General features: G+C 36.5%; 5 protein-coding genes across 5 annotated transcripts; all 5 read left to right on the top strand.

The window, feature by feature from the left end:
• Positions 1-20,637: 20,637 nt before the first annotated feature.
• On the top strand, positions 20,638-21,627 carry LOC132662426 (olfactory receptor 52P1). The gene has a single exon (XM_060607896.1). The coding sequence runs from the start codon at positions 20,638-20,640 to the stop codon at positions 21,625-21,627; it is 990 nt and encodes a 329-aa protein (XP_060463879.1).
• Positions 21,628-28,321: 6,694 nt separating this feature from the next.
• On the top strand, positions 28,322-29,287 carry LOC132662427 (olfactory receptor 52N4). The gene has a single exon (XM_078433966.2). The coding sequence runs from the start codon at positions 28,322-28,324 to the stop codon at positions 29,285-29,287; it is 966 nt and encodes a 321-aa protein (XP_078290092.1).
• Positions 29,288-39,973: 10,686 nt separating this feature from the next.
• On the top strand, positions 39,974-40,957 carry LOC132662428 (olfactory receptor 56B1-like). The gene has a single exon (XM_060607898.2). It carries the CDS (start codon positions 39,974-39,976, stop codon positions 40,955-40,957), a length of 984 nt encoding a protein of 327 aa, XP_060463881.2.
• Positions 40,958-53,581: 12,624 nt separating this feature from the next.
• Positions 53,582-54,565, top strand: LOC132660616 (olfactory receptor 56B1-like). The gene has a single exon (XM_078432614.1). It carries the CDS (start codon positions 53,582-53,584, stop codon positions 54,563-54,565), a length of 984 nt encoding a protein of 327 aa, XP_078288740.1.
• A 9,485-nt stretch (positions 54,566-64,050) lies between these two features.
• On the top strand, positions 64,051-65,016 carry LOC132662430 (olfactory receptor 52N4). Its single transcript, XM_078433967.2, has one exon. The coding sequence runs from the start codon at positions 64,051-64,053 to the stop codon at positions 65,014-65,016; it is 966 nt and encodes a 321-aa protein (XP_078290093.2).
• Positions 65,017-72,089: the final 7,073 nt, after the last annotated feature.

The raw sequence follows: 72,089 nt of genomic DNA, 5'->3' as shown, positions 1-72,089 counted from the left end.
GTACTTTTTGGAATTTATAGATTATTGTCAAAAACTTCCCTTTGTTTTTGAAAATTCACTTTAGTTTCCTCTTCTAACAGAAGCCAGACTGTGTTCTGAGCACATTACATTCTGTGCAGCCACATCAAATGGAAGCTGTTTTTATAAGTTTTGTTGTTCACAGACTATAGAGTCTGAAAATGAGGAATGTGTTAGAGCCCTATTATTCCTCATTGTACTTTCTCGATCTTTGTCCTTCCACCTGAAAAATACAGGCCCCTTTGAAATTCAGGCTGTCAGATCATACTACCTTTCCCTACTCTCTTAGCAATTACCTATTATACCTTCAGCCTCCTTCCCTATCAAGTTATGTTTTGTACCTTTCTTACTGCCTTTCCCTCTGTTACTACTTCTGCCATAATGATTGCCTATAATTGGTTCATATAGACAAGCTGATAAAAAGCTTAGTCTTTTATTTCTTGATCTCATTTCTCAATGGTTGTTTTGTCTACACTACTTCAGCCATTCATAATATCATAAATAGAGCACTAGAATAGCCATCTTTAATATTTTAATTTTTTTGAGAGGGAGAGAGAGAGAGAGAGAGCAAGCAGGGAGGGGCAGAGAGAGAGAGGGAGAGAATCCTAAGCAGGCCCCATGCTCAGAATAGAGCCTGACACAGGGTTTGATCCCATGACCCTGAGATCATGACCTTAGCTAAAATCAAGAGTCAGATAGTTAACCAACTGACCACCCAGCTGCCCCAAGAATAGCCATCTTTAAAATCTTGTTCTAAGGATCCATTCTCTTATACCTAAGCTTACATTTTTCCTGTTGACCCTCCCTAGTGCCTTCCACTTCTATAATCCTCTGATATTAGGCTTTCTAATCCATCAAAGCTACCATGTTTTCTTACCATCTTACCTCCTCACAGGTTAGAAAACACTTTCTATCACTATAATCACTTCCTTGTGCTTATAATCCACATCTTTGCTCTTATTCCCCTAATTGTACTAATATAATAAAAGACTAATCCCTGTTAAATCCAACTTGGTTGGGGGGCATCTGGGTGGCTCAGTTGGTTGAGCGTCCAACTTTGGCTCAGGTCATGATCTCACCATCTGTGAGTTCAAGCCCCACATCAGGCTCTGTGCTGACAGCCAGGAGCCTGGAGCTTCAGGTTCTGTGTCTCCCTCCCTCTCTCTCTGCCCCTCCCCCACTCATGCTCTGTCTCTCTCTCTCTCTCTGTCAAAAATGAATAAACATTAAAAAAATTTAAAAAAAAATAAGCCAACTTGGTTTTATATCTATACCTGAGCAGCTGAACATGACTTCCAAAAAACACACAGCATGATCATTGATTCTGGTTTACACAGTCCTTAGATGAGTTCTCAGTATAGCCAGGCAACCATAATGTATTTCTATTCGTACTTCATCCTGTTAGACATTTTATTGCTTTTATTATTAATCTCCCAATATGGATACCTCCTTCCTCAAAATTCAGAAGATGATCTTTCTTTTTCGTAAGAAAAACAAGAAACCCAATGATACTTTACTCATCTTCCTACCACGAAATAGACTGCATTGGTACCCATAGGTTGTGCCTTCCTATTACAGTGGATGTCTGCCTCATTCCTTTTTAGAGTTTACTCATCTGCTTCTGAACTGAATCATACTTCCTTTCCCTCATGCAAAAACTTGTTCCTGCAATTGTACTCCTCTTTCAGGCAATGGACTTTCCCTTTTTCTAGTGAGATTTCTGACTATTGTCATTTACACCACCACCATTGTAGCCAATACACATTCTGTTTTCCTTTGGACCACTTAAATAACCTACTCACTGGTCTTTCTGCTTCCCTTTCTCCTACATATTGTTTATTGTCTAATAAATTGCCTAAGAGAGTGGACCTATTATCTTTAAAAATATATAAACATGATATTACAATTCTGAAGAGCATCCTACTATATAAAGAATAAAATCAAAAGTCTATGCCATGATGTACAAGGCACTCTGAAGTACTCCCATCATGCCTTGTGCCTTATTCATGACACTCATGATATGCAAAGTGTCCTTCAGCCTCATATCACCTCTTTACCTTTAAGCTTCTACCACTCTCTCCCTTCCTCACATCACTCTTGGCCATTTTGCTCTTCTTTAAGCATGCTGAGTTTGCTTCTGCCTTAGAGCGTTTCCCCTTGCTGTTCCATCTCCCCACGCACCTTCAAATGACCCACTTCTTAACTTTATGTGTGTCTGTGAAAATATAATTGCTTCTTAAGCTTCTATTTTTGATCATACGAAACCACATACCACCACCTGAAACAGCCGGTTTTTCTTTCTCCCCCTGATACCTTCATACTCCATAGTCAAAAGAGTAGTTCACAGTCCTGGCTGCATGTTAGAAACATCCGAGGAGTTTAAAATTTTCCAATAGTTAGAAAGCTTAGGTATATTTAAGTCATAGCAGGAAATTCAGTGTGACCTTTATGTCAAGTGTGTGGAATTCTGGAGACAATGTCAGAAGCGGGCCCATGAGTAACAGTTCCTTTTGCCTAAAATGTTTTGCACATTGCTTTCTTCTTTTCTTGACAAAACTCCTATCTTCACTCCTCTGCTCTTGCCCACGGCATGAATCTGCCTATGTCTGTGTTCTATTGCATAGCACTTCAGCTAAGTTTCCTTTCCTTAAGCAATTCCTCTCATTTAACGTGCATTTATTAAGTACTCACTATGAACCAGGATTTGTATATCAGCTCTATTTTGTCATATCTGACAATGTTTCTGCATTATTTCAAAACCATCTAATTCTTTGAATCTTTAGTCCCTCATCTTCTACATCCTCTAAACTTGCTCAATTTGCAGAATTGAGGCAGTATTTTCAGATATCTGAGGTAGAAGTTGCTGTGTGGCTAACAAATTAATGCCAGTTAAATAGAATTAGTGGGGGCTACAGATAGAAAGCATTTAGGGAAAAGAATCCAACTGAAAGAAGAGGTGGGATACCTTTAAATGATTAAAATCAGAACTTACCTAGAAATGCTCTACTACATTCTTCTTACCCCTCTTCTCTTCCGATAACCAGAGCCTTATTATTTGAAGTCACAAATTAAATCTTCCTATTTCATGTTTTATGGCACACTACTTTTGCTTTTTTGCTGAACTGATTTTAGCTACTAGGAAGGGTCTCCCTGCCCCCACTGGCTCTCCTTGAAATTATTCCCAGGAAACACATATAAGCTTTCTTGTTGCAGTGGACCAACACTCTTACACTATATAAGGGAAGTTTTCAACTGTGTGATTTCATCACCCAAAAACTCAGGGCACAAATATTACTCTCCAGAAGTCAAGGAAAAAGGAAAAGGAAAAAGAAGTAACTCATTAGGGGATCCCATTGGGCCTGGTACTTGAAGAACAACAGGACCTAAAGAGTGGTTCTCAGAGGAAAAGGGACAATTTTGATCACTCCCAGTTTTCATGTAATAATGGTATTATGTGATTTCCCTCTGTTTGGTGGATGCCTATAGATATAGCTTTAATCCTGTCATGGGGACTTTTGAATAAAGTCATGCTTCAAATAGATAATAGTCTATACTCCTCACGCAAAACAATTAATACTCAGGTACCCCTGTGCCATTATAAGAGGAGCACAAAGTACTGATTTAGCCAATGATAATTTCCTATCAAAATAGAATAGGGGTGCCTGGGTGGCTCAGTCGATTAAGGATCCAACTTTAGCTCAGGTCATGATCTCACTGTTCATGAGTTCAAGCCCTGCATCAGGCTCTGTGCTGACTGCTCAGAGCCTGGAGACTACTTGGGATTCTGTGTTTCCCTCTCTGTCTTCATCTCCCCTGCTTACACGTGCTCTCTCTCTCTCTCTCTCTCTCTCTCTCAAAAATAAATAAACTTTAAAAAAATTTTAAAAAAAGAGAGAACAAAATTCTCTAAATGGACACTAACTTTGAAAGACACAAAGAGAGTCATTTTGTATTCAAATGCCTCTATAATAAATTTCTCTGTATAACTACCACAGAAAAGAATACAGCAATTGTTCTCAAGCTTTCAAAGGGCTTTAAAAAATATAGATAGCTGAGTTTCATCACTAATATTTCTGATTTAGTAGGTCCAGGGCGGTACCCAATAATTTGCCTGTCTAACAAGTCCCCAGGTAATATTGATACTACTGTCCTGAGAACCTTACCTTGAGAAGCACTGGGTTAATGTATGGTCAGTTGTGTTCCAGAAATTGCACATGGGGAATATTTATGAATTTTATCTGATAACACGTTCATGGTTAGTTGCAGCTAATCATAGATTCTCTTGCAAACTCAAGATTTCACGTTTCAAAAATGTAAGTCTTCACATTTGTTTAGTTGTGTTTCTTCCCACTTCTGTCAAAATAGGAAAAGCTTTTGGAGATGCTTTTACCCTAAAAACCTAGATCCCTTAGAAAAATTAGATTTTTTCAATTAAACTATCTTCCTCTTAGATAAAGATGCTAAGTATTATTGGTTTTCATTCTGAGATGTTGATGGCATGGTTTTAATTCTTTGGGAAATCTAGATGGTAAGGAGAAAACATTGCTCTTTTTGTATTAATGTGTACTTTGCTCTAAGGTAGTGGTTCTATCCCTCTCAAACCCAACATTACTTTAAGCAATTCTTAATTATGAAATTACCTGCATAATACACTGAAAAGCACTAAAATCTATATAATATCCCAACTGTAATACAATAGTTAAAAATAATTTGCAATAGGTATAACAATTGTATACATATTATGTGATACATACATATATGTGATAGGTATATGTATCATACATACATGTGTGTATAATCCGTTATATGTAATGGAGATAAATAATATGTCTTTTAATATGCAATATTCAAGCATAACAAGAAATAGAAATCTTGTGAAGTTAGAAGTTAGTCTCTGTAAATAGGACAGTTGTGTGAGGGAGAAAAATAATTTTCCCTTCACTCTACTTGGTTTTTGGTTGAGCCACCTCTGAAATAAAAAGACTAACACAAGAAGAACAGACGTTTGATAACATACATATCTCCTGTATACATGGGAAAGACAGAAGAAACTGAGTAACTCCCTGAAATGGCCCAAACAACCCACTGTCTTAAAATAACAGCTCCAACTAAAGACAAAAGATGTTGGGAGGAAGAGGAGAAGCCACAATGGGAGGTTATTAGGAAAAGCACAGTAACACAGGTAAGTTTTTGTTTGTTTGTTGTCTGTTTAAAAATGTTTATTTTTACATCATAAATGTAAAGAGAGAGAGAGAGAGAGAGAGAGAGAGACAGCACAAGCAGAGGGAGGGGCAGAGAGAGAGGGAGATAGAGAATCCCAAGCAGCCTCTGTGGTGTCAGCATAGAGCCCTATGCAGGGCTCGAACTCACAAAATGTGAGATCGTGACCTGAGCAGAAACTAAGAGTCAGATGCTTAACTGACTGAGACACCCAGGCACCCCAAGGTATTTTTGTTTTTTAAGTAAACTCTGCACCCAACATGGTGCTCTAACTCACAACCCCAAGATCAAGAGTCACATGCTCTACTGACTGAGCCAGCCAGGTGCCACAAGGAGGGTACAGTTTTTAATGAAGATTTAAATCATTGTCTTCTCCAATGATAAGAATTTCTAGTGATTGAGGCTCCTCCTTCTCTTCCAAGAAGGGAGAGGGAGATACCAGAACAAATGGAGATTTGCCTTACAAGTGTAAATGTCTCTTACAAAAGGGTAATTTTTATTCAATTTTCAGAGCTTTCCTTCTGTCTGCTGTTTCTTAAAAGTACTTAGGCTAAAATAATTCTTAAGACAAAGATATTTTGGAATGACAAATTTTGTTCCCCTTTAGTTGCAAACGCAGATGGATAGAGGTCAGTAGTGTAATGAACCCAAATACAATATACTTTATTACCATCAGTGACTATGGTTCTTGGCAACGTCCTAAATAAATTAAGGTAGGACCAATTTTTAATTACTTCTTAGAAAAATTTGGTGAATATTTAAATTTTTTTTAAGTTTATTCATTTTTGAGAGACAGGGAGAGACAGAGCATGAGTGGGGGACGAGCAGAGAGAGAGGGAGACACAGAATCTGAAGCAGGCTTCAGGCTCTGAGCTGTCACCACAGACCCCGATGCCGGGTTCGAACTTACTGACCACAAGATCATGGCCTGAGCTGAAGTCAGATGATCAACCCACTGAGCCACCCAGGCATCCCTAATTTGGTGAATATTTAAAACATGCATGACAGTGTGGGTTATTAGCCAGCAGTTAAGACTCCTTTACCCATCTGGATGTAATTTACTTTCCCAAGCCATTGACATGAGACTTGACAGTGACTTGCTTTGAACATTGAAATATTGGAAGATGTGATATGAACAGAGACCCTAAATGTGTTTGTGCTGTTGGGCTTGGCTCTTTGTGTGCTACAGATATATGCTGAGAAGAATATGACCCAGTTGGCCTCTCTCTCCTTAGCCTGGGCTCTAGGATGAAAACACTTGGAGTTGTCATGACTTGACATGATTCAGTTCAAATCCTGGAACTAAGCTAACACAGTCTGCCTCATGTACCGAGCCATCCAACTGTGCCCAGTTAAGAATTTGCCTAACTGAAGTAGACTGAGATAAAATTCATGTTGTTATAAACTGTATTAGTTTCCTGTTGCTACTGTAACAAATTATCACACACATGTAGAGTCAGGACAACACAAATCTGTTACTTTACAATTCTAGCAGTCAAGAATCTGAAAGGATCTCACTGGGTGAAAATCAAGATGTCAGCAGGTCTATATTTGTTCTGGAGGATCTAAGAAAGTTTGTTTCCTTGATTTCTCCAGGTCCCAGATAGCATTCTCATTTCTTCATTTTTAGTCTTCTTCCTCCATTTTCTTTCTTTTTTTTTTAATATGAAATTTATTGTCAAATTGTTTTCCATACAACAGCCAGTACTCATCCCAACAAGTGCCCTCCTCAATGCCCATCACCCACTTTCCCCTCCCACCCCATCAACCCTCAGTTTATTCTGTTTTTAAGAGTCTCTTATGGTTTGGCTCCCTCCCTAACTTTTTTTTTCCTTCCTCTCTCCCATAGTCTTTTGTTAAGTTTCTCAGGATCCACATAAGAGTGAAAACATATGGTATCTGTCTTTCTCTGTATAACTTATTACCCTTAGCATAACACTCTCCAGTTCCATCCACGTTGCTACAAAAGGCCATATTTCATTCTTTCTCATTGCCACGTAGCATTCCATTGTGTATATAAACCACAATTTCTGTATCCATTCATCAGTTGATGGACATTTAGTCTCCTTCCATAATTTGGCTATTGTTGAAAGTGCTGCTATAAACATTGGGGTACAATTGCCCCTATGCATCAGCACTCCTGTATCCTTTGGGTAAATTCCTAGCAGTGTTATTGCTAGGTCATAGGGTAGATCTATTTTTAATTTTTTGAGGAACCTCCACACTGTTTTCCAGAATGGCTGCAACAGTTTGCATTCCCACCAACAGTGCAAGAGGGTTCCCATTTCTCCACATCCTCTCCAGCATCTGTAGTCTCCTGATTTGTTCATTTTAGCCACTCTATCTGGTGTGAGGTGGTATCTAAGTGTGGTTTTGATTTGTATTTCCCTGATGAGGAGTGACGTTGAGGATCTTTTCATGTGCCTGTTGGCCATCTGGATGTCTTTTTAGAGAAGTGTTTATTCATGTCTTCTGCCCATTTCTTCACTGGATTGTTTTTCAGGTGTGGAGTTTGGTGAGGTTTTTTTTTTTTTTTTTTTTTTAATATATGAAATTTACTGTCAAATTGGTTTCCATACAACACCCAGTGCTCATCCCAAAAGGTGCCCTCCTCAATACCCATCACCCACCCTGCCCTCCCTCCCACCCCCCATCAACCCTCAGTTTGTTCTCAGTTTTTAACAGTCTCTTATGCTTTGGCTCTCTCCCACTCTAACCTCTTTTTTTTTTTCCTTCCCCTCCCCCATGGGTTTCTGTTACGTTTCTCAGGATCCACATAAGAGTGAAACCATATGGTATCTGTCTTTCTCTGTATGGCTTATTTCACTTAGCATCACACTCTCCAGTTCCATCCACATTGCTACAAAAGGCCATATTTCATTTTTTCTCATTGCCACGTAGTATTCCATTGTGTATATAAACCACAATTTCTTTATCCATTCATCAGTTGATGGACATTTAGGCTCTTTCCATAATTTGGCTATTGTTGAGAGTGCTGCTATAAACATTGGGGTACAAGTGCCCCTATGTATCAGTACTCCTGTATCCCTTGGATAAATTCCTAGCAGTGCTATTGCTTGGTCATAGGGTAGGTCTATTTTTAATTTTCTGAGGAACCTCCACACTGCTTTCCAGAGCGGCTGCACCAATTTGCATTCCCACCAACAGTGCAAGAGGGTTCCCATTTCTCCACATCCTCGCCAGCATCTATAGTCTCCTGATTTCTTCATTTTGGCCACTCTGGCGTGAGGTGATAGCTGAGTGTGGTTTTGATTTGTATTTCCCTGATAAGGAGCGACGTTGAACATCTCTTCATGTGCCTGTTGGCCATCTGGATGTCTTCTTTAGAGAAGTATCTATTCATGTTTTCTGCCCATTTCTTCACTGGGTTATTTGTTTTTCGGGTGTGGAGTTTGGTGAGCTCTTTATAGATTTTGGATACTAGCCCTTTGTCCGATATGTCATTTGCAAATATCTTTTCCCATTCCGTTGGTTGCCTTTTAGTTTTGTTGGTTGTTTCCTTTGCTGTGCAGAAGCTTTTTATCTTCATAAGGTCCCAGTAATTCACTTTTGCTTTTAATTCCCTTGCCTTTGGGGATGTGCCGAGTAAGAGATTGCTACGGCTGAGGTCAGAGAGGTCTTTTCCTGCTTTCTCCTCTAAGGTTTTGATGGTTTCCTGTCTCACATTCAGGTCCTTTATCCATTTTGAGTTTATTTTTGTGAATGGTGTGAGAAAGTGGTCTAGTTTCAACCTTCTGCATGTTGCTGTCCAGTTCTCCCAGCACCATTTGTTAAAGAGACTGTCTTTTTTCCATTGGATGTTCTTTCCTGCTTTGTCAAAGATGAGTTGGCCATACGTTTGTGGGTCTAGTTCTGGGGTTTCTATTCTATTCCATTGGTCTATGTGTCTGTTTTTATGCCAATACCATGCTGTCTTGATGATGACAGCTTTGTAGTAGAGGCTAAAGTCTGGGATTGTGATGCCTCCTGCTTTGGTCTTCTTCTTCAAAATTACTTTGGCTATTCGGGGCCTTTTGTGGTTCCATATGAATTTTAGGATTGCTTGTTCTAGTTTCAAGAAGAATGCTGGTGCAATTTTGATTGGGATTGCATTGAATGTGTAGATAGCTTTGGGTAGTATTGACATTTTGACAATATTTATTCTTCCAATCCATGAGCAGGGAATGTCTTTCCATTTCTTTATATCTTCTTCAATTTCCTTCATAAGCTTTCTATAGTTTTCAGCATACAGATCTTTTACATCTTTGGTTAGATTTATTCCTAGGTATTTTATGCTTCTTGGTGCAATTGTGAATGGGATCAGTTTCTTTATTTGTCTTTCTGTTGCTTCATTGTTAGTGTATAAGAATGCAACTGATTTCTGTACATTGATTTTGTATCCTGCAACTTTGCTGAATTCATGTATCAGTTCTAGCAGACTTTTGGTGGAGTCTATCAGATTTTCCATGTATAATATCATGTCATCTGCAAAAAGCGAAAGCTTGACTTCATCTTTGCCAATTTTGATGCCTTTGATTTCCTTTTGTTGTCTGATTGCTGATGCTAGAACTTCCAGCACTATGTTAAACAACAGCATTGAGAGTGGACATCCCTGTCGTGTTCCTGATTTCAGGGAAAAAGCTCTCAGTTTTTCCCCGTTGAGGATGATGTTAGCTGTGGGCTTTTCATAAATGGCTTTTATGATCTTTAAGTATGTTCCTTCTATCCCGACTTTCTCAAGGGTTTTTATTAAGAAAGGGTGCTGGATTTTGTCAAATGCCTTTTCTGCATCAATTGACAGGATCATATGGTTCTTCTCTTTTTTTTTGTTAATGTGATGTATCACGTTGATCGATTTGCGAATGTTGAACCAGCCCTGCAGCCCAGGAATGAATCCCACTTGATCATGGTGAATAATTCTTTTTATATGCTGTTGAATTCGATTTGCTAGTATCTTATTGAGAATTTTTGCATCCATATTCATCAGGGATATTGGCCTGTAGTTCTCTTTTTTTACTGGGTCTCTGTCTGGTTTAGGAATCAAAGTAAGACTGGCTTCATAGAATGAGTCTGGAAGTTTTCCTTCCCTTTCTATTTCTTGGAATAGCTTGAGAAGGATAGGTATTATCTCTGCTTTAAACGTCTGGGAGAACTCCCCTGGGAAGCCATCTGGTCCTGGACTCTTATTTGTTGGGAGATTTTTGATAACCAATTCAATTTCTTCACTGGTTATGGGTCTGTTCAAGCTTTCTATTTCCTCCTGGGTGAGTTCTTTATAGATTTTGGATACTAGCCTTTTGTCCAATATGTCATTTGCAAATATCTTTTCTGATTCCGTTGGTTGCCTTTAAGGTTTGATTCCTCCATTTTCAAAGCCAGCAAGAGTAGATCCTTCTCACCATGTAATTTCTCTGGTTCTCTCTCTCTCTCTCTCTCTCTCTCTCTCTCTCTGGCTTCTCTCTAATTTACAAAGACCCTTTTGATTACACTGGGCTCACCTGGATAATCCAGGATAATCTCCTCATCTCCAGGTCAGCTATTGACCAAATTTAACTCCACCTACAACCTTAATTGTCCTTTAACATGTAGTCTAACTGATTCCAGGGACTAGGACTTGGACATTTTTAGGGGTGTGGGGGCATTATTCTGCCTACCACATAAACCATTGAGTTTTGGGTTGCTTTGTTATGTGGCATTATCATGACAAAAGACATCTAAAGCTAATATAGTTTGTTTAGTATTTAAATTTTGTTCTAGATAATAATCAAGGGATTTTTATAGTTTCTCACTGTTAGAACTTCATCATCTCTGCTTTCAGTCCTCTTTCTCCACTGAGACTCAATGATGTAATTTTAGCATATTTTCTCCTCACACACTTTGTTTCTTTAATAATTATGAATTGAGCTGTTAAAATGTATTGTCTGGCTTTGTAAGTGTGTTTAAACATAGAAGGCTTACTGTATAACCTTTTTCATGCAGTATTTTGCATAATGTAGCTCTGTATTCTATCTGTAACATACCATTCCATCCAATACTACCCTGGGATGAAAAAGAATGAAATCTTGCCATTTGCAACAGTGTGGATGGAACTGAAGCATATTATGCTACGTGAAATAAGTCAGGAAAAGATAGGTATCATATGATTTCACTCATATATGGAATTTGAAAAACTTAACAGATGAACATAGGGAAAAGGAAGGAAAAATAAGATAAAAACAGAGAGGGAGGCAAACCATAAAAGGCTCTTAAATAAAGAGAACAAACAGAGTTTATGGGGGTTGGGGAATGGAGGGTGGGTTAAATGGGTGATGGGCATTAAGGAGGGCACTTTTCAGGATGAACACTGGGTGACATATGTAAGAGATGAGTCACTGGGTTCTACTCCTGAAGCCAATACTACACTGTATGTTAACTAACTTGAGAATAAAAAAAATTAAAAAAATTTAAAAAATTGAAAAATAGTATGCCATCCTTTTAAAGTAATGCAATTGTCTTAAATTTTCATGTGAATGTTTTAACTCTTGCTATCACAGATAAAAAAACATACATTTTATGTCTCCTTTTACAAGAGATTTTCTCCATAGTGTCCTAATTGATCTGCCATAATATGCCTTTTGTGATAATAAATGAGTTACAGGTATGCCAAGCTATTGATCTCCTCAGTCGTAATGGAAGCTGGGAATTGGGTAGAGGTGGGAGTAGGGTGGGAATGAGAGTGGGGTGAGAGTGGGGGTAGGAGTGAGGAGGTTAGGCATGGGGCAGAGGTAGGAATGGAACACTATTATGGAGGCTGGGCTGCTTCCAATTATGAGGGGCCTCATTCCTTTAAACCAAAGTGCTATAACTTTTCTTTGAAGTTCTATGGTATTACAATGTTGAAATATTTTACAATATAATATGTACAAAGAAACAGAGTTGCTTTACTCAATCGTATGCATACTTTCACCTTTACTACATATTGTTAAATTTTTCTCCAAAATATTTCTGTTATTTTACACATCCACACACAACATTTGAGAGTGTTCATTTCCCTGTATTCTTACTAGCACTTGGTGTGGCTTATTTTTGCTTATCTGATGCATATGAAATGGCGTCTATTTATTATTTACAGGTGCATTTTCCTTCTAAACTTATTAACTATATGAACTTTCTTTTTGTGTATTTTTCCTATTTTCTTAAATGGTTATTAGTCTCTAAAAGTTGATGTAGAGTTATACTTATTTTTTAAGTTTACTTATTTATTTTGAAAGAGAATGAGAGAGAGAGAGAGAGAGAGAGAGAGAGAAAGCAAGAGTGAGCAGGGGTGGGGTGCCTGGGTGGCTCAGTCGGTTAAGCATCTGACTTCCTCTCAGGTCATGATATCGCTCTTCGTGAGTTCGAGCCCTGCATCGGGCTCTGTGCTGACAGCTCAGAGCCTGGAGTTTGCCTCAGATTCTGTGTCCCCCTCTCTCTCCACCCCACCTCTGCTTGTGCTCTATCTCTCTCTGTCTTTCAAAAATGAATAAACATAAAAAAATTTTTTAAAAGAGTGAGCCGGGGAGGGGCAGGAAGAGAGGGAGAGAGAGAATCTCAAGCAGGCTCCTTGCTGTCAGCATAGAGCCTGACACAGGGCCCAATCTCACAACCATGAGACCACAACCTGAGCTGAAATCAAGAGTCAGGTGCTCAATCAACTGAGACACTCAGGCTTCCCTAGAGTTATTTTTATTTTAAGTTTATAAATATATTGTCACTTTTATCTGTTTCAGTAGTTTTCTCCTAACCTATTGAATTCTATTATTCCATATTGTGCTAACATAAATTATGAAAAGAAGGGTCTCAATTGCTTAGTAGGAGCCAAGGCTGTCTGCCCCCAAGATGTATCACTTCAGCATGCAGATTATGTTGAAATGAAAATGATGAAAGCCTGGAAAACTCAAGAAGAAACTTTGACCTCCCTCCACAACTGCTTAAAAGAATTTAGGTAGAGGACCTGCTCCAGGGAGAGTTATCACCGTAGATTATAATCAAATAATAATATGAACTAGGTGTAGTAGATGGGGAGGAATCTAGCCAGGCCTGTTTGATCAAAGTCTTCTCTATGTCCTGCTGTTTCTGAATGGTCTAGCAAACCTTTGTTTATCAAATATTTACTCTTTCCATCTTCCTGTTGCATTCTTTTGCTTTTTAAGTCCCAGACCACTATCCTCTTCTAGTTCAGGATGACACATATACCTCATTTTTCCTGACTGTCTTTGGTATTTCATGTCTATTTCCCATACACACAAAATGAAATTTGATTTCTCCTATTAACCTGTCTCATGTTGATTTGAGTCTTAGTTCAGCTAGCACAATCTTGAAAGACAAAGGAATTTCTTCCTCTCCTGCAGTGTCATTTATGATATATATATTTTTGTCTTACTGTTCTTGATGCCCAGGGTCATCAAAATATAAGCCTGTAATATTTTAAGAATTTAATCCATCTAGAATTTTTGTTGTCTATGGGTCATGAAATGGTCATATTCATTATGTTTTAAAATGTATTAATAGCCAACTCCAACTACTGATTAGTACATCTTATCCTTTCTGATTATTAATGGAATAAATGTTAAACAAATGTGTGGGTCTGTTTCTGGGCTTTTCATTATTTTATAGTAGTTATTTAATAATTCTTAATATCTAGCAGGACAAATGTCCTCAGATTGCTACTGTAAACTTGGCTATTACATTTTTATTTTTCAATATAAATGTCAACGTTTGACAAGTTCTACAGAATTTCTTTTGGAATTTTAACTGGGCTTACATCTAATTTATAGATTTATTTGAAGAGATTAAACATCTTTAGGGTATCAAGTCTTTCATCCAAGATCATGGTGTGATGTTCTTTTTAATCACATATTTAATTTGTCCTTTTCCTTTTCCCAAACACCCTACCTTCCTGGAAGACATACATCAATAATACAATGAAATAAACATTGGTTTCTGTATCAGCCAAGTTTCAACCAGGAAAAAATCACTAGTAAGATTATAAATATAGATATATAGATATAGATATAGATATAGATATAGATATAGATATAGATATAGATAGATACAGATACAGATATAGTTCATTTCAGGAGAATGGCTTATTCAGTGCTTGGCCTGGCCCAGCAGGTTTGAAATCCATAAAGCAGATGGTCAGGCATGGACTGAAACTATTTTCCATGGTACAAATCTCTCTTCCTTGTAGAAAGGCCTAAGCCCCCTTAAGACCTTCCAAGTGGTTAAGAAAAGCCCACTCAGGATAATTTCCCCTAACTTAAAGTCAACTTATTGGGGTGTGTCACTACATCTATGAAATTCCATTGCAATAGCACTTGTATGAGTGTTTGAATAGTTAGGACATGCATGTATACACCATGGCTGCTGCTTCCCTTCCATCTTCTTATGCTCACTAGAGACTAGGTCTAGTGGTCCACTCCATCTAGAAACATGTCAGAATGGGAAATCTGGGGAATGTAGTTTAGCCTACCCAAGTTGATATACCACAGATCTATCATAGCCTCTACAGAATGCACCACCCAGGACTTTCCTCAGAACTTGCTGACTTGTTTGAGGGAATGATAAAGACATTATGAATGTTTATTTCTTCCTTTATTTTTATTTTCCTTTTACTAATAGGAGTGTAATGAATTGAAGGCCTCTTGGAGGCACTTTTAGTTGTAGACAAATAAGATGTTTCAGGAAAGGTTTCTGTAAAAGGAAAGTTGCTGCAAGCCTGCTCTGCTTTAGGTTTTTAAGGTGATTTATTTAAAGATGTTTGTGGTAGCTATATTGTCTGATGGAACTCATCAGGAGTACAGACCACATAGCAACTTGGGGAGAAAAACCCAACTGAGATTTTTAAAAAAAATGTAAATATTCTTTTTCTTAGATCAGTGGTTCTTAAAATGGGATCTCTTAGCCAGCTGTATCAGCATTTATTGGGAAGCCATTGGAAAGGCAAATTTGAGGGCTCTGCTCCAAATTAACTGAATCAGAAATTCTGGGGAATGTGGGCTAGCGACTTGTATTTTAATAAGAGCTACAGGTAATTTTGAAGCACACTAAAGTTCAAATGCTTCTGGCTTAGAGAGTCTTAGGAGGTAGGATCAATAGTACGCAGCTGGCCAGAATTTAAATCTGGTCCAGTTGTGGGAACTGCCCATAGGAAAGATAGATCCATTTAAATATGGTGTGGTTAGAGGAGAAAATAACCAGGAGAGTATTTGGAAAGATGAAGAAGAGGCCAAGTCCTGCAGTAAATTGTGGACAGAGACCTTAATTTTGCAAAGACAATTTTTGGAAGTCTCCCTCCATAATTTGGAGTCTTAAATGATGGCTGGGCTGGTTTTCTGGATAGAGGAGTTTAAGACACTTGTTTATGATCTAAAAGAAGTTTGTGAGGCACGATGGAGTAAAGTATATGAGTGGTGAGGCTATACCAGATAAATTCACTGTGTATGGAAGTCCTGGCCAAGAATGAATTAGACACAGAGAAAACTGGATTGTGGATTTGATGCAAAGAAGCTCTTTGACAACACAGTTTACTGAGATAAACACAATGAACGTAGATTCTCAGCAAAGGACACCAGGAGACAGAGGTTTGGGAATGTTTCATGTATAAATCTTCTCAATAAAATCGCTTCATATGGTAAGAAACTGCCTTCACATCTTCTACATATGAGTGTAATTTCCTACTGAGTTCCATTACCAGCTTGCTACATCTTGCACGATATATATATATATATATATATATATATATATATATATGACAAGACATCTCACAAAGCCAGTCACTTTGCAGCTGTATGACAATGGCTAGTCTGCGACATACACAGTAAACTTTTTCTGATAGTGGAGTCCCAGGAAGGAGTAAACATAGAGAAAGGGCCAGGGATAATCACTGAGGGGAACAGGAAAAAAAGCATGTCCTGTGATCCTTGGGGAATGGGTCCACATTGGCAAAAGAGAGGCATCCAGATCAGATACCCACAGTCCCTGTAGCCTCAGTGCCTCTAAAATGTTAGGTGCCCTTAGGTATATAGTGCCAACACTAATATGTGTTGAATTAAAACCAAAACAAAACAAAAATAGAGAAAGAATCCCAAGAGAGTAGACTACAAATACTCCTTCCTTGCCTCTTTAACAAAAGCCTCTGCCTTCACTTCCATATTCTCATCTGGTCAACCAAAAGACAAAAGCTTAGATACTCAATTTCCTAGGGAACATAGAAATTCCCTAGATGGTTCCAGGCATAAACCCAGTGCAAGCTACTGAAATCTCTGGGGGTGCTTTAAGATAGGTTTCATCATTATAACAGCCTCTCAGCCCAGCATTCAGATAGTTGAGGGTGGGAGACAAGTAATGTTCTTTAAATCTTCTGAGGATGCTTCCAAACCACCTTCCAAATACCTTCTCATTTCAGCTCTCCTGGAGTCATGTGAGTCTGGGCTAAGGAAAGAGTCTAGAAAAGACATTTCTTAGCCCTTAAGAGAAGTTTATCTATACAACTGGTGATGAGAAGTTTGCTTCAAAGCAGGGAGAATATTTAGAGACTGGGAAAGGGGATTTTGTTGAATAACATCCTTGTGTGGTCTGATTTAGAGATTCAGTTAATGGGATTCCTACAACAGAAGTTTTAGTTTGGCATTAGGCCAAATAGCTGGAACAAGGAACAGAGTGGGGGAGCTGCCAGCGAAGGAAGAAGCAAGTGATATGTTAGCCAGACCAGGGAAATGAGAGGCATTGTGAAGAAAGTTCAAGACATTTACTGTGATATTCCTGAAATTACTAACAGGAAATAATTACCCACTAAGCATATGAGGGAAATGTGTGTGAAATAGATAGACACTGTATCAACAGCAAGAAATTGGGCAGGGGAATTAGCTGGACCTTAATGATTACCTTAAACTTGTTCATGGTCTAGGGTTCTAAAACAATTACCTTGAGCTTTTTCATGGCCTTGAGCTTTTTCACAATGGGCAGAAGTAGCCCACACTTAGCCATGCTCTTGTGCAGACACAGGGACAGCCTTTTGTCTGTGGTGTGGTTTCAGGCATGGACAGTCTTCTCCATTTCTAGTCTTCCCCCTGAATCGTGATGTTGGGACTTTTATCTTACTAAGGGCATTGGCTTTAATGTCACAATAAGAATTGGATTAGAGATTGAGTCAGAGGGACAGGTTCACACTGACGTGTGAGAATGATCATACATAGTTATCAACATCATAAACTATTTTATACAAGAGATGCTGTGAGTCTACAGACTCATTCCTATGAAATGGATGGGGCAGTGATGAACATGGGTGAGTTGCTAAGAGTGCACTGTCCTATGGAGGGGCTGGTATGTGTAAAGTCAGGATCCTTTGAAAGAAACCACAAGAACTGTAAGTGATGTTCACATACATTAATCACCTAGGAGCCAATCTAGTCAAGTGAAATGTGGCAATCTGTGTCCTGTCCAGCTTTCACAAGAGAAAAGTCACAAAGCATAGGGTCTGAGACCTAAAACACAGGAAAGAAGCTCATTGAAGAATCATCAAGTTAAGCCTCCTGGCTATGGGTGAGTGAATTTGTGAGACAATTGAAACCGTAGGAATGTCTGGCATAAACTAAGTGGTTGGGTAGTGTAGTGAGCAAGGTTTTGTTGCTTCTGCATCTGACTCCAGCTTCATTATTTTTATTGAGACAGTTAACTGAGCAGAGATCCACTTTAGCTCCTCAAGCAAATCTGTGTCATAAAAACCAGCGCTGGGTACATCCAGTCTAGCTGAGAGCACCCAGGGGAGCTATTTTCCAGTCCCCCAATGATAGCCATGTGACCCCAGAAAGCATACAGATAAAAATTGTAAAAAACATTTATTTTATCAGCTAGCTTGTTCTACAATTGAAGAGTTCTTATTACATAAATGTTCAAGCTAACACTAGATTTCAGATGGTTTAGGAAACTGTGTGAGAATTCTGTGTTGGAGATGAGATCACTTTTGTATTAAAACAAAGGCAATGATAATAGTAAATGATGTTTAATGATACCTTCTATGGGCTAAAAACTGTACTAGGTACTTTATACATTTTTAAATAATCTTAAAACTGTCATTATAAAAAAACAGGTGAGAAAACGATAGGATCTTAGAGGAAAATTGACTTGTCCAAGGAAGCACTGGAAGTAAGAGGTAAATATAAAGAAGTTTCATGAATTCCAATGTCCACAATTTTTTTCTACCACCACATTTTTCTGCTTTAAAAACTCCAAGGTCCTACACTTCTAAAATATCCTACCTCTTCAAAGAATATGTCAAGACAAGCATGAGATCGGACTGCAGTCTTGCCTGAATATTAGGTGGAGATCTCAAATCAACATCAATAATAGTCATATTTTTACACAAGTCCAAACTTTCACCTTGATGTATTTTCCCTTAGGGAAGATAAGACCCTCGGTCAAATTGATTAGAAAATTAGATCTTTGCTGTCTCTGTCCTCCTAAGCAGAAGCTCACAGAGCTTTGTGACCAATAAGACTCTTTGTATCCACCTGCTGGTACAAGCCACATTTATCTTTCTTCTGTAGAGGTCATGTGGTTTATTGGCCCTGATCTGTGATTAGCATGGCATTTGTCACCAGCTTCCTCTCCTTCTGTTAGTCCTTATTTCAGAAAACAAATAGTTGATTTTGTTTACCAACATGTTTGGGCTATCTGGTGATTTTTAAATTTTTTTTTGTGGGGGAGGGTCCTCTTAAACACACCTAAATGGTAGTGAAGGATAGTCTGTGCAGAAGATGGAGAAGTATTTGGTCCATTAAGGAATGGGAGAGTTTTTTCTATTCTCATCTGACAGACACACACCAGGAGCAAGAAAGAGTTGTAACAAAGAGTTGATTCCTCTTTGATACTATTTTCTAACTCCATAAATTTCCTAGAATCAGTGGCTTTTTTTATACTGGTTATTACAGTAACTGATTATCCAGTGTATAGCAGAGGTCTAGTTAAAGAAGAGGTTCACATTAAATATTTGTAGTTGAATACACAGAACAAATTTCTGGCCAGTAAAGTTCTTATTCCCATTTTGAAAGCTTCCAGTGAAAAGCATTTCCCACCTTTTATCTTAATGACAAGACTTTTGTTTTGATCCCATCATGATTTCACATGTTCTGAATAGTTCTTTTGAGCTTAAGTACTCCCCACTGTAGGCTATGTACTCTTAGGGAGGGGAGGTGTGGGAAAGGTGGGAAAAAGGAAAGTAGTATAGGATTTTTTCCCAACAAGGGATAAGTCATCATCAGGCATGAGTCAAAGTAGTCTTACAAAATCACTTCTTGACATTGTGGAAGAGTGAAATTGAGGATTTGGCTGCATCCTTTCTTTGAAATCAACAAGAACCACAGGTAGAATGTGAATGAAGGATTAACCCAAGAGTGGAATGGACTGTAAAAGGTTGGAAGTTTTTGTTTCAGAAATAGGATGAAGTCCAAAAAGGGTTAGCTTGAACATCTTGGGAAATGGAAACTAGACATAAGAGGGTGGATGGAGCATCTTACAGAATTACAAATGTAGGTTGATCAGGAGTATGTGAAACTCTCTGTTGGTTAATGAAAAGAGTAGAAACAACTATGATAATATTAAGATTAGAAATAATTACCAAGATATAATTACCAAGAAATAATTACCATAGGTCCCAAACCAGAATCCCTTCTAAGTTAAACAATAAACATACCCAACTTTATCCAGTTAACTGTGTTGGCAGTTTGTGTTCTGGACTGATAGTCCCACCATATCTTTTTGCATATTTCAGAAAAGAGTGTGAGTGAGTGTGTGTATGTGTGTATGTGTGTGTGTGTGTGTTATATTGCTGAGAAAAATGAATGACGTCCATACCTTTTGTCAACAATAGTATTTTTTAGGTTTATTTATTTATTTATTTATTTAGAGAGAGTGTGTGTGGGAGGGGCAGAGGGAGAGAGAGAGAGAGAGAGAGAGAGAGAGAGAGAGAGAGGGAATTCCAAGTAGGCTCCACACTGTCATCATGGAACTCGATGTGGGGCTTGAACCCATGTCTAGAGTCAGACACTTAACTGACTGAACCATCCAGGCATCCCTGACAATAGTCTTTAATGAGAAGATAATTCTGATTTATTTAAATGCTTGTTTGAAGCCTTTTTCCATATTCATTTATTTAATTTAACAAGTATTATGTATCAAATACTATTCAAAGTTCTGTACAAATATTAACCAATACAATTCTTTTAAGAACTCTAGGGGCTATTACTCTTATCCCCATTTACAGATGATTATGCTTGCCTAGCATTATATAGTTGGTGTCACTCAAAACTCATTTATATCTCTGCTCTCTGTTGTCTCTTCAGGCAATGTGATACTGCATGGGGTTTCTGACCAGAGAAGATGCCCAGAACTTTTGTCCAGACCATGGAGTCTCCTAATCACACTAACCTGGACCCTTCTGTTTTCTTCCTCTTGGGCATTCCAGGTCTGGAACAGTTCCACCTCTGGCTCTCACTCCCTGTGTGCTGCCTGAGCACAGCCACAGTTGTGGGCAACATCACCATCTTGGTTGTTGTTGCCACCGAGCCAGCCCTGCACAAACCTGTGTACCTGTTCCTGTGCATGCTCTCAACCATTGACTTGGCTGCCTCCTTCTCCACAGTTCCCAAACTACTGGCCATCCTCTGGTGTGCAGCTGGACACATCTCAGCCTCTGCTTGCCTTGCACAGATGTTCTTCATTCATGCTTTCTGCATGATGGAGTCCACTGTGCTGCTGGCCATGGCCTTTGATCGCTATGTGGCCATTTGTCACCCACTCCACTATGCCACTATTCTCACTGACACCATCATTGCCCGCATTGGAGTGGTAGCTATGGTGCGGGGCTCCATGCTCATGCTCCCATGTCCCTTCCTCATTGGGCGTTTGAGCTTCTGCCAAAGCCATGTCATTCCACATACATACTGTGAACACATGGCTGTTGTGAAGCTAGCATGTGGAGACACCAGGCCTAACCGTGTGTATGGGCTGACAGCAGCACTTTTGGTCATTGGGGTTGACTTGTTCTGCATTGGTCTCTCCTATGTCTTTATTGCAAGAGCTGTCCTTCGTCTCTCATCCCACGAAGCTCGGTCCAAGGCCCTGGGGACTTGTGGTTCCCATGTCTGTGTCATCCTAATCTCTTATACACCAGCTCTCTTCTCCTTCTTTACCCATCGCTTTGGCCACCACGTTCCACTCCATATTCACATTCTTTTGGCCAATGTCTATCTACTCTTCCCACCTGCTCTTAACCCTATAGTATATGGAGTTAAGACCAAAGAAATCCGGGAAAGGGTTGTCAGAGTGTTTCAAAGGGGTCAGGGAATTGGGGTCAAGGTACCCGAGTGATCCAGTAGTATAGAAGGGACTTCATCCAAAAGAAAAGATTTTCAAGATGAAACAGCCTTCAATATTTGAGACTGGTAAGAGGTTTTAATACAGCACTGATATCCTCCACAGTAACTTTTATACCATTTTAAAGAATAATAAATCAGAGAGGAGGTCAGTTGGTTCAGCATTCCTAACTGCCATCCAGGGAAGTATAATCTGGGGAAGTTCTTCCACTTTAGGTTACAAGAACCTCTGCCTAGTCATAGGAAATTCCCTTACCTTCTGGCCGTCTCCTAATACATCAGGCAGGGATTTCTAACCTCATACTTCAGGTTATAGTTGTGTGTTACCATCTGCAAGGATAAGAAAATAAGATACACAGCCACAGTTAAAGAAATTAGACCTGCCAGGGACTTACATGCTTTTGCATGAATCTTATATTTTCTCCATTAGAAATTGAAACCAAGAGGAGGAAAGGTCCTCACCAATACCTGCAATATTAGCAAGCGGAGGAGCCAGGGCCTGACACTTAGAATGCTCTGGTACAGAACACTAGGACCTCTATGGATGAGAGTAAAGGATAGGTGAGGAGGAGCCCTTCATTCCTAAACTCCGAATATTAATCCCACAGATATATTCTTGTCTTCACCCTCTAGGAAGCCATCTTAATTCCAATTGACCTGGGTATTATTCCCTGAAAATCAATGTCCAAATATTCTTACATAGTCTTACAAGGGCCTCCCAGAGGTTGTTGACTTCTATCTCTAAACTTATAAAAGACAGTCACATATACAAACCTATCAGATTATGAAGTCTTAGCTATTAACGCATTCATTTATTTAGAAGGAAAAGAAAGCCATCCCACAATGTTAGGTAGAGGAGACACAAAACCCCAGCTGGAAATTCATAGGCCCTCCAATCTTTGGAGATTATCAGTCCTGAGAGCTAAATACTAAGGAACAGGTTTCTAAAGCTTCCCTTCCTCAAAATATGAATGATACTTCTCATAGGTGGGGATAAATAGTTTGTAAATATTAGACTTCAATACAATATGCTGAAAACTGTCTATTTTTCAAAGGAAAGGAAATCATTACATTGTTCTATAGGAGGATTGTCAATGCATGGGTGGCAATCATTTTAATTATGCTATCATTCTAATCCTCAAATTGAGATACACTTAACAGATTTTAAAGATCTTTATACAAGTCTAAACACCAGCTGACTTTCAATTTCATGCGCTCATTTACAATTGTACCTGCATACAAACCTATACCCCAACTCTGGGACAATTCTGTACTCTGTGTTTTATGTTCCCGTAAGAAACATAGGATGTTTCTATGTTCCTATAAGAAAGATTTTTTTCCATAAAGAAAAAAATGAAGCTTTAGAAGTAAACTACCTCCAACCCAAATCTCACATGAACTTTTGGCATCTATAGCCATTGTTTCCTCCTTTATTACTGTATGTATTTATTACGAATTCCTTTTTCTGATCAAGCAAGCTTCTCAAAATATGCTCTTTGGAGCTCAGATTATCACTCACTTCTTTTTTGTTTTCACCACCTCTTCAAATTTCTTGGTACGTGACCCAATAGCAAAATTTCCCTTGACCTTAGTGACCTTTTTTATGCAAGTGTCTGGAAAATATTTTTTTGGAACTAATTATTTCTGCTTTCTTGATTCCTATTCCTTCCTACATTATAATCTGATTTCAACCACAAGTTAAAGTTTCCAGTGAAGCATATGCCATCAAAGCCACTGGTAATCTTTTCTAATGGACCTCCTTACAACAAGTTGTATTATTGACCATACATTCTTCTCCAGAATCTCTGTGCTGTGACCTCTGCGATATCACACAATCCTACTTCTTCTTCTATGCCAATGATGTTTTCCTTCTTGTTGTTAAAGAAATTATATTAGGTCAAAAAGGAAGGTCCATAAGGAAGAAATAATTAAAAAAATTCAAAACTGAGAGGCAGCTGGGTGGCTCAGTCTGCAGAACATCTGACTTCAGCTCAGGTCATGATATCATGGTTCATGAGTTTGAGCCATGCATGGAGCTCACTGCTGTCAATGAAGAACCCACTTTGGATGGATACTTTGTCCCTTTCTATCTCTGCCCTTCCCCCTGGTTGTGTTCTTTTTCTCAAAAATAAATAAAACATTTTAAAAATTTTTTAAAAATTCAAAACTGAGCACAATAATGTTAGAAACTGAAAATCAAATGTCAATATCTTTAGCTATTCAGCAACTGTAAATTCACATGCCATTGACATATCAATTTCTTCAATAAAATTAGTATGGATATTCAGAAGATAAACTTGCTCTTGGCATGATAGAATGAAAACTCATACACTACTAGAAATTTGTTTCAGATAAATAATAAGACGATTTATGATTCATGAACATTATATATATTGTAGCACTTTTATTAAATAAAAAACCCTGGATATCAAATGATAAAAAAATAAATAAATTCTACTAATCTATTTAATAAACACTACAGTCTTAGAAACCTTCCTTTGGAAGAACATTTAATATGCTACTTGTACACTCTTAATTATAAAAATAGCAATATATGTGTAATGATGTAATTTCCCATTTCTTATTAAAGCACTACCTGGGCATAGGCTCATATTAATAAATTTAAAAATTTGGTGGCTCAGTCAGTTAAGCATCGGACTTTGGCTCAGGTCATGATCCATGGTTCATGAGTTAGAGCTCTGATGGGGCTCTGTGCTGACAGCTCAGAGCCTGGAGCCTGCTTCAGATTCTGTGTCTCTCTCTGCTCCTCCCCTGCTTGTGTTCTGGGTCTCTCTCAAAAATAAGTAAACATTAAAAAAAAATCTAAACGCTGGTAAATGTTACTTCGATGGAGAGACAAGTATGTTTCAAAATGGAATTTTAAAATTTTTTCAAAAAATTTAAAAAGTTATATTTTAAAAAGTTTAAATCACATAATTTAAATATATTCAACTTGATTCCCTTGGGGGTCTTTGCAAAACTTCATAGGGAAAGGAGCCAAATCCCTGCAGGAGTGAAATCATTAGGTTCTACTAAAATATCTCATTTCTGATCTATATCCGGCTGTCTATTTACATACATACACACATGTTCAGATATAGACATACACATGTGCACATATATTCACACATACACACACATACATGTTTAGTTATTTATCAATAACTAAAACCATTTGGGCCCCCTGGAGGTTAGCTCGATTCCAGTTCCAGCAGTGTGTCTGTGATGTTTTGAAATGTTCCCTTGAGGTACTTGGGTATATAACATTCATTTTTCTTCAGGCTTGGGTCAATAGTCTTCATATCAAGAAAATCCAGAGTTAAAAACTTGCCCAGAGACTGTGATGTTTAGACAACCAAGTTCCTGGAAAATCGAACCATATATATTTTATCTTGTTTTTCCTTTCAAAACTTAAGGTATTTAACTATTAAATTTAAGGGTTAGTGACAGGATGATTTTCATTTTAGACATAGATGTAAAGAGGAAAAAGGATTTAAGATTGATACTAAATGCTTTTTTCCTCCCCACAGATATAAATGTTTTTTTTCTATTGACCTAAGTTCAAGTCAGAAGGAGGTGCAAGACAATGATGTGGGGGCTGATGGAAATATTTATTTCTCACCTTTGGCTTAAAAATCCATTTAGGTGTTCATAATGCCCACGCATCTATATAAACAACTCTTTTAACCATACAGGAATACATGCCAAGAATGGACCACCGCCAGGTCATGGAATAATGGAAATATAGGGAGAGCAATTCTAGGTCATGAGAGTTATGTTCAAATTTCTCTTGCTGCTTACCTGCCTTCCTTTTTTTCCTTACGAGTGTCTGATTTTACTTGAGGTAGACTCCGTAAATTCTTACTTATGCCAAAATATATTTTAGGCCAATATATATTTTGTAGTTTTATTTACCAGGAGAAACCTATTGTAATGTGCTAAGAATTGAGAATGCTTTAATGGAGGATGTAGTGTGAGTCCTGACAGTTGGCTTTTCTTTTTTGTAATGCTAAGTTTTGATTGCCAAGGCATCCATTTCAAAGAGGCACCCACTTCCAAGATGTTATCTCAGATAAACGTACTACCAGCCACTTGACTGGATAATCCCGCACCTCCTTTGTTTTACAGATCTTGATTGATTCTGATAACTGACCTTTTGGACCACTTTTTAAATTTTCTTTCTCTTTCCCTGTGCTTTAAATTCCCATTCTTAGGTTTTAAATTCACTGATAAAGAGTGAGCCTGAGATACCCTAGGCATCACCCTCAACTCCAATATAAGTTAGAACACCAGGCCCACCACTTCTCCCACCCCTGCCTTGACGTCTCTGTGTGGCCCCAGGTGTGCCATGATTTCTAGGACTTGTAAGTAATAAACCTTGTGTCTTTCAAAGTTTTCTGATGGTTTTTGCTGAAGGTATCTTGCAGTCATCATAAGAATCCCAAGGACCAGTTCAGCCACAATACTGGTTATCCATAGGCTGAGATCAGCACAAAACAGGGAGAAAAAAATCACTGCCTATAAATTCTGGAAATGAGGATTGACAATAAGTGGTAGATAAAGTAGTACTTTATGAAAGGTGAGAGAGGTGTAGCAACATCCAGAAACACTGGCTATACACCCAGAGCTAAATATCAGTACCTCTCTCTGGAAAGAGGTATTGAATTAAACTGTTGGAAACAAATTTAAATTTGTTTTAAAGCAATAGATTAACTTCGTGATTGATACTGGGTTGCTTTCATTTAAACTTATATCACTAACAGGGCATTTGGCAAATGAATTGAACCTGTACAGAACCTAAAATTTACTGTAAGAATAAAGCCATTCCTAAATGATCAAAGTGATCTTTATGGAAAAACACATACAGAAGTTTACTTTATAGTAAGCTATAGGGGAAATATTAAGACCTGGAATTAAGCATTGTCTGGAATTGTCAAGATTGGCTTACATTAAAGACGAAGCTGCAGACGAGGGTATTTAGAGGCACAAGGAGATACAGACTGAGGCAGACAGATGACCATAATAGTAAGAGTTTATAATTTTACAGACTAAATGTATTTTTTTAAGAGAATAATAGTACAAAAGTGCCAGAAGTTGTTTTAAAACATGCCCTCTAAGGGTTATGTTCCCAGTATTGTAACATATTTATCTGTGCTATATATATTTAAATTTTTATTTTGGTAAATGATATACAACAGTTCTTTGAATGTTGTAAACCCATTTGCAAACAATTTTCTAAATCCATTGAAAACACTGGTAAACTCAGGGTTGTAGTTTTAGTCCTAGAGGGCCTAGATATCCTAGTCTCTCTGTAATCAAGACCATCATATTTTGACTGTTTGTCTAAGTGGAGATTAATAACAAAGCAAAAATGTTACCTTAAAACCAAATCATTGGCATTAATTTGAAAACTGGCACTTTCATCAGATTTAAGTGTTAATTTGGAAAGTTTTAATATTAATACCAACTATATACTAATAAGTTGCATAAGAGGATTTCTGTGCATCCCATGATTTGAGTTATGGATATTTTATCAAAGATGGAGTAGAAGTGTCATGCTTAAAACAATCAACTTTAATTTAGTCAACATTAAAGTCATCCTATCATTAGAACTACTCAGAATTTCTAAAAAAATTTGGACCCAATTTTTCTTGCTTTAATTACTACTTCATGTGAAATTAATAGATCTACTCCAAATTTTGTATGTATTTCTCTGATGATTGTACATTATTTTACTTTGTTGTTTGGTTTTCTTTATCATATGACCTTCTGTACTGCCTATATACATTTTTATAAAATTAACAGATTTATGTCCACTTATATAGGGCAGTTTAAATAATTTATCCTAATAGTCCAAATCAACATATTTTATCTGTCTTTTGTCACATTAACATTTTATTGATTTATTTAGGAATCCTTTGCCTTCTGTTTCATAATGGGAATGTTTTGTTTAGTTAGTATTTTTACAATGATTTATGCATTTACCTTCTGCTTTTATTCTTAGAGGTCCCTTTTGTATTTTCCAAATAATAGTAATTAAAATATATTTCAGTAATTTTTAAAGAATTCTGGCACCTGTACTTTTCAATATGATATCTGAGAAACAGGGTGACCCTCAGGCTATTTCCTTAGAAGAATCCTCCTATTCAGAAATTGATAGAGTGTGTCATGATTGGGCCCTGTTTCTAGCCCCATCTCCAACTTCCTAATGCCCACATGCAAAATATTTTACTATATTTTTTCTCAAAATATGATTTATTTCAAGTCCAATGATTTTTCGTGTTTATTTTTCTGGAGTACATGTATAGTTATCAATATTTAAATAATATATTTAAACAAAAATAGCTTCAGAAAAAATAATAACCAAACTTTGTCCTTTATAAATGGATGTCATTTGTCTATTAACGAACTAGGCAGCTATTACACAATAAAGAGTATTTGTTGCCTACGGTGATGAATGAATTAAAAAATGCACAGATATAAAATAATCTATTTGGTTTAAATAATGTTTATATTCATATTCCCCGGAAGTCAGAAAAATTGGTTGTTTGGCCATTGAAATGTGTCTTGGGGGAGAAGGGCAAAAGAAATGAAGACAGTGACTGTGATCAAGATGTTTTCTTCTCTTATCTCTATCTAGGAGGACCCACAAATTCTATAAGATGATTAATGATCATCCTAGGTTGATGATGCTAATGTTAAACCAAACAGACCTGACCCCAGCCTCATTCATTCTTAATGGGATCCCAGGACTGGAGGACATGCATATGTGGATTTCTTTCCCATTCTGCTCCATGTATGCTGTGGCAATGGTAGGGAATTGTGGGCTCCTCTACCTCATCCACTTAGAGGACTCCCTGCACAGGCCCATGTATTACTTTTTAGCCATGCTTTCCCTAACTGACCTTTTCATATGCTCTAGTACAATCCCTAAAGCCCTCAGCATATTCTGGTTCCATTTCAAGGAAATCAGCTTCGATGGATGTCTGGTCCAAATGTTCTTTGTCCACACCTTCACAGGGATGGAGTCTGGGGTGCTCATGCTTATGGCCCTGGACCGTTATGTGGCCATCTGCTACCCTCTGCGCTATTCAACTATCCTCACCAATCCTGTCATTGCAAAGGTTGGGCTTGCTACTTTCTTGAGAGGGGTGTTCCTCATCATTCCCTTCACTTTCCTTACCAAGCGCCTGCCCTACTGCAGAGGGAATATAATTCCTCACACCTACTGTGACCACATGTCTGTAGCCAAGTTATCCTGTGGAAATATCAAGGTCAATGTCATCTATGGTCTGATGGTTGCCCTCCTGATTGGGGGCTTTGACATCTTGTGCATCACAATCTCCTACACCATGATCCTCCGGGCAGTGGTTAGCCTCTCTTCAGCAGATGCTCAGCAGAAGGCCTTCAGCACCTGCACTGCCCACATCTGTGCCATTGTTTTCTCCTACAGTCCAGCCTTCTTCTCCTTCTTTTCCCACCGCTTTGGGGGCCACACAATTCCTCCATCTTGTCACATCATTGTGGCCAATATCTATCTGCTTTTGCCTCCCACGATGAATCCCGTAGTCTATGGGGTGAAAACCAAGCAGATACGAGACTGTGTCATCAGGATCCTTTCAGGTTCTAAGAACCTCAAATCCCACAGCATATGAAACGAATATTAGTCTGGGTTGGGTGAAAAGGGAAAGAATGCTACTCTCTGTTGTTTAGGCAGGAGAGTTTCCCAGAATAGATATATAATATTTCCAGGTAAGCATGATGGACAATTTATTCCCGTTAAATTTTCTGCAGAATACCAAAGTAATTTTTCATTCCACATTACCCCCATATGAGCTTTTTACCGGCAGGTTTTCTGTGTAGCTGAGGTCTTGGTACTAATAGGTTCCAAAAAAGAAAAATACTAATGAGAAGCTAGGCCAATTATCCAGAACACTGAATCACATGAAACTAATGATCTGGGTCTAGATGACTCAAATTGTTCTGTTTTTTACTTGTAAATGAAATTTCCAGTTTGATCATTATGATTTAACCTTGGGAAATATGTATTATACATTCTCATTATTCACAAAAGTGCTCTGTTTTCTCAGTCACTTATAAAATACGAAACTGGAAAGTGTTCTCTGAGGTCATTAGTATCATGAAATGTAAGATCCTGGGGTCTTATGAAAAACTTGGTGACCTAGTATCTGACTGGATCTCTCCTAGAATGAGACATTCACATAATTGCTTCCTTCCCAACTAGTGGGTTGTCTGTTTTCTTCAAGATGGTTTTCAATGAATGCACAGTTTGGAAGGAGTTATGAATGATAGAACAATATGAAATATAATAATAATGACAGTTATAAAATAAAATATAATATAATATAATATAATATAATATAATATAATATAATAAATGTATTTCTAGAAGTACAGAGTTCTGGGGAACAATAGTTATTTTTCTTATTTTGAGCTGATAATTAACTAAGAGAATGGCTCTAATATTTTCTGTGTGATATTCAAGTTCTTTCTAAATTAACATGAAGTAAGAAGCTACAAATAATAATAGTTTTATAGCATTGTCACAGAGCACATAGAGAAGATTGCAAAGTCGATTTTTCCTGCCCAACTTCCAAGAATTACTTTCCTCTGATGCTGGTAATTGATGCTCATTAATTTCCATTAGTTTGTAATTCACCTCTAGTATTTTTCATTTTATAAAGGCATAAAACAAGTAAACTTTTATCACAAAATCACCCTTTTCATACTTTAGTTCTTTGTCCACCTTGATAGCAAATCTTCTTTAAAGGTTACCAATATTTATGACCTCTACTTACATACACATCTTGAAGTAATGCTTAACCACTTCTGGCTTTTTCTTTAGAATATCCTCCATCTCATCGTTTCACTGAAATTGCTTTTGTCAATTTCACAGATGATTTTCATGTTCCTAAAGCCAAAAGGTCCTTCTCCATGCCCATCTTGCCCTAACTCTCAACAATATGAATATAACTGATTAGTCCTTTCATCTAGAAACCCTCCCTTTTCTTGAATGCTGCAACACATCAGACATTCGAAGTCGTTCTTCCTTCTCACAGAACACTTCATATAGTTCCATTTGTTTTCTCTTGTCCTCTGGATTTCTTTATATTAGCATATCCCTGGGTTCAAATCTCTTCTTTTAGCACTCATTCCCTGGGCATTCCAGCAAACATAGCCATAAATGCCGTTGTAGGCTAATGGATGCCAGACTATTAATTCATTAATGGATTCACGGAAACTCTGGTGCAAGTTCAATGTGAACTAAACTTCCTGGTACCTTTTTTCTTAATGGCACACTGTCATTTCTAGGTCTTTTTCTTGTTTTGCTTTTTGTTTTTACTTTGATCTTATTTCATTCCTAATCTTCAGGCCTATCATCCAGTGACATTCTCTATGTGTTTGACATATATTCTTAAACATGTGACTATGAGGTCATTTACTGAATGTTTATTTTAGGAACTTACATCTGTTTCATTGTGCTAAAATATTACATTGCTTACTTTTAACTCAATTATTTTTAAAAATGTATTTTTAATAAAATTATTTATGCTTCAAATCTTGCTTGTGATTATTTTATAGACTTTCTTAGCATGCAACCAACACTATTTTCTTAATCATTCCCTGATTATGTATATCTAAGTTTTTTCAGTCTCTGTCACCACAAATAACACTATGCTGAGCATCTTTACTCACATGCACTCGTACACACACCCTGGCCCTTATGGAACTGGGGATATTTTATTCTGAATATACACAGTGGAGTGTGTTTGCAGAGTCATAATCTCTGCACATTACCTTTGTAGGTAGACTTTAGACTACCGGGCAACTTTTCAGTAGAAACAATGGAAGCCAAAAGACAAATGATATTTTGGAAGTGCTGAAAAAATACTTACAACTCAGAATTCTAATGAAAAATCCTTCAAAAAAAAAGGTAGCATAAATACCTATTCATATAAACTAAAGCTGAGAGGAAATACTAAAGTAAGTATGTTATTCAGAATTTAGAATAATGATTACCTGATGGAAGCTCAGAACAAAATATTGGAATGCATAACAAAACTAACACTGAAGAAAAATACAATAATGGCAGTAATAACACCTATTTTATTGGTCCAAAAATGGCAAGAGGAACAAAGAAAAGAACAGATGGAACATGATGCAAAAGACAATAGGAACATGGAAAACTTGACAAAAATTATGGCAGTATTACATTAGTATGAGTTGACAAAGCAAGTCAATGAAAGGAAGTGAAATGAAAATTAAGACAATATCCTTAAAAACTTAGTATTGTTAGAAGACATTAAACATCCACACACATATATAAAATGAGAAAAAGCTTGTGTGGCTAGACCAGACAAAGTAGATTTTAACACAATAAATGTTAGGAGTGATAAAATGCAACATTCCGTTGTTGGGAAAATAAATAAAGTTTTACACCATAAGATAGCTGACGGACTAAAACATGCTCTGGTCTCTAGCTTGGAGTCCCCTCTTCTGGGTTCTTTTCTCCCTGTTTTCCAGGGCAAACGAACCGCCCCCCACGAATATGGAGGCTGACAACTATAAATTACCCTTCCCGCTTGCATTGGGCACTCAGATATTTGGAGAAACGGTCTCCTCTGAGCCCACCGGTGTAAATAAATCTTCAATCCACCAAGATCTCCGAGTGCCGCTTGGTTTTTCTGCCAGCGTTCCAGCCAGGTTCCGTAACACCGTGATTACAGTAGCAATCCAACAGGAAATATACCTAACTTTGTATATGCTTAATATCATTATAGATACATAACAATATATACAGACAAAGAGATGGATAATACTAGAAGGGGAAATTGACAAATCCACAGTGAAAACATAGTTGCAGCAACTGAAACGTAGAGAATTAGAAAAATCTAAATAGTATAGAATATCTGAACATAAACAAATTAAGCCAATTGCCCTGTTAAGTAAACAACATCCAGCAGCTTCAAGTATAGTTTTATTTCTCAAGCAACTATAAAACATTTATCAAAATAAACAAAAAGAAGGTGTCAAGAGCAACGTTATCCCAATAGATTTGAAAATGTTGATGAGACAGACATGTATTAAAAACACTTCAAGTGATCTAAGAAGAAATATAAGGTTATAGTAGTCATACATCTATTAAGAAAATGAATCATGGGACACATGGGTGGCTCAGTTGGTTGAGTGTCAGACTTCGCCTCAGGTCATGATCTCGCAGTTCATGAGTTCAAGTCCCACATTGGACTTGCTACTGTCAGCATGGAGCCCTTTTGGATTCTCTGCCCCTTTATCTCTCTGCCCCTCCCTGCTTATAATCTCTCTCTCAGTAAAAGATAAAACATTAAAAAAAAGAAAGAAAGAAATCAGTTACCTAAAATTTCCATGAGCATGTGCGTACATGTGTGAATGTGAGTGTTGGATGTTGTATGGTAATACAATATGACCAAGTGGGATTTATTCCAGGAACTCAAAGCAGGTTGGCTGAGAACACACACAAGTAATCAACTTAAATATGACGAAATAGATTTAAATAGGAAAAAAATCATAAGATTACTACAACAGAGTAAGAAAAAATTTGTTTTAATTAAATATCCATTCATGATTAAAACACAGCAAAATCTAAATTTAGAAGGAAATTTTAATTTGATAAAAGGCATGCACAAAAAACCTACAGCTAATATCCCAATTAATGATGAAATATGAAAATATGTCTCCCTGAGGATAATAGCAAGACAAAGATGTCAACCATTCCCACTTCTATCCAACATTGTACTAGAGGTCCAAGCAGTAGAATAAAATTAAAAGAGTGAAAAAGGCATTAATATTGAAAAGATTCAAAAGACTCTTCCTTTTCATTTGAAAATGGAAAACATAAGACACAAACACTAGGGGGTGCTGCCAAAGCAATTTCTAGATGGAAACTTTCTTTTTTTAAATTTATTTTTATTTTTTTAAATATGAAATTTATTGTTAAATTGGTTAGATGGAAAGTTTCTAACACTAAATGCATATATTAAGAAAAAAGAAAGATCTCAAAAGCAACTTTATTCCACAAGGAACTAGAAAAAGAACAAATGAAGACCAAAACAAGGAGAAGGAAAGAAATCACAAAAGGTAGAGCTAAATAAAATGGAGACCACAAAAACAATCGCAAATATCAATGAAAGTGAGGCCTAGGTTTTTGAAAAGACAAACAAATTGGCAAACCTTTAGCTGAACTTACTAAGCAAAAAAGAAAGAGGTATCAAATAAGGCCAGAAATGAAAGAGGAGACATTACAACTGATACCATACAAAACACATGTGATTGTTAGAGATTACTATGAAAATTATATGTCAACAAATAATCCAGGAGAATATATTCTATATTACAACAATTGTCAGTTAATATATTGGTCCCTCCAATTTTTTCCCTCAAAATGCTATTTCAGGACCTGTATATGAAATATATTAAGAACTCTTAAAACTCAGTCATAAAAAGATAAACCAGTTAAAAACCAAGCAAAGGGTATGAATAGATCTTTCTCCAGAGAAGATAGAAATAAGTCAGTAAGCAACATGAAGAGGTGCTCGTTATTAGTCATTAAAGAAATGTAAAACAAAATTATAATGAGATACTGTTCACATCCAAGAGAATAATTATTCTAAAAAAAACCAGTAACAATCAGGTTAGCAAGAATGTAGAAAAATTGGAACCCTCAGACACTGCTGGTGGGGATGTAAAATAGTTTAAAAAATTGCTATTTTGCTCTCAACTACTTTTCTATGTGTTGATAAGCAATCTTTACATGCATGTTTCAAATGTATCATATGCTTGTCGTGACCTAATCTGAATTTATTCTCTTCTGTAACCTGGTCTTTCTCCAATCTTCCTTAAGAATGTGAATAACATCAGGTGCCATCCCACTGCATATATCAAACACTAGAATTGTTCTTTGGTTGCGGTGCCTGGGTGGCTTAGTCGGTTAAGCATCTGACTTTGGCTCAAGTCATGATCTCGCAGTTTGTGAATTTGAGCCCCATGTCAGGCTCTGTGCTGACAGCTCAGAGCCTGGACCCTGCTTCGGATTCTGTGTCTCCTTCTCTCTCTGCCCTTCCCCCACTCACGGTCTCTCTCAAAAATAAACATTAAAAAAAAAAGAATTGTTCTTTGGTCATCTAATTACGAGACCTTGAAACCATAAAGCCCTTAGAAGAGAACATAAGTAGTCATTCCTTTGCCATCAGCCACAGCAACAGTTTTCTTCATCTGTCTTCTAAGTGAAGGGAAACAAGAGCAAAAAGAAACTATACTAAACCAAACTAAAAACCTTCTGCATAGTGAAGGAAGCCATCAACAGAACAAAAAGACAACCTACTGAATGGGAGAAGATATTTGCCAAGTGATATATCCAATACGGGGTTAATATCCAAAATATGTAAAGAACTTACACAACTGAACACCAAAATCCCCCAAATAACCCAATTTAAACATGAACAGAGGACTTGAATAGACATGTTTCCAAAGATGACATAGAGTGGGTCAACAAATACATGAAAAGATCATAACATCACTAACCAACAGGGAAGGAAATTTAAAACCGCTATGAGATATTGCTATTATAATGGTTAGACTCTAAAAGGCAAGAAATAATAAGTGGTGATGAGAATGTGGAAAAAAATGTGCACTGTTTTTGGGAATGCAAACTGGTATAGCCACTGCGGAAAAGAGTATGGATCTTTCTTAAATAATTAAAAATAGGAATACCATATGGTCCAATAATTCTGCTACTGGAAATTTATGAAGAGAATTAAAAATGGAAATACTGTATGATCCAATAATTCTGCTATTGGGTATTTATATGAAGAAAATGAAAATTCTAGTTCTAAAAGATATACATATCCCTATGTTTATTGAAGCATTATTTATAATAGCCAAGATATGGAAGCAACCTGTGTCCATCGATTACAAATAGATAAAGAAGTAAATATATATATATATATATATATATATATATATATATATATATACACACACATATATATAATGAATAATATTATAATAAAAATATATATGTAATGGAATATTAGACACAAAAAAGAATGCGATCTTGCCATTTGCTACAACATGTGAAAGTGAAATAAGTTAGACAAAGAAAAAACAAATATTATATGATTTCACATATGTGGAATCTAAAAAACAAAACAGGGGCACTTGGGTGGTTGAGTTGGCTAAAGGTCCAACTTTGCCTCAGGTCATGATTTCATGGTTCGTGGTTTCGAACCCCACATTGACTCTGCTGTTAGCATGAGCCTGCTTAGGATCTTCTGTCTGTCTGTCTGTCTGTCTCTCTCTCTCTCTCTCTCTCTCAGATTAAATGAACATTAAAAAATGTTTTTAAATATTTTAAATATTTTTTAACATTAAAAAACAAAACACATGAATAAACAAATAAAAAAGAGATTCAAACCTATAAATACAGAGAACAAACTATGGTTGCCAGCAGCACGGTGGGGGCAGGGGGGGGAGTAACAGTGAAAGTGAAGGTAGGTACACCTTTCAGTTACAGAATGAATAAGTTATGGGGATGAAATATACAGCATAGGGAATATAGTCAGAGGTGTAGTGATAGCCCTGTATGGTGACAGATGGTAGCTACACTCTGGTGAGCATAATACAATGTATAAACTTGTTGAATCATTATGTTGTACACTTGAGCCTAATGTAACATTTCTATCAACTATACTCAAGGAAAAAAATAGAGAAAAAATTTTTTAAAGAAAAAAGTTAAAAAAAATAAAAAAATTGTTCTTTGGTCATAAAAGTGATCAATTTTATCTTCAACATACCTTCTAAATCTACTCACTTTTCTCTATCTTCACTGCCCCTATCCTAGTGCAAGATAAAGTCATCTCTCCTTTGGGATTACTGTTACTCAACTGATTTACTTATATTTACCTTTGCCACACTTAATCTGGTGTCCACATTGCTGCGAGGTCCTAATTCTCCTTAAAAGCTTTCAGTGGTCCCTTATAACCCTGCATAAATTTGCTTACAAGTCTCTGGCCTCTGTCAGCTCAACAACTCTGTTTCACACCATATCTCATTTCTGTCACTTCTTAGTGCTCCAGCCACATTTATCCTCTTTTATTACTTGAATTTCGCGTGATCCCCTCACTTCAGCATCTTAAAGTTCTTGGGCTCCTTTGCCTCCCCCTCCTTCCCATTACCAAATCCACACCATAGTTAAGTCTTTCTCAAACACGTGGCCTTGACACAAACCGGTGTTTCTTCTGGAAATCCCTCTCTGACACCAAGACTAAATTAATTCTCCCCATTATATGCTCTCATATTTCTGGGGGCTTTTGCTTCAAAGCACTTCTCCCAGTCTATAGGTAGATTTGTTAGATTCTTTACTTAGTGTTTTACCCCCTTGCCCCAACTAGGCCACTGTTTCCATGAGAACAGGGACCATGGCAGTTTTATTGACGATTTTATGCCTGCCATATTTTGTAAACACAGTAGGAACTCAATAGATATATATGGGGTGAATAAATACTTTCTCTTTTGTTTATTTTTTAAGCATAACAACATAACCACAGAATTTAAAATCCCCTGAAATTTTGTACTTAAGAACAATTTAAACACTAATAAAGTTGCCCACTTTGTATAGGGCTATTTTGATTTCATAAATGAAGACATTTTTCTGCTTATGTAAGTTCTCAGTTTACATCGATAGGAAGTGTGTCTCTGAATCAATCTCCCTTCCAACCTTTTGGGATTTAATATCTTAGGAATTCTGCTTTCTCTATGGGCTGTTCTCTCTTCATGTCTCCAAGGGAAATCTATTATCTTTAGATCACTGAGCTGTTTACTACTCCCCATAAAATCCAGAATCTCATAATTTCTATGCTATGTGTGAGCTGAAAACACATTCTCACCTCATGTGAAAGCTTCATTCTCAAAGAGTTGTGTCTTCTTTCCGGGTAGGAAACCCCTGCCATTGCCAGGACCTCAGACTGTGAGACTCTGCTCCTAACCACAGTTAAGTACTAAAACCTTGGCATGGTCACATTGGCTAAATCCAAGAGCATCCAATGGAGGCTGATCCTTAACCTTTTCTTATGTTGTTTTGCACAAGAGATCAACTCTTTCTTCTGTGCTATGAGGAAATAAAGGCTTAGAGAAGCTGTTCAAAGGGATTAAGGCTAGAATTAGAGAATATAAGGTTTGTGTGATGATCTAGAAGTGATCTCATTTATAAAATAACTGCTAGATTGTCTTCAGGATGAATATATTAACTGTCTTACATACCAGGATCACACTCCATGTCCTGCTAAGCTTTAAGTGCTAAAAGAAATTGAAAACACTTATTTCCTTTCTGTAAACTCAAATCCGCTCCTTCTCTTAACTGTATCACACTAATATCTATCAGGAGAAAACATCAAAGATACAAGGCTGTGTCTTTGATATGAGGATATATAATAATAAATATTTGGCAAAAATACCAGGCCCCATACAGTCAAGTGGGTCACACATCCAAGTTCTCAAGATGGAGCTATGAAGCTGAACTCCTCAGGAGTTCTGATCTAAAAGTCCAGAGTCAAAGTAGCTTCATCTTCAAGCCTCTTTTGTGTTTGCTTGGTTAAAATTTGCTGTGAACACATGTAGATGATTTTAGTGTTCACCAAGTTACGTTACTGTTAAAGAAGGAAGATTTTCCCCAAGATTAAGGGGTACATGTTTACCCAAACTTACAGGTGGCAAGACATTTCTGAAGAAAAAATACATCTAGTTGCTGACATGATCTTCTCTTGTTGGTGTTAACACGAGAGAATTTTAATTTCTTTCAGATATATCTTTCTATATTTAAAGGTAATTATATGAAGAATAAATCCACAACTGCCTTATGTGCTATAAAAGAATTTAAACTATTTGAAAGAAAGGGTGAAGGCATGGATCATTCTAAGCAAGGGAATACCAGTTTTAGGAAGATCAGATGGCTGAGCAAAAGAAGGAAGCATGAGTAGAGGCACAAGTGACCAGGTAAGACTCAGAAGTAGCATTGCTGAGGAGAAAGTCTGCATGATGAAGTAGGGGAAGAAACCACAGGACAAGGGAGCAATTGTTGGCCAAAAGGAAAGGCTTGCTTGTTATTTTAAGGCTTGGCTGGTTGGGCTCCTGAACAGAATAAAAAGTACATGAAAAACACCAGCTTCTGAAGAAAGATGAGTCTAGTTTTGAACATGAATCTGAATATACAATGGCAGTTTCTTCAACATATGGGCAAGTAATTCTTGTTTGTTAATAAAATCAAAATCATCTTACTACCAGTGCCTAACTCTTGTATCTATATGCCTTTATAGATTCTTTAGGACTACACTAGAAAAAAAATCTTTGGTTTGTCTCTATTAAGTCACTCCTTAAATCAACAAATTCAGTCATGATCATTTAACTTTCCAAGCTATCCTTTTCTGAATTTTTGAGAAGTCCATACAAATCAGAATATTAAAAAAAATAGTTAGGGGTGCCTGGGTGTCTCAGTCGGTTAAGCATCCAACTTCAGCTCAGGTCAGGATCTTGCGGTTAGTGAGTCCGGGCCCAGCATTGGACTCTGTGCTGACAGTTCAGAGTCTGGAGCCTTCTTCGGATTCTCTGTCTCACTCTCTCTCTGCCCCTTCCCTGCTCACACTCTGTCTGTCTTTCTCAAAATAATAAATAAACATTAAAAAATTTTTTTAGTTATTTCTCTTCCAATTTGCACCATACTTACGCGTGAAAATCTTTATAGTCTGTGGTATAAAATTTGTGGAGTCTATATAAAACATAAATGGACTTCTATAATAACCCTGAATAGTACAGCTAGAAAATTTCATCTCCATATTTCTGTATTTTAAAAAATTTTCCGTGTTGTTAATTAATAAAAACCTGAAATAATATTGAGACAAATATGAAGAAAACAAACACATCCACTTGATTCCACAAAATTTCTGAGGAAATAAAGAAAATTCAAAAAGAAAAAAAAGTAGAATCCTATGTATGTGATGGTCCCAAATTGAGATAACTGAGGATAAGCAAATGGAGATGTGAGACACATGCTGCACTGTCCCTCAATAGTCAACTGTGATAATTGCTCCTTACAAATTTACTTTCTACTATAAAAACCCCAGAACTTCATGGTACTTTATCTTAAATTACAGTAAGGGATGTACAACAGAGTTCATTTGGTTACAGCACCAACTATGCTATGTGGAGATAGGTTAAAAATAATGTTTGATGATAATATGGCTCAAAAAAGCAACGTTGAAACCCATCTTTTTTTTTTCTCTTAGGAAACAATGTCTGCATCTCTGAAAGGCTCTAATAGCTCCAAGTTCCAGGTGTCTGAGTTCATCCTGATGGGACTCCCAGGCATTCACAGCTGGCAACACTGGCTCTCCTTACCATTGGCACTACTCTACCTCTCAGCAATTGGTGCTAATATCCTCATCCTCGTCACCATCTGCCAGGACCCTGCTCTTCAGCAGCCTATGTACTCTTTCCTAGGCATCCTCTCTGTGGTGGACATGGGCCTGGCCACCACCATCATGCCCAAGATCCTGGCCATCTTCTGGTTTGATGCCAAGGTCATCAGCCTTCCTGAGTGTTTTGCTCAGATCTATGCCATTCACTGCTTTGTGGGCATGGAGTCTGGTATCTTCCTCTGCATGGCTTTTGATAGATACATAGCTATTTGTCGCCCTCTTCACTACCCATCAATCGTCACCAAGGCCTTAATCTTAAGAGCTACTGTGTTCATGGTACTAAGAAATGGTTTTCTTTCCCTTACAGTGCCAGTGCTAGCAGCCCAGCGTAATTATTGTTCCAGGAATGAGATTGAGCACTGCCTGTGCTCTAACCTTGGGGTCACCAGCCTGGCTTGTGATGACAGGAGGCCAAACAGCATCTGCCAATTGGTTCTGGCATGGCTTGTAATGGGGAGTGACCTAGGTCTTATAATATTGTCATACACTTTGATTCTGCGCTCTGTACTTAAACTGAATTCTGCTGAAGCTTCCTCCAAAGCTCTGAGCACTTGTAGCTCCCATCTGATCCTTATCCTCTTCTTCTACACTGTTGTTGTAGTGATTTCAGCAACTCATCTGGCAGAAACTAAGGCCCCTTTGGTTCCAGTTCTACTCAATGTGCTGCACAACATCATCCCCCCTTCCCTCAACCCTATGGTTTATGCACTTAGGACTAAAGAACTTAGGGCAGGCTTCCAAAAGGTGTTTTGTTTGAGCTTAGAAAAGAAAACAAGGCACCAGAGACCTTCTCCATGATGTACATGAACTTCAGCTCCTTCTAAGATGGATAGTAGAATTTCAAATATGAAGGGGGAAGTGAATTGCCTTTGAGATATCTTTTTCACATTGTATAAGCATCTGGAAACAACAACAACAAAAACATTCTAATTAGCTCCAAAATATTGACAAGAGCTGAATATATTGGAGGAGAAGTATTTTCTACCAAACCAAATGAATAAAAACTAGAATTTATGATTTATATCTCTCCCCGTAAATAAAAATTAACATAACAAAAACACACAACCAAGAAATAAGTGATTGGGGCATGAGTTACAGATCATGCTTGTTTATAGATAGCTGTACCTTGGGAACAATGTCTGTCTGACTGAACAAGTGTCATTCCAGTGTCTACAGAGGGAGGAATAGAAAATACTTCAGATGAACAAAGCCAAATCAGTCTATGATGGCGCTTGAGATGGAATAAGGCAAGATGACCAGACTTCGATAAACAGAACCCAAAAGATACAGATAGATTTAGTAAGTCTAAAGATAAAAGCCTATTGGCAATTCTGGCTTTCAATGAAAAACATTTTTTCTATTCTAAGGTCATATTTGATGCTTTTATACACACTGAACATTAATACGCTCCTTGAAATTCCAAAGCTAAAATTTTAAATTATGAATAAACCATTTACTTTAAACAGAAAATGGCAAAGTCATTTTAGCTAGTTGCCATATGATTTAAGTGTAAATTTGAGAAACTCTCATTTTAAAACTTTCCTTTTGTATTAATAAACTGAGAAAGTGAATAATTGTTTTTATGGTTTGTGTTGTAAAGTCACCTTATCAAAGCTGGAAATGAAACAATATGACACAATTAGCTTAGTACACACTATCGAGCTTTTTATTTCCCCAGAGTGATCTTGACCTAAGAGTTTTGTTAGAATTCTCTTTTTCTGATCTTAATATATTCTCCCCAATTGTTTGGTATTCTGTTTACCTAAAATAAATGTGTGTGTGTGTGGCAGTTTTTAAACTTTTGTATATAGTTTTCATTCTGATATACTCTTTTGTACCACATATATAATATTAAAACTTAATTAGAATTATACTTAAATTAATGTGCAGTTTATATAATTTATATTTACTGACAAATCAATATATTTGCTCCACTTTTGTCATCTTACTGTTTCTTTGCACTTTCTTTGTATTTTCTTTACCTACTTTATCATTGGAATTCTTTATTCATTTATCTATTCTAATAATCTTGAGGAAGATGTCCTGTATTGCTTTTTCCTGTAATAGTTTTTTTATGCCTTCCAAGTAATAATATTTTGATGATAATTTACTAGTTATAAAATTCAAGTATAAAATGTCATTTATTTATTTATTTATTTATCCATCTATTAGTTATTTTTTTAATGTTTATGTATTTATTTTTAAGAGACAGAGAGTGGGGAAGGGGCAGAAAGAGGAGGAGAGAGAGAATCCCAAGCAGGCTCTACACTGCCCATGAGGGGCTCGATCTCATGAACCATGAGATCATGACCTGAGTCAAAATCGGGAGTAGGATGCTTAACTGAGTTACCCATGCACCCCAGTAATATCTGAATCTTTTAATTTATGTTTATTTATTTATTTCGAGACAGGGAGAGAGAGACAGAGAGAATGAATGGAGGAGGGGCAGAGAGAGAGAGAGCGAGAGGGAGAGAGAGAATCCCAAGCAGGCTCCATGCTCAGTGCAGAGACTGATGGCGGGACTCGATCTCACAACCATGAGATCTTGACCTGAGCTGAATTCAAGAGTCACTCACTTAACCAATTGAGCCACCCAGTGCCCCTCCATCTATTATTTATTTTAAAAAATGTATTGAGTATCTTATATGTTCCATATGGTTTGCTAGACACTGAGGATGTAATTATAAATACAAAATGCCCTCAATATCAAGTTTCATTGAATTTTGGAAATTTCTACATTTATATTGATTTTTATAGTATCATGAAGGTAAATAAAATGAAAGAATAATTCTTCAAACAAATCAATTCCTTACCTCTAATCATGGCTGCCTTTGTAACTACATTATTTAAAGATTATTTAGAGGGTGTGTCAGTATTATCACATCCAAGGGACATTTGAGTCTTTCCGAAGGTTTTCCTTGAAGAATGAATAGGAATTACCTACATTGGAGGGGGACCGGCAGGGAGCAACAAAAGGACAGAGGACCTTGTGTCCCAAAACCAAGGGTATCAGTGAGATGTGAGTAGGAAATAGCAAATAGCAACAAGAGGCAACACTGTCATTTTCGTTTCAATCCTTCAGAATCCTATTAATGCTTCAGGTCTAAGAGTACTTGTCCTTTTCTCTTAGAAGCTTCTCCTGAGATGAGCCTGAATACCCACGTGCTCCTATGCCACCAAGTATAACTTTAAAATTGCAACGACATGAGAAGAGGCCCTTGAAGACCATGCTCATCACATGTCCAACTTGTGTTTCCTTGCTATTCCAATCATGTTATCTTTGGCAAATCTCATCTGTCCTCTCTTGGCATCATACATGATGCAGAATTTCCATGTGACTATTTCCCCTATTTGATGATCTTAAAATAGTCAAATTTTTTTGATGGAGGGTAGAATTAACATTTCCTCTGATGGCACATAGAAGAGAATTTGTTTAGTGGCAAACTCGGTTGCTTTCCATGGCATTTACTTTTGAAAACATGCCAAAATTGCAGTCTGAAAGAATATACAAATATAGGTATTGAGTACTTGAAATGTTGTAGTATGTTTTACCATACTATCTCCTTCATTTTCTCAGCAATGTATTTCATTTTGTTCTTGATAAATTATAATATACAGGTACAATTTCACAATTGCAGTTTGAGGAATCCTAACAACCTGGAATTCACATACCTGTTGACTATATATGGAAAAAGAATATTCACAGCACTTCACAAGAGCTCTCTACATTCGCCATATGTGCAGGTGGTTGTAGATTATTTATTCTCATTGTTATCTAGAATTTCATTGTGGGGTTTTATTTACCCATTCTAGCAATAATGGGCATTCAGGCATTTTCCAGTTTTAGATTACTAATATATTACAATTATGCTACAAAGAACATTCTTATGGATGTGTTTTCATAAAACTATGTATGCATTTTTGTTAGGAATGGACCTGATGGTCATACATATATTCGTCATTAGCAGACAGGCCAAAAATAATTTAAATCTACACTCCTACCCACAGTTGTTCCATGTTTTCACCAATGCTTGGTATTATTAGTCTTTTTTCATCTCAGTGATTTAGTTTGATATGTATTGCTATGTCATGAGAGACTCAATTTCCATTCATTTTCCTAATGACTAGAGAAGTTGGTGCCTATTTACATGTTTAGTGGCACCTTTTTGCTCCTCTTTTGTGAAAAGTGTAAGTAATCTGTCCCATCCCACCCCATTTATTATTATTGTAGAAGTTGAAGACCGTGTAAAGCAATGATGAGAAGACAAAGACAGTTAACAGAGGGTAAATTTGAGTGTGATAGATTTCAAAGTGTTTGCAGAGACTCTTATACCCTGAATTAAAAAGAACACAGCTGGGGTGCCTGGGTGGCTCAAGTAGTTCAGCGTCCAACTCCTGATTTTGGCTAAAGTCATGATCTCACAGTTTGTGAGTTTGAGCCTGACATTGGGCTCTGTGCTGACAGTGCAGACCTTGCTTGAGATCCTTTCTCTCTCCCTCTCTCTGTGTTCCTCCCTGCTTGTGTTCTTTCTCTCAAAATAAATGAATAAACTTTAAAAAATATTAAAAAAAAAAAAGAACATAGCCGAGGAGTAATTTTGGCCTTGAAAATGGAATTGCAAAACTCAATAGTCATTTGTTGCTCAGCAAGACAGGTATCTTATACTAAGGACTTGTTCTTGGTCTGGAAAACCTGGGATTCTGAAAAATGGGATGTGGATTCTGGATGGATGCCCATTGAGGATTTGGCTCTGCGTATCTCTGAATCGTTAAAGAGTTTGGTCTACCCCTTTATTTGTAAGAGCTAGTGCTACCTTAATGTGGGAAGGTGAATGAAGACACCTCAATGAAGATGTGTGTCTCCTGGTACGGTTATTACCCTCTCACGGTTTCCAAGCTGGTAACTAAGGTTAAATCTCGTTGTGACTATACTATGAGTGAGTTGCAAGGGAAAGATAGTACGTCTTAACAGGAGTCAAGATATTGGAATTTAAGGGTGTTTGATCGAGGAAACCAGAACATAAGACATGAGAGCATAGGAAAAGGGGCATCTGGATAGCTCATTCGGTTAAGGATCTGGCTCTTGATTTGGGCTCAGGTCATGATCTCACAGTTCATTTATTTGTTTATTTTTTAATTAAATTCAAGTTAGTTAGCATACAGCACAGTCTTGGCTTCCAAAGTAGAACCCAGCGATTCATCACTTACATATAACACCCAGTGCTCATCCCAACAAGTGCGCTCCTTAATACCCATCACCCATTTAGCCCATCCCCTACCCACTTCCCCTCTAGTAACCCTCAGTTTGTTCTCTGTATTTAAGAGTCTCTGATGGTTTGCTCCCTCTCTGTTTTTATCTTATTTGTCCTTCCCTTCCCCTGTGTTCATCTGTTTTGTTTCTTAAATTCCATATATGAGTAAATTCATATGATATTTGTCTTTCTCTGACTGATTTATTTGGCTAGCATAAATACCCTGGTTCCATCCATGTTGTTCCAAATGGCAATATTTCATTCTTTTTCATCGCTGAGTAGTATACCACCTCATCTTTACCCATTCATCAGTTGATGGACATTTGGTCTATTTCCATTAATTTTCTATTGTTGATAGGGGTGCTATAAACATTGGGGTGCATATGCCCCTTCGAATCAGCATTTTTGTATTCTACTAAATACATAGTAGTGCAATTGCTGGGCTGTAGGGTAGTTCTACTTTTAATTTTTTGAGAAACCTCTATGCTGTTTTCCACAGTGGCTGCACCAGTTTGCATTTCCACCAGCAGTGCAAAAGGGTTCTCCTTTCTCCACATCTTTACCAACATCTGTTGTTTCCTGAGTTGTTCATTTTAGCCATTCTGACAGCTGTGAAGTGGTATCTTTGTGGTTTTGATTTGTATTTCCCTGATGAGGAGTGATGTTGAGCATCTTTTCATGTGTCTGTTGGTCATATGGATGTCTTCTTTAGAAAAGTGCCTATTCATCTCTTCTGCCTATTTCTTCACTGGATTATTTGTTTTATGGGTGCTGAGTTTCATAAGTTCATTACAGACATTGGATACAAACCCTTTATCCAATATGTCAGTTGCAAATATTTTCTTTCATCCCATTCTTTGCCTTTAGTTTCATTGAATGATGTTTTATTCAATCATAATAACCTTAGTTTGGAATGATTAATTATATAATATTAGATGAAAATATCAGTATATGTTGCAGTACATTATCATCATTTTTGTTAAAACATATATAATACATGCATATCAACACATTTACATATATGTAATTCTAAAATCAGGATAAAAATATAACAGATTCCTTCTGAATTGGAGAACTATAAGTGCTTTTTGATCTCCGTTCTTTTTTCTCAGGTTTTTAATGTATGTCGGTATTACTTTTTTTCCTATTTTAAACAGATAAAAAATTAAAATCAGTAATTTTTCAAAAAATTATTGCTATCATCATGATTATTTCAGGGTTTTATATTGATCTATTTTTTTCCTAACTTAATATGTAGGTGTAATAAGTCTAAACTTTTGTTCCCCGTATTTTTTAGATTGCCATAATTGTCGTCTTTTCTTCTCTTAAAATCTACTCTTGAAACCAATATTACACTATGTGTTAACTAACTAGAGTTTAAATAAAATCTTGAAACAAAAATAAAACTAAACTAGGGACCATGTTTACATCTTTCTTAGCATAGCTTAGAGAGTAGAAAGTTTTAAATAAATAGCCATCAAATGGAAAGATGAAATAATACACGAATAAAAGAAGAAATTAGAAAAAAGAATTTGTGTGTGAATGAGAAAAAAACTTCTCTGCTTAAGTGCTTTTGATCTATTTTTCCATTGGACAGGGGAGAAAAAGGAAACATAAATGTGTGCTGAATATCGAGTCCTAGTTTTAATTAAAAATAACTTGTGTTTGGGGCGCCTGGGTGGTTCAGTTGGCTAAGCTTTGACTTCAGCTCAGGTGATTATTTCACAGTTCATGAGTTAGAGCCCTGCGTTGGGCTCTGGGCTGACAGATCAGAGCCTGGAGCCTGCTTCAGATTCTGTCTCCCACTCTCTGACCCTCCCCCACTTGTGCTCTGTCTCCCTCTCTGGCAAGAATAAACATTAAAAAATAAATTAAAAAAATAACTTGGGTTCAATTTCATTCTCTACTTTCCTGTACATATATGCTAACACACAAACACACACATATGAAATTATCCACTTATTTATGTATAACTATTTGGGCACTAAGAATGGATAGTTATAGCTGTTTTTCTTCCTCCCGCAGAGGTTTAGCTTGATCCCCACACCAACACTTGTGTCTCCAATACTCTGACATGGTCCCTTGGGACACATAACACACATTTTCCTTTAAAGTCTTGGTTCAATAGTACAGATATCAAGGAAGTTGAAGATTGGCTGCTACACATGCACAGTCATTCTAGGATTGTGATTTCTTTAACAAGATCCTAAATACCTGGACTAGACTGCATTCAGCCCACTGTTTTGCTATCCAGGAACTAAGGTATTTAAGACATACAAAAGAGGGGCTAGTGACAGAATTTTCTTTTTCTTTCTTTCTTTGTTTCTTTGTTTCTTTGTTTCTTTCCTTTTTTTTTCAATAGGCAGTAAGATAAGGCAGAGAAGGGTTTGGGTATATATCAATTGCTTATTATTTTTCCAGAAATAAATCTTCAATTTCATTCACATAATTTGAATGCAGAAATATTGTGTGGATTTGAGTGTTTTTATTAAATACGTGTTTTTCCAAATATGGCATTAAAATTCAGTACAACTATTGTGATTATGATCATCTATGTTACATCTCTATCTAAATAGGAATCTTTATGTCAGTGGTCGTGGAAGTTGGACATGAATCACTCTCATGACAAGGAGAAATGGAAGAACAGTTAGAAAATAGTTCTCCACCATTAGATCAATGACCCGATCACTCCGGCTTCTTACCTGTCCTGCCCCTGTTCCTCAAAATCAGAGTGCAATTTTCCTTTATTATTTTCTAGAGGGACTGAGCTATGGCTTTACTTCATTGTTTTTGGGTAGCAAAAAGCACATGGGTGTGCCTTTGCCACACCCTCATAGGCAAAGAAAAACATGGATGTAAAGAATTAAAGATGGTCTCGTGGAAAAACAAGTTTTCTTACCTAGGGTTGAAGAATCAGACAGCAGGTGATATCAAAACTGCATTTTGTAAGTTTGGTGATAGTCATGTGTTAATATTACTATTCCAGTAACCCTGTCTACAGGCCAGCATAATATAAGTCAAATGTCCTTGTGGAAGAAATTGAATTCTGATGCATCAAAAATTTTTTAAATTTGTTTTGAGAAAAGAAAACTGCTTAAATTTGTAGTTAATACTTAGTTCTTTAACTTAGATCTTGGAGAGTTTTGCAAATATGTTGAAGTTGGGACCCAAATTATTGTGTAAGCATAAAGCCAGTTTTAGTGACTAAAGCTATGCAGATAAAAAGGAAATTGAGGAGTGTAAAGAGAATGTTTAGCATTTTTTATAAAATACATCCTTCCAAAGAGTGCGTTTGTAATCCCAGAAAAATATTTTTAGTTTTCAATTTAGTGGTACTTATGAGTTTTTAAAATATTTATTTATTTTGAGGGACAGAGAGAGAGAGAGAGAGAGAGAGGCAGGGAGAGAAAATCCCAACCAGCCTCCATGCTGTGAGCAATCAGCCATTAGTGCAGACCCTCTCTCCCAGCCTGACCTCAGGACTGAGGGTTTAGGACTTGAGCTGATATCAAAGGTTGGACGCTCTACCTACTGAGCCAGCCAGATAGACCTAGTGGTACTTATGTTTTTCTTGTTTTCTCTACCTGCCTCTTATACACAGATATATAGTTAAAATGCAATAAATGTAAGGAAATACACTTGGATAAAAAAACATAGTAACTTTTTCTCCAACCCAAGCAGTTCTTTCTGGGTAGAAATCAAGACACTGAACTAGTATCGTTCACTCTTGTTATGAGACTCTAACTTCAAAAGCTGTAATATTGCATTGTGCACCTGCTATTTATAATACAAGTATAGTAACCAATGACTGAACATCACAGTTCAATCATTCAAGAGAGATTGTCCAATGTATTAAAATGGGATAGAGGGAGAAAAGAATAGTGATCCTTATAGACTAGTTTATACTCAATTTTAATAAGTTATTCAAAGAAAATTTTATAAATCTTTTTTTGATTACAAGTGTAACTGTGTGTGTATAATTTGTTTTAAATTTATATTTTTCTTGGGGCATCTGGGTGACTCAAGTGGTTAAGTGTCTGAATTTGGCTCAGGTCGTGATCTCATGGTACCTGGTTTTGAGCCTGGTGTTGGGCTCTGTGCTGACAGCTCAGAGCCTGGAGCCTGCTTCAGATTCTGTGTCTCCCTCTCTCTCTGCCGCTCCCCTACTCACACTCTGTCTCACTCTCTCTCAAAAAGAAATAAACATTAAAAAATTAAATTTATATTTTTCTTAATGACATATGTGTAACAAAACTTAGAGTATATAATGTTACCTATAAATATAAATTATGAATTTACTAAGTCTAAAGATAAAAGCTTCTTGGCAGTTCTGTTCTTCAGAGAAACATTTTTTTTAATTGCAAAGGTCGTATTTGTGGTTTTTATACAAATGAAAATTAATACATTCCTTGAAATTCCAAAGCTAAAATTTAAAATGATGAACAAAACATTTCTCTTAAACAGAAAATTGAAAGTCACTTTAACAAGCTGGCATATGATTTAAGTGTAAATTTGAGAAGCCCTCATTTTAAAACTTTCCCTTTGTATTAATAAACTGAGAAAGTGAATTTAATTGTTTTTATGGTGTGGGTTGTAAAGAAACCTTATCAAACCTGGAAATGAAATAATCTGATACAATTAACTTTAATTACACACTGTCAAGATTTCTATTTTCCCTAAGTGATATTGACCAACATGTTTTGCTTTGAATTCTCTTTTCCTGACATTAATTTATTCTCCCCAATTCTTTGGTATCTTGTTTACCTAAAAAGAATACAGATTTTAAACTTTTGTGTATAGCTTTCATTCTGATACACTTTTTTGGTAATGCATATATAAGTTTTAAAGTTAATTAGAGTTATAATTAAATTAATGGGTAGTTCAAATAATTTATATTTACTAACAAACCAATATGTCTCTTCCACTTTTGTCATCTTTTTTTTTCTTTGCACATTCTTTGTATTTCCTTTATTTCCATAGTTATCATGGGAATGCTTTGTTTATTTGTCTTTCCTAATAGTCTTCAGTAAGTTGTTCTTTATTGTTTTTCCTATAGTAGTTACTTTTATGCCTTCCAAGTAATAATATTTAGATTATAGTTACTAATTATAAAATTCAAGTGTAAATGTTATTTATGTATTTATTTGTGCAGTCATTTATCCATCTATTATTCATTTTTTAAATGTGTATTAGTTTCTAAGAGAGAGAGAAAGAGAGAGAGTGCACAAGTGGGGGATGAGTAGAGAGAGAGAATCCCGAGCAAGCTCTGCACTGTCAACACAGATCCCAACACAGGGCTCGATCTCATGAACCATGAGATCATAACCTGAGTCGAAATCAAGAGTAGGATGCTTAACCAACTGAGCCACCCAGGCATCCCAGTAATATCTTAATCATTTTTTAATGTTTATTTATTTATTTTGAGGATGGAGAGAGAGAAAGAGGGAGAGAGAGAGAGAGAAAGAATGATGGGGTAGGGACAAAGAAAAGGGACAGAGAGAATCTCAAGCAGGCTCCAGGTAGGAAACCTTTCCCAGTGAAAAACTGCCATTGCCAGGACTTCAGACTATGAGTCTCTGCCCCTGACCACAGTTAAGTACTAAAACCTTGGCATGCTCACACTGGTAAAACCCCAGAGCATCCAATGGAGCATCCCTTTTAAAAAAAAAAAAAACAACAACTTATTTTTAAACTTATTTATTTATTATGAGAGAGACAGAGACATCTTGATGGGGGGCGGGGTGGGGCGGGGACAGAGAGAGAGGAAGTGAGAGAATCTCAAGCAGGATATATGCTGCCAGCACAGAACCCGATGGGGGGGTTTGAACTCATGAAACCATGAGATCATGACCTGAGCTGAAACCAAGAGTCAGATGCTTAACCGACCGAGCCATCCTGGTACCCCTTTTTTTAAAAAATGTTTTTAAGTTTATTCCAATGGCTCATCCTTAATCTTTTTTTATGTTGTTTTGGCAATATTTTGTACAAGGGATTTACTCTTTTCTCTGTCCTAGGAGGAAATAAAGGCTTGGAGAAGCTTTTCAAAGGGATTAGGGCTAGAATTAGAGAAGATAGGGTTTGTGTGGTGATTTAGAAGTGACCTCATTTTTAAAACAGCTGCTAGATTGTCTTCAGGATGAATATATTAACTGTCTTACGTAGCAGGATCACACTCCATGTCTTGCCAACCTTTAAGTGCTAAAAAAAATGGAAAACACTTATTTCTTTTCTGTGAACTCAAATCTGCTCCTTCTCTTAACGGTATCACACTAATATCAACGAAGAGAAAACATCAAAGATACAAGGCTGTGTCTTTGATATGATGATATATAATAATAAGTGAGTATTTGACAAAAATACCAGACCCCATACAGTCAAGTGGGTCACACACGTCCAAGTTCTCGAGATGGAGCTGTGAAGTTGAACTCCTCAGGAGTTCTGACCTAAAAGTCCAGAGTCAAACTAGTTTCACCTCCAAGCCTCTTTGTGTCTGTTTGGTTAAAATCTGCTGCGAATACGTACAGATAATTTTCGTGTTCACCAAATTACATTACCGTTAAAGAAGGATGATTTCCCCATAATTAGGCGGTACATGTTTATCTAAACAGGAGGCAAGACATTTCTGAAAAAAAAAATGCATCTAGTTGTTAACATGAACCTTCTTTGGTTGGTGATAATATGAGAGAATTTTAATATTTCTTCAAATTTGTTTTTCTATATTTAAAAGTAATTATATCAAAAATAAATCCATAACTGCCTTATGTGCTAGAAGGAATTTAAACTATTTGAAAGAAAGGGTGAGGGCATGGATCATTCTAAGCAAGAGAATACAGTTTTAGGAATTTCAGATGGCTGAGCAAAGGAAGGAAGCATGAGGCACGAGTGAGCAGGTAAGACTCAGAAGCAGCAACACTCAGGAGACGGGCTGCATGATGAAGTAAGAGGAAGAAACCACAGGAGAAGGGAGCAATTGCTGGCCAAAAGAAAAGGCTGGTTTGTTATTTTCAGGCTTGGCTGGTTGGGATCCTGAATAGAATAAAAAGTACATGAAAAACACCAGCGGGAAGAAAGATGAGTCTAGTTTCGACCATGATGAATCTGAATATACAATGACAGTTTCTTCAATATATGGGCAAGTAATTCTTGTTTGTTAATAAAATCAAAATTATCATACTACCTGTGTCTAATTCCTGTATTTATATGCCTTTGTAGATTCTCTAGGACTAAACTAGAAACAAATTTCTAAGATTTGTCTCTATTAAGTCACTCCTTAAATCAACAAATTCAGTCATGATCACTTAATTTTTCAAGCTAGTCTTTTGTGATCTTCTTAGAAGTCGATATAAAGTCGAATATTAAAAAAAGTTATTTCTGTTCTAATTTGCATCATACTTATGTTTGAAAATCCTTAAAGTCTGTGATATAAAATTTGTGGAGGCTATATAAAACCTTAATGGACATCTATAACAACTAGGAATGGTGAAACTACAAAATTTCATCTTCGATAATTCTGCATTTAAAAAGTCTCCTTGTAGTCAGTTAATAAAAATCTGAAGCAGTATTGAGACAATATGAAGAAAACACACATCCACTTGATTCCACAAAATTTCTGAAGAGATGAAGACAGTTCAAAAGAAAAAAAACTAGAATCTTATTTATGTGATGGTCCCATTTTCTTTTCTTTTTCTTTTCTCTTTCCTTTCCTTTTCCTTTCCTTTCCTTCCTTTTCTTTTCTTCTCTTTTCTTTTAATTTTATTTAAATCCAGATTAGTTAACATAGTGTAATTATGGTTTCATGAGTAGAATTTAGTTATTCATTACTTACATATAACCTCCAGTGCTCATCCCAACAAGTGCCCTCCTTAATGCTGTGATGGTCCCGAATTGAAATAAATAAGGATAAGGCAAATAGAGATTTGAGATGCATGCTGAATTGTCCCTCAATAGTCAACCGTGATAATTGCTCCTTATAAGTTTTGATTCTACTATAAAACCCCCAGAACTTCATAGTACTTTATCTTAAATTATACTAAGGGATGTACAACAGAGTTCATTTGGTTACAGCACCAACTATGCTACGTGGAGACAGGTTAAAAATAATGTTTGATGATAATATGGCTCCAAGAAAGCAACGTTGAAACCCACCTTTTTTTTTTCCTCTTAGGAACCAATGTCTGCATCTCTGAAAGGCTCTAATAGCTCCAAGTTCCAGGTGTCTGAGTTCATCCTGATGGGACTCCCAGGCATTCACAGCTGGCAACACTGGCTCTCCTTACCATTGGCACTACTCTACCTCTCAGCAATTGGTGCTAATATCCTCATCCTCGTCACCATCTGCCAGGACCCTGCTCTTCAGCAGCCTATGTACTCTTTCCTAGGCATCCTCTCTGTGGTGGACATGGGCCTGGCCACCACCATCATGCCCAAGATCCTGGCCATCTTCTGGTTTGATGCCAAGGTCATCAGCCTTCCTGAGTGTTTTGCTCAGATCTATGCCATTCACTGCTTTGTGAGCATGGAGTCTGGTATCTTCCTCTGCATGGCTTTTGATAGATACATAGCTATTTGTCACCCTCTTCGCTACCCATCAATCGTCACCAAGGCCTTAATCTTAAGAGCTACTGTGTTCATGGTACTAAGAAACAGTTTGTTTTCCCTTCCAGTGCCAGTGCTAGCAGCCCAGCGTAATTATTGTTCCAGGAATGAGATTGAGCACTGCCTGTGCTCTAACCTTGGGGTCACCAGCCTGGCTTGTGATGACAGGAGGCCAAACAGCATCTGCCAATTGGTTCTGGCATGGCTTGTAATGGGGAGTGACCTAGGTCTTATAATATTGTCATACACTTTGATTCTGCGCTCTGTACTTAAACTGAATTCTGCTGAAGCTTCCTCCAAAGCTCTGAGCACTTGTAGCTCCCATCTGATCCTTATCCTCTTCTTCTACACTGTTGTTGTAGTGATTTCAGTAACTCATCTGGCAGAAACTAAGGTCCCTTTGGTTCCAGTTCTACTCAATGTGCTGCACAACATCATCCCCCCTTCCCTCAACCCTATGGTTTATGCACTTAGGACTAAAGAACTTAGGGCAGGCTTCCAAAAGGTGTTTTGTTTGAGCTTAGAAAAGAAAACAAGGCACCAGAGACCTTCTCCATGATGTACATGAACTTCAGCTAATTTCAAATATGATGGGAAAAGTCAATGCCTTTGAGATGTCTTTTTCACATTGTAAAACCATCTGAAAACAACAACAAGAACAAAAAAATATTCACAGTAGCTCCAAAATATTGATAAGAGCTGGATAAATTTGAGAATAGGAAAGACTTTCTACCAAAACAATCAAATGGAATAAAAACTAGAATATAATATTTATATCTCTCTCCTAAATTAAAATGTAATATAATAACAAAAGCACACTCACACACAACCAAAGAAATAAGTGATCTATAACTTGAGCTATAGATCATGTTTGTTTATTGATAACCATTCCTTAGGAGCAACATCTGTCTGTGTGAACAAGTGTCATTCCAATAATGTGCCTGCAGAGGGAGGAATAGAAAATACTTCAGATGAGCAAAGCCCAATCAGTCTATGATGCGGCTTGGGATAGAACAGGGCCATATGACGAAACCTGGATAAACATAACTCAAAGGATACAGATGAGTAGGCAGATATGAAGAGGAGAGAGAGAGAGACAGACAGAGACAGACAGAGACAGAGACAGAGAGAGAATGAGAGACAAAGAGAGTGAGAGAAAGAGAAATATAGATGCACAAAAGAATCTATCTTTTGTTCCATTTGCCTTTCCAGATCTCTATCCACCCTTTCTGCAGTGTTTTATACCCTAAATGTCTTAAGCTCATATACTGTGTAACCTGGGCTCCTTTTTTCCCAGCACTAGTTTAGGTTGTACCAATGGGAATCACTGGCAGGAGATTCGAGTGCAAGAAGAGAGTTTCAGTTATTTATTCTTCTCCTAGCCCACTTTGACATTGGGGTTCTGGCTGGATGTGCCAATGAAGCATTCGCCACGTAGCCCATCTGCAATAGCTATAGCTTGTATGGTTTTACCCAAGAATATTTTTAAAATCTTCTCTCCCTTATGTTGGACAAGAACACAATCAAGTCATTATGTTGGTCTCCACTATTTTTTTCAACATCCATTTTTGTTTCCTTCACCTCAACTACAAGCCAGTTAATGGCAACTTCATTTAATTCTCCTGAGACTCTCATTTGTGTGTACCTTTTGTCTCTTGCTGAGACTCTGAATGACTCATGAGCTTTACTTAAACCACCACCACATCTACTGCAACTACTCCTCTGCCATGACTAATAGGATGTAGGCAGCATGAAGAGGTGAGAAGCAGATCTACAGATAGAAATAAAGAAGTCTGTAAGGCAACAGGCAGGTGCAGGATATTTATCCCAGTGAAAAACCTTTCCCTGGAAATATTCTTCTCTTTTCCATGATGCTAAAACCAATGAAGAGCAAAAATAAGGCTTACCTTAATATGTCATGAATCTCATTATGATCTGGGCTTGTTTCCACTGATCCTATGATTAGAGTATCATTAAGTAGCTGGCATATTTTATGGATTATCTCATAAAAATTGAGGATTAGTTTGGGGCACAGGCCTACCACATGTTAATAGTTCTATTCCATACCATATACTGTCACTCATCTTACAGTTAAATATTAAAAGTAAATTCTGGCTTCCCACATAAACTTGAATTTATTTATTTTCATTTAAATGCTGATAGAAAAAAATACCCAATTTCCAGAGGACTCATAAAACTACTTTCTTTACGGTTAAGATGACAGAGCAGCATGGAGACCCTCAGGTTGTTTCGTCCCTGAAATTTACCTAGATTCACACAAAACAATTTTGTATACCTAGGAAATTGATCTGAGGATAGCACAAAAATCTGCATAACTTGAGCCACAGAGCTTGGAAGTGCGTGGTGTGGAGAGGTGAACTGAGGGAGAGAAAAGCCACAGAGGTAGGGAGGTGTTTTGGGGAAGAAAGGACAGAGAATGGGGGAGAGTGTGCTGCATCAGGAGAGTATAGGAAAAACACTCCCTGAAAGTAGTTGGAGAGAAAGAAAGAGAACAAGTGAAAACACTTGCAGGTGATTGAATAAGAGATCTGTTCCCCAAAGCCACTGATGGGGAGAAAGGAGGGGGTTTCACTTCTCCCAGGAGTGCAGAGTCTGAAGTTTTAGAATTCAGTGTCTTGCAGTGCTCTGATGAGGAAGTAGGGTGAATCCTCAGGTTCCAGTTTGTGTGGTGTGAGGGGTCCACTTGCCATGAAGGGAGGAGTGGTTTTCCTGCTTGGAGTGCATTTGGTTGAGGCCATATGGCCTCCCCACAGGCAAAAGTCCCAGGGGACCCCTGAAAGCAGCCAGGTTTGCTGGTTTTGGGACGAAGAAGCCAGAGTGTGGTGAAACCAGGCACCGACTGTGTGTTGTGCTATGCCATAATCTCTGACCCTCTACCACTGGGCAACAGCACAAGACATTGCTCAGCAAGACCCTCCCCCGGAGAACCAGCATGGGTCTAAGCTGCAGGGGTCTCTGAAGTATGGAGTTTTGAAACACAACACCATCTGAGATAAAACTCTGGAGGTGCCACCTGGTAGGCAGATGGCTTGGACAGGAATAGGATAGAGTTGGGGAGTGGATGGAGTCCTGACACAAAGAAGGGCTGCATTATGGTGGCTTGATGAGAGCAGGAAGTTCTCATGCCAGAGACTAGGGAGCTGGGAGAAGCCACTTCCACCTTTCCCATGTACACATGCACGCACATGCACATGCATGGGCATGTGCACCACACTGATCTATCCCAGGAAGCTAAGCAGCACCATCTAGTGGAGAACAGAGCTGTTTATCCAAGCCCCATCCAACTGTGCCCTCCAAGACATCCAGAAAACAAGCACAAGTCCCTCCACCTGCTTGATATATGAACTATAGAGAGCTTCATAGTTTCAATTCTAGGGGAAACTGAATTTAACTGTATTTAGGTTTCATTCTGTTTGCTGGTTCATTTGTTTTCTTGGGGTTTTTTTTTTGCTTCTGTTTTGGTTTAAATTGTTTTTTCCCTTTCTTTTCTTTTTCTTGGATACAGAAATAGAAAATTTTATTTTTATTTTCTTTTTAAAATTTTATTTTTTTATTATTTTTTACTTTATTTTTATTTTTCGAATTTTTTATTCCATTTCATTTTCTTTATTTCATTTTATTCTATTTTTTTAAACATTTATTTATTATTGAGAGAGAGACACAGAGTGTGAGCAGGGGAGGAGTAGAGAGAGAGGGGGAGAAATAGAATCTGAAGTAGGCTCCAGGTTCCGAGCTGTCAGCACAGAACCTGACATGGGGCTCAAACTCACAAACTGCAAGATTGTGACCTGAGCCAAAGTTGGTCGCTTAATCAACTGAGCCACCCAGGAGCCCCATTTTATTCTATTTTATTATACAATTTTTTAATTAAAAATTTTTTCTTACTTTTTTTCCTTTCTTCCTTCTCTTTCCCCTTTTTCTCTATTCTATCAAGCTTCTTTCAACAAGAAAACCAAAACGCTACTAGGATGTAGCTTCCTTTATTTGATGTTGTGGTTTGTTTTTATTTTTTTAATGTTTATTTTATTTTTGAGATAGAGAGACAGAGCATGAGCAGGGCAAGGGCAGAGAGAGAGGGAGACACAGAACCTGAAGCAGGCTCCAGGCTCTGAGCTGTCAGAACAGCCCTTGTGGGGCCTGAACCCACAAACCATGAGATCATGACCTGAGCTAAAGTCGGATACCCAACCAACTGAGCCACCCAGGTGCCCTATTTTTAATTTTTTAATTGTATTTTTTTATTTTGTTAATTTTTTCTTCCTACAAAATGAAGGAATTCACTCCAAAAGAAAGAACAGGAACAAATGACAGCCAGCAGCTTAATCAACACAGATGTAAGCAAAATGTATGAATTAGAATTTAGAACCATGATAATAAGAATACTAGCTACAGTTGAAAAAAGCATTAAATCTCTTTCTACAGAGTTAAAAGAATTAAAAATGCTATACCGAGATGCAGTCTCAAATGTATGCCATGATGGCAAGGATGGATGAAGCAGAGCAGTGAATGAGAAATATAGAAGACAAAATTATGAAGAATAATGAAGCAGAAAAAAAAGAGGGAAAGAAAAACAAAAGAGCATGATACAAGACTTAGAGAACTCAGTTACCTACAAAAAGGCATAGTATCTGAATCATAGGAGTCCCAGAAGATGAAGAGAGAAAAAAAAGGGGGGAAGGTTTATATGAGCAAATTATAGTGGAAAAAATGTCCTAATCTGGGGAAGGACACAGACATCAAAATCCAAGAAGTTCAGAGAACTCCCATTAGATTCAACAAAAACCGACCATCAACAAGGGATATTATAGTCAAATTCACAAAATACACAGACAAGGAAAGAATCATGAAAACAGCAAGAGAAAAAAAAGTCCTTACCCTATAAGGGAAGACAGATCAGGTTAGCAGCAGATGTGTCCACAGAAACTTAAGCTGTAGGAGTGGCAGGATATATTCAACGTGCTGGATCAGAAAAATCTGCAACCAAGAATTCTTTATCCAGCAAGGCCGTCATTCAAAATAGAAGGAAAGATCAGAGTTTCCCAGACAAACAGAAACTAAAAGAGTTCATGACCACTAAACCAGTCCTGCTACAAATTTTAAGGGGGACTCTGTGATGGGAGAAAAGACAAAACAATATAAAAAAAGACCAAAAGCAACAAAGACTAGAAAGGACCAGAGAACACCACCAGAAACTCCAATTCTTCCCATTTTTTTACTGGATTATTTGTTTTTTGGGGGTTGAGTTTGAAAAGTCCTTTATAGACTTTGGATACTAACCCTTATCAGTTACATCATTTGCAAATATCTTCTCTCATTCTGTGGTTGCCTTTTAGTTTTGTTGGATGACCTTTTATTCAATCAAAATAACTCAATTTTGGAATGACTAATTATATAATATTATAAAAAATACCAGCCTATGTTATAGTATATTATCATAATTTTTTTTGTTAAAACATACATAATACATGCACATCAATACATTTACATATATGTAGTTTTAAAATCAGGATAAAAATATACCAGATTCATCTAGGTTGTAGAACTATAAGTGCTTTTTGATCTCCTTTAAAACACCTTTCGATTTTGCCAAATTATTCAATGTATGCTGGTATTACTTTTATCTATTTTAAATAGATAAAAAATTAAAACTAGTTATGTTTTTAAAAATTATCACTACCGTCATGATTATTTCAGGGTTTTATATTGCTCTAATTTTCCTAAATATGTGGGTGTAATAAGCCTAATCTTTTGGTGACTTTCTTTTTTATATTGCCATAACAGTCATCATTTGTCTCCCTTAAAAGTAAGCTTTTAAACCAGGGGCCATCACTTATATGTAAGTGATGAATCAGTAAATTCTATTCCTGAAGCCAATATTACACTATATGTTAACTAACTAGATTTTAAATAAAATCTTGAAACAAACAAAAAATAAACCAGGGATCATGTTTACATATTTCCTACCATAGCTTAGAAAATAGAAAGTTTTCAATAAACAGCCATCAAAAGGAAAGATGAAATAATACATGAATAAAAGAAGAAATTATAAAATGAATTAGTGTGTGAATGAAAAACTTCTCTGCTTAAGTGTTTTGATCTATTTTTCCATAGGACAATGATGGGGGAAAAGAAAATATAAATGTGTGATAAATATCAAGTCCTAGTTTTATGTAAAAATAACTTGTGCTCATTTTCAGTCTCTACCTTCCTGTACATACATGCTAACACACAAACACACACATATGAGATTATTCACTTATTTATGTATCAATATTTGGGCACTAAGAATGGAAAGTTATAGCTCTTTTTCTTCCTCCCGCAGAGGATAGCTTGATCCCCACACCAACACTTGTGTCTCCAATACTCTGACATGGTCCCTTGGGACACATAACACACATTTTCCTTTAAAGTCTTGGTTCAATAGTACAGATATCAAGGAAGTTGAAGATAGGCTGCTGCACATGCACAGTCATTCTAGGATTGCGATTTATTTTAACAAGATCTTAAATACCTGGACTAGACTGCATTCAGCCCACTGTTTTGCTATCCAGGAACTAAGGTATTTAAGACATACAAAAGAGGGGCTAGTGACAAGATTTCTTTCTTTCTTTCTTTCTTTCTTTCTTTCTTTCCTCTTTCTTTCTTTCTTTCCTTCCTTTTGTCTTTCTTTCTTTTTTTCTTCCTGTCTGTATTTGTTTCTGTCTTTCTGATTGTCAATAAGATAAAGTGGAGAAGGGTTTGTGTATATATCAACTGCTTATTATTTTTCCATAAATAAATCTTTGATTTCATTCACACAATTTGAATGCAGAAATATTGTGTGGGATTGGGTGTTTTTGTTAAATATGTATTTTTCAAACTATGGCATTAAGATTCAGCATAATGCTATTGTGATTATGATTTTCTGTGTTATATCTCTATATAAATAGGAATCTTTATTTCAGTGGTGGTGGAAGTTGGGCATGAATCACTCTCATGACAATGAGAAATGGAAAAACAGAAAATAGTTCTCCACCATTAGATCAATGACCAGATTGCTCCTGCTTCTTACCTGTCCTGCCCCTGTTTCTCAAAATCAGAGTGCAATTTTCTTTTATTATTTTCTAGTGAGACTGAGCTATGACTTTATTCCATTGTGTCCGGGTAGTAAAAGCCACATGGAGCAAACAACTCTCATATGAAAAGAAAAACATGGATATAAAAACAAATTTTCTTACCTATAGGGTTGAAGAATGAGGATATACTACAGGTAATATCAACTACATTTTATAAGTTTGGTGATAGTCATGTATTAATATTACTATTCCAGTAATCCTGTCTATAAGCCAGCATAATATAAGTCAAATTTCCTTGTGGAAGAAACTGAATTCGGTTGTATCAAATTATTTTGATTGAATAATAAAGCTGCTTAAATTTGTAGTTAATACTTAAGTATTTAATTTGGATCTTGAAGAGTTTTGCAAATATATTGAAAATGGGAACTAGTTATTGAGTGAGTATAAAGCCAGTTTTAGTGACTACAGCTGTACAGATAAAAAGGAGATTGAGGAGTATAAAAGGAATGCTTATCAAAGGAATGCTTATCTAGTATTTTTTAAAAATACATCTTTCCAAAAAGTGCAATTGTAATCCCATAAAAATATTTTCAGTTTTCAATTTACTGGTACATATTTTTTTTAAATGTTTATTTGTTTTGAGAAAGAGAGGGAGGGGCAGAGAGAGAGAAAGAGAAAATCCCAAGCAGGCTTCATGCTGGCAGTGGTCAGCTGTGTTGTTTTCAAATTTTTCCATACTCCAAATACCAAAGAGGATGTGTATTTTACATTTCACATTTAGCTGTTATATTTTTCTAAACCTGTTTTTGTGTATGACATGATTTAGGGAACAAGGTGTGTTTCTTTTTTCTCTCAACACACATCCATTGACTCAATAATATTGAAAATATAATACTGAAAATACCTTTTTTTAAAGTAAGTTCTAGTGCCACCTTGGGGCTTGAACTCTCGACTCTGAGATCAAGACTCTCAACCTCTACCGACTGAGCTAGCCAGATGACCCTTGAAAATGCCATTTTTGTTCTTAATCTGTTTCCTCTGTCATTAACTAGGTGGCTTAATGTGTGTTTCAGTATTTGGTTTCTGGACTCTGTATTTCTTACAATAATATTTTTATCAGTATTTAAAAGGATAGGTAATATATTTGTAAGGAAGTTACATAAATTGTCCACATGTATACTTTTAGGAATTGGAAAGATGGGGTTAAAATCCATGTATTTCACCAAGACCCTACTTTTATTGTACTGACATGATCTTAGAGACATTGAAAGATCAAAAACACCTCAAGGAGATTAAGTGAATTACAAAAATCAGCTCTGGGGTCCAGGTGTTCTGCCTAATAAATTGGTGAAATTTCTACCATATTAGTTGACAATTTTCTATGGAAAATCATATGCACCTTTTCCTATTTCTAGTTATTATAGGGTTACTGGGAAGGTGATTAAAGAAAACCAATCAGGTTGTTTGGCAACTTTGGCCAGAGGTCCTTTCCTTTCAGGAAACAGAAATTTTACATAAATTGCTTGTTTGTGGATCTGCTAGATAAATGATTACCTGCAAGTTTAATCAGCTTCAATCTTCCATTAATTCTTATTTTGCTTACCTATTGAGCAAAGACCACAATATCTCAAAGTTTTTCATATCTTTCTTCTGCCCTCATTGCTGGGGATGGGGTGGTGGTGGTAGAGGTAGAGAGTATTCCCATGAGGGGTAGGAGGAAGATTCTGATTTTCTCGTTGCTTAATAAGTTTTTAAAGCACCTTGGAGTAAATTCCTGACCCTTTGGATTCTTGTGAGTTCTTTAGTATTTACTTTCCATTATCAAGGAATTAGGTATTATCATTACAAGATTCTTTATGATCTAGCTCCTGGGCAAATGTCCAGGTTATCATTTGTTACTTTCATACAAGTGAATTCTCATAGACTTGAGCGTTTTGATTTCTTTTTATTGATTACTTTATGTGTTTGTTTTGATTTCTATACTTGTACTTATTGACTATTTCCTCTGGAATTTCTTTTACAAATGTATCTCCCTTACAACTTGTTTTCCTTCAAAATACATACCAAACACCTTCTCTTCAACATGGTCCTTCTTGACAATCACCAATCCCTCCTCCGAACACCCCACCAACAAAAACACACATCCATTTTAATAACATACTGCTTATTTAAGACAATGTACATACTTCTATTTCAGTTTTTTATGTTTACTGTAATTATTACATTTACTGTGATTATTTCTGTGCACTTGGTCTCTCCATTAAACTCTCAATTCTTTAAAGGATGAAATTGTGTCTTATTCTCCACAGGATCACATTGTAAGAGCTCAGTAAATATTTATGAGAAATGAAGAGATTAATGAAAGAGGGAGATGCCATTTATCTACCCCAAATATTTAGTTAACTTGAAAATGAAGTTTAATTGTAAGTAGGGAATTTGGATTAATTAATTTTTCTCTTGGATGAGAAATGAATGTGATGTGTGGTTAGAAATATTAAATTTCCATTTATGTTGTCTCCCACTAGAACCCAACTGAAATGTGTCCCATTGCTAAAGTTAGGAAAAAATGGGGAAAAGTTAGGAAAAAATAGGGAGATGCATATAGTTATTAATGGTAAGTAAGGTATTCTAACAAAAATTTCTTTAGAGAAGTCATTAACAGAGTTATACTCAATTATAAATCTATGAGGATGGAAATATTTTAAAAATAATGAAGATTCAGTGTCGGTGATGAGAACTTGAGTTGCTTAATAAGAAATTGTTAGATGAACAGATGACTTAATCAATGCAAAACAAATAGACAATAAAAACTAATCCTTGGACCTTAGAAATTTTGACTGATCATTAAAATGCACTATGGAATTTTAAAATGTTGAGGTGAGAGGGAGGCAGTATATATAAGCTATATTTTTCTTCTCTTTTTTGCCTACTCTAGGAAAACACACATGAATGTTAAGCCTAATTGATCATGCTAATGCTGAATAAAACAAACTGGACTCCAGCCTCATTCATTCTTAATGGAGTCCCAGAACTGGAAGACATGCACCTGTGGATTTCTTTCCCATTCTGCTCCATGTATGCTTTGGCAATGGTAGGGAATTGTGGGCTCCTCTACCTCATCCACTTAGAGGACTCCCTGCACAGGCCCATGTATTACTTTTTAGCTATGCTTTCCCTAACTGATATTGTCATGTGCTCTAGTACAATCCCTAAAGCTCTCAGCATCTTCTGGTGTCATCTCAAAGAAATTGGCTTTGATGAATGTCTGGTACAGATGTTCTTTGTCCACACCTTCACAGGGATGGAGTCTGGGGTGCTCATGCTTATGGCCCTGGACCGTTATGTGGCCATCTGCTACCCTCTGCGCTATTCAACTATCCTCACCAATCCTGTCATTGCAAAGGTTGGGCTTGCTACTTTCTTGAGAGGGGTGTTCCTCATCATTCCCTTCACTTTCCTTACCAAGCGCCTGCCCTACTGCAGAGGGAATATAATTCCTCACACCTACTGTGACCACATGTCTGTAGCCAAGTTATCCTGTGGAAATATCAAGGTCAATGTCATCTATGGTCTGATGGTTGCCCTCCTGATTGGGGGCTTTGACATCTTGTGCATCACAATCTCCTACACCATGATCCTCCGGGCAGTGGTGAGCCTCTCCTCAGCAGATGCTCGGCAGAAGGCCTTCAGCACCTGCACTGCCCACATCTGTGCCATTGTTTTCTCCTACAGTCCAGCCTTCTTCTCCTTCTTTTCCCACCGCTTTGGGGGCCACACAATTCCTCCATCTTGCCACATCATTGTGGCCAATATTTATCTGCTCCTGCCTCCCACTATGAACCCTATTGTCTATGGAGTGAAAACCAAGCAGATACGCGACTGTGTCATAAGGATCTTTTCAGGTTCTAAGGACATCAAATCCCACAGCATATAAAGGACAGTTACCAAAAAAAAAATACATTTTTCATGACAGAGAGGAGCTCCTGTTTAGTCAAGAGGTGTAAAATGTTTTGGGAAGTACTATTTTGGTCATGGAAACGGAGCTTGTTGATTGGTGCATTTCTAAATAGATGTTTTGAGAATCTCAACTGGCCTGCCAACTGAGATTTCCATGAATTTTTTTCCTTCTCAGCCTTGTGAAGTATGAGTCTAATAATTAATACATATCCTTGAGCAAAGCCTGATTAGCCCATTTCATTAAAAAATAAAGTAGAAGTAATTTGACAATAAATTATATTTTAAAATAATAAATAAATAAATAAATAAATAAATAAATAAATAATAAAGTAGAAGTAGGTGATTCTGATTCTGAATACCTATTATGATTTCTAGGTTGAGAGCCAGTTGTTGCTTTTCCCTGGAAAATATGTGCTATATATTTTTAATCACTGCTTAATATGTTTTTTCAATGACTTCTTTCTGAAGGAGAAGTTATAAAGTATCCTTTGTATGGAGTCATTAAGGTAATAAATTTTAAGTCCCTGGGCATCTGAGAGAATGTGGCTGCATAGATCTCTCCTAGCTAGGACAGGCACATTATTTCACTACAGACTAATCTGTGATGCAGTTTTCTTCAACAGGACTTTTGAAAGCACACAATCTGGAGGTTGGAGTAGATAGATCTCTCTAACCAAATGTAACAAAAAATATAATTTTTCATAAGAACAGCATGAGAAGGGGTCAAAATCAACTTGTTTCCTCTTATCTGCAATTGTGAATCTAATAAATACAATGAAATATCTCTGTCTAATATTCAAGATTCTTTTAAATTAATGAACAAGTCTGGTTCATTAGACTGGTGGAAATGGTGTTTTTATATTAATGTCTCATGATCTAAGCCAATTATTTAAGGGATATAGAATAAACTGAATTATTATTCTTATATCTTTTTGTTCAACTTAAAAGAATACATATTGTCTCTGCCCAATTTTGGTAACTATACCAATCAAATTGCATTTAATTATTTAATTAGTCTTTTACAATTTCACATTTTATTTTTTTCTTTTTCTTTTATTTTTTATTAAATTTTTTTTAATTTTTTATTTTATAAAATTTACATCTGAATTAGTTAGAGGCAAGGGAAACAAAAGCAAAAATGAACTACTGGGACCTCATCAAAATATAAAGCTTCTGCACAGCGATGGAAACAATCAGCAAAACTAAAAGGCAACTGACAGAATGGGAGAAGATATTTGCAAATGACATATCAGATAAAGGGTTAGTATAAAAAATATATAAAGAACTTATCAAACTCAACACCCAAAAACCAAATAACCCAATGAAGAAATGGGCGAAAGACATGAATAGACACTTCTCCAAGGAAGACATCCAGATGGCCAAGCGACACATGAAAAAATGCTCAACATCACTCATCATCAGGGAAATACAAACCAAAACCATAATGAGATACAATATCACTTTTTAAAATCTTACAGACCACACCACCCCCTAATATATAACCATCTTCCATTTTTTTACCCTATTTCTTTGCTTACCTTGATTTCAAAAGTTGTAACCAACTTGTTATAACCAACAAGTGTTGGTTATAAAGTGGCTTTTGTAAACAGAGGGCAAAGAGAGACTGAAGAGAGAGGCAGACCACTCCAGATTGGTAGGCAACAGGGTTAGTAAGAAGGTATCATACACACAAGTCTTGTCTTGGGTGGTTGCAAGATGAGTAGCTCTCCACACCTGCCTGCCAGAATCTTAAGAGTTTATATGGAAACCTTAACTGGGTTCAGTCACATATACCATCCAGATAGTCTCAACAACATATTGCTACATATTGAGGCTATGTCTTTAAGGGAGCTTCTGGTGTGGGTAAGGCAAGTACAATGCACAGTCCAAAGACAGGGAAGAGCATGAGGAGCCTACAATTTCCTAGGTCCAGTGCTCAGATCAACCTGGGGTCATGCCATCTTGAAGACCTAGTCAAAGAACAAGTTGTCATCTTCTTTCCTTTTACTTTCTCAACTTGAAATAATTTTCCCACTAATTTGCCTTTTGGTCATCACATCCATCACCTGAAATTGCTTTTGCAATTTCACCCGTGGCTTCCATTTTAAGAAATTAAATAGGCCTCTCTCTGGGCTCATATAACTGTATGACTTAGGAATATGAAATGAAATTCTGTATTTCTGATATCTTGAAACATTTCCATTATTTTACTTCAGAAGCATGACACATTGTATGATTTTCTTCACTCCTATTTAAAAAGAAGATGTACTAAATGGCCAACAGGTAGGAAAAGATGCTCGATATCATTAATCATTAGAGAAATGCAAATCAAGTCCAAAATGAGATATCATCTCACATCCTATTAAGATGTCAATTATAGAATAAATCAAACAAAAAGTTTTTGGTGAGGATGTGGAAAAATTAGAACCCATGCCCACTGCCAGAGGGAATGCAAATTTGTTCAGCCACAATAAAAAACAGTATAGAAATTCTCAAGAAGTTAAAAATAGAATTACCATATAATCCAAAAATCTCACTTCTGAGAATTTACCCAAAAGGACTGAAAATAAGATCTCAATGAGATATATGTACTCTCATGTTCACTGCAGCATTACTCACAACATCCTAGATATACAAGTAACCTAAAGGCCCATGAATAGATGAATAGGTAAAGAAATATAGTATATACATATAGTGTAATATTATTCAGGCATAAACACAAGGAAGCTGTCACATGCTATATCATGGATGGCCCTTGAATATATTACACTAAGTGAAATAAGTCAACCACACAAGGACATAAAACAAATGTTTTATGATTCCATTTTAAATAGGCATTTTAATGTAATTAAGCTTATAGAAGTAGAAGGTTGAATGGTAATTATCTTTATATATTATAATAAGATATATTATGATAATATAATAATTAATATATACTAATAAAACTATACATTGCCAATAAAATAAATTTTTAAAAATCCAATTAAATGAAGAGACAAAAAAATGTTCACGGATGAGAAGATACCAGTTTTTCCTAAAGTGATACACAGGTGTGATGCAATTCCTATGAAAATCCAAGCAAGATTTTCTGTTGATATAGACAATTGTTTTCTAAAATTTATTTGGAATATCAAAGGAATGACAGTAGCTTAAAAAAATTGAAAATATATAATGAAATGAGGAAGTAGTCTTTGTAATTTCAAGACTTACATAGCTACAATAATCAAGACTGTGGTATTAGCAGATCATAGAACATAGATCAATGGAACAGTATAGAGTACCTAGAAATAGAACCCCACAAATATGCCCAAATGATTTTTGACAAATAAACAAAAGAAATCCATAAAGGAAATGTGGCCTTTCAAAAAACGTCTGTTAGAAGAATTAGGCATTGATAGGCAAACAAAACCAAAACACTCTTGACCTAAATCAAGATTGTACCTTGATTATACCTTATACACAAATTAACTGAAAATAATGCATTATAAACTTAAATGTAAAATTTGAAGCTCTAAAACATTTAAAAAAACTATGGGATAAAACTTTAAGATCCAGGACTAGGCAGAATTCTTAGACTTGACACCAAAACACAACTCAAAATAGAAAAAAAATAAATGAAAATTAAACCACATTAGAATTTTTTTTTAATTTTGCTCTGCAAAAGACCCTACTAAGAGGATGAAAAGACAAGCTACAGACTGTGAAAAATACTTTCAGGACATATCCAACACACACACACACACACACACACACACACACACACACACTCAATGGTAAAAAAAATCCAATTAGAAAAGACAAAAAAAGCAAAAAACAAAAAAGCCCAGACATTTCATTGATATGGATATACAAATGGCAAATAGACATATAAAAAAATGTTCAATATCATTAGCCATATACAAATAAAAATTAAAATTGGAATAGAATATCACTATACAACCATGACATAAGATAAAATAAAGCATACTAAAAACATGAAATTCTGCTAAGAATATGGAAAAACAGAATCACAAATACAGTGATGGTAGCAATACAAAAAAGGACAGCTATTCTGGAAAACGTTTTGACAGTGTCTTAAAAACAGTACTGGAGCTATCATACAACTTAGCAGTTACACTCCTGAGCATTTATCCCAGAGAAATACTTGGGTTCACACACAAAAAAGCAGTAAACTGTGAGCGACATGAATGAAAATGGCAAAATGACAATATTAAAAGTTTGTCCCTAATACAAGCAATGGATAAACTACAAAAAAAAAAAAAAAACCCTGTCAAAATCAACTTTCTCACCTTCTTGATGCTAATTAAAAGTTTTCAGCAATTAGGGGAATGCTTAATAAAAAAAATAGCTCAGCCACTGTGCAAAACAGTATGGAATTTCCTCAAAATATTAAAAATAAAAATATCATATGATCCATTAATTTGATTTCTAGGTATTTATCCAATGAAAACAGAAACACTAATTTGAAAAGGTATATGCATTCCTCTGTTTATTGGAGCATTATTTACAATAGCCAAAATGTAGAAGCAATCTCAGTGCCCATTGACAGGTGAATAGATAAAGATGTGGTATATATACACAATAAGATATGCAGCCATAAAAAGGATGAAGTCTTGCCATTTGAGACATATGGATGGATCTAGGCAGTATTATGGTAAGTAAAATAAATCAGACTGAGAAAGGCAAATACATATGATTTCACTCGTGTGTGGAATCTTAAAACAAAACAAAACAAAACAAAACAAATGAATAAACAAACAAAAAGCAGAATCAGACCAGTAAATACAGAAAAGAAATTGGTAGTTGCCAGAAGGTAGGAAGGTGGGAGGATGGACCAAATGGGTAAAGGAGAGTGGGAGATACAGGCTTCTAGTTATGGAATGAGTAAGTCATGGGACAACATAGGGAGTAAATGGTACAACATAGGGAATACAGTCAATGATATTGTAAGTAATGTATGGTGACAGAGGGTAACTACATCTGTGGTGAGCATAGCATAATGTATAGAGATGTTGAATCACTATGTTGTACACCTGAGACTAATGTAACATTGTGTGTCAACTGTATTCAAATTTAAAAAATTAAAAAGAAATAAAAAATAAAGCATTTGCACACATATGTTAGAAGTATATGGGAATAGCTATATGCTTAACTCATTAAACTATACTGTGTATAAACCATCTTTCAACCAGCATCTTTTTTCATTAAGGTCTAAGTGTATATAAACTTATGTGTTGAAGCATATGGGAATAGCCTGTTTTTAACTCACTGAACCTACGTTGGGTATAATGTGTTTTCAAGTAACATCATCATTCATTAAGATACAAATGTTTGTAAACTTATCTGTAGAAGCCTGTGGGAATAGATTTATGCTAAACTCTTTAAAACTACACTGTGCCCCAAAATTAATAATAATATATTAAGCTTAAAAAGTAGAAGAATCTAAGAAAGCTTTGTGACTTTTTTAAAAATTGTGGTAAAAGTCACATAATGCAAAATTTACCATTTTAATTATGTTAAAGGTACAATTCAGTGGTTTTCAGTACATTCCTAGTGTTGTGCAACCATCACCACTAATTCCAGAATATTTTAGTCATCTCCCCAAAAAAGCCTATACATTTTAAGCAGCCACCTCCTTCCCCATACCGCTGGTATCCAAAAATTTACTTTCTATTCTATGGATTTGCCTATTCTTAATATTTCATATAAAGGGAATAACACAATATGTGGCTATCTGTCTCTGAAATCTTTGATCTAACATAAAATTTCCAAGGTTCGTGTTGTTTGACCCCTTTTTAAGACCTACTACTCTGACTTGGGGATGTCTAAATACTCAATGATGTCATTTAATTAGAGACATTAACGAATAAGTGAATGAAATAAACGGATGGATATGTGAGTGACAAACATTCTGTGCTAAGTGCTTTTACCATGTATCCTACAAGACCTCATACAAAAAGAAAGACCACTGCAGTAGTATTAAAATAACTCACTTTTATTAAAACTTGTGCTCATTTTAATTCCTCTCCATTAAATACATGGGTGTGCACAAACATACATGCACATGAAAAATTCACTTATTCAGTATCATCATATACAGTAAGAATGGAAACCATCCATTCTTTTCCTCCTCTCATAAAGGTTAGCTTGATTGCCACACAAACACCTGTGTCTCTAATGTTTTGAAGTATCCCTTTAGGATAGATAGGACATTTTTCTTAAATACCCATTTCACTAGTACAGATACCATGGGATTCAGAAGTTGAATGCTCTGCACGTATATATATCATATGTTTTTTGACTACGATCCTGAACACCTGGACCAGATTGCATTCAGCTCACTGTCTGTTCTTTAGAACCTAAGGTATTAAAGGAACATAAAAGTGGGACTAGAGGATTTATTATTGTTTTTGAGGCAGAAAGATAAAGTAGAGGTTTTGAATGCATATGAATTGTTTATGATATTCTCAGAAATACAGATTTGAGTCCATTCATCATGTTTGCAGGCAAGAGTGTTGTGGGAGGCTGGGAGGTTAGAAAATGTTTACCCAATGCTCAGATTGCAATTCAGCATAACTTTGCATCATGATTATGAATATCTAGGCCATTTCCATAACGAAATAGGAATCATTGTTTCTGTTGTAGTGGAAGTCAGGTATGAATCATGCTTATGGCAAGAAGAAATGGGGGACATCTAGAGAAGAGTTCTCAGTCATGGTGAGAACACTCTTGCTTCTTACCTGCCCTCCCCTTGTTCTCAGAAAGAGAATCTAATTTTTCTTGTTAATTATCTAGCGACACTTAGTTGAGACTGAATTTCATCCATTTTAGATAACAACACTTGCTGAGAGGGACCCACTATCATAACGAGAGAGCAAATTTATTGTGTATGGGGTTTGGGAATGGTAATAGATAAAAGTTGATATCAAAGTTGTACTTTAAAAATAACATATATGTGCTTGTGTTACTCTTCCAATATACCTGTCCACACCCACGACATAGTATTAGTTAATTTTCCTTGCTAGAAAAATTGGATTATGATATATCGAA

Source organism: Panthera onca, chromosome D1, assembly GCF_046562875.1.
Source record: "Panthera onca isolate mPanOnc1 chromosome D1, mPanOnc1 haplotype 2, whole genome shotgun sequence".
NCBI classification, from domain to species: domain Eukaryota; kingdom Metazoa; phylum Chordata; class Mammalia; order Carnivora; family Felidae; genus Panthera; species Panthera onca.
This window is presented reverse-complemented; position numbering and strand designations above follow the sequence as displayed.

Coding starts and splice junctions, on each gene's coding strand:
- LOC132662426 (XM_060607896.1), top strand. CDS start 20,638: ATGCCCAGAACTTTTGTCCAGACCATGGAGTCTCCTAATCACACTAAC.
- LOC132662427 (XM_078433966.2), top strand. CDS start 28,322: ATGCTAATGTTAAACCAAACAGACCTGACCCCAGCCTCATTCATTCTT.
- LOC132662428 (XM_060607898.2), top strand. CDS start 39,974: ATGTCTGCATCTCTGAAAGGCTCTAATAGCTCCAAGTTCCAGGTGTCT.
- LOC132660616 (XM_078432614.1), top strand. CDS start 53,582: ATGTCTGCATCTCTGAAAGGCTCTAATAGCTCCAAGTTCCAGGTGTCT.
- LOC132662430 (XM_078433967.2), top strand. CDS start 64,051: ATGCTAATGCTGAATAAAACAAACTGGACTCCAGCCTCATTCATTCTT.